Source organism: Oncorhynchus clarkii, chromosome 21 (genome assembly GCF_045791955.1).
Source record: "Oncorhynchus clarkii lewisi isolate Uvic-CL-2024 chromosome 21, UVic_Ocla_1.0, whole genome shotgun sequence".
Lineage (NCBI taxonomy): Eukaryota > Metazoa > Chordata > Actinopteri > Salmoniformes > Salmonidae > Oncorhynchus > Oncorhynchus clarkii.
The window spans coordinates 969,367-1,041,455 of NC_092167.1; the positions used below are offsets into that span (position 1 = coordinate 969,367).

The window sequence follows — 72,089 nt, forward strand, 5'->3', positions numbered from 1 at the left end:
ACTGAGGAGGGATTGATTCATTATTTGTTTTAAAAACATTGTATATTTTGTGTCATAAATTTAATACACTCAATTAAGCATTTTACTGATATCATTCATACTATACAACATCATCATCACTCTGGCTTAATACAAACAATAACAAAACTGCAGAAATGCAAAACATCTCTTGCTGACACATCTGTCTATCCTTTCTGGTGCACCATGCTAACAGTGGTTTTGTGGAGGAGGATACTGTAATGGAGCATCAATGGCCTCTAACAAACCCAAAGGTTTTGCCGTGTCACTCTCACTCTCTGTCCCTCACTGTTGGTCCCCAGGTCCAATGGGGTTCGTTCAGTTTTGTAACGTTGTCTGGCACTTACTGGAAGAGGTTGGTTCTGTTCATCCCTGGGTTGGATGAGTTAGCATCTCTGCTCTCTCCCCCTGATCTGTGTTACCCACTTAAACCAGGTCATCCTCCTACATGGTTCACCACTGCTAGGTCGGGTCTGACCCAGATAGATGGAGTTGTAGACGGCTGCACGTCGCCTTTCGGCTCCAATCTAAGTACTCTATGAGTCAATGTGGTCAGAGACAAACTGGTTCTGACTGACTGAAGAGTTCAGCTGAGTTCCAGTCAGTCAGTTTTAAATGGTTTACAAACCTCCATCAGTTGGACATTGAACCATATGGAGAAGGTGGAGATCAAATCATTTTACCTGCTACTGTGACCAACTGCATTTTAACCCTGGTCGTCTGTGCAGCAAAATACAATGATAGCCCACTGAGCTAAAGCCTAGGCATTAGTTCTGGGAACTTACCTCAGAGAGCAAACACAAGTCTCCAGGTTTCAGGAAAGATTACTTATCAAGCATCATTCACTGATCTTCCTCCAAAGCCCTACAAGGACCTTTAGGTTCTCCAAATCAGCAACTCAGCAAAAAATATTTTCGTATCTAGATGTTAAAAAAATGGAAAATTCATCATTCAGAGAAAATCGGCGGAAGTTCGTATGTGGCTGCCTTTTCAAGTGTCCTCAATTGTCTTCCTCGTCATCATAATGTGTTTCATTCTCCTTCCATCATAACTGGGTTAGACCTCTGGCCATAAGAACTGGGTTAGACCTCTGTCATAAGAACTGGGTTAGACCTCTGTCATAAGAACTGGGTTAGACCTCTGGCCATAAGAACTGGGTTAGACCTCTGTCATCAGAACTGGGTTAGACCTCTGTCATAAGAACTGGGTTAGACCTCTGTCATAAGAACTGGGTTGGACCTCTGACATAAGAACTGGGTTAGACCTCTGGCCATAAGAACTGGTTTAGACCTCTGTCACAAGAACTGGGTTAGACCTCTGTCATAAGAACTGGGTTAGACCTCTGTCATAAGAACTGGGTTAGGCCTCTGTCATAAGAACTGGGTTGGACCTCTGTCATCAGAACTGGGTTGGACCTCTGTCATAAGAACTGGTTTGGACCTCTGTGATAAGAACTGGGTTAGACCTCTGGCCATAAGAACTGGGTTAGACCTCTGTCATAAGAACTGGGTTGGACCTCTGTCATAAGAACTGGGTTAGACCTCTGTCATAAGAACTGGGTTAGACCTCTGTCATCAGAACTGGGTTAGGCCTCTGTGATAAGAACTGGGTTAGACCTCTGGCCATAAGAACTGGGTTAGACCTCTGGCCATAAGAACTGGGTTAGACCTCTGGCCATAAGAACTGGGTTAGACCTCTGTCATAAGAACTGGGATAGACCTCTGTCATAAGAACTGGGTTAGACCTCTGTCATAAGAACTGGGTTGGACCTCTGGCCATAAGAACTGGGTTAGACCTCTGTCATAAGAACTGGGTTAGGCCTCTGTCATCAGAACTGGGTTAGACCTCTGTCATCAGAACTGGGTTAGACCTCTGTCATAAGAACTGGGTTAGACTTCTGTCATAAGAACTGGGTTAGACCTCTGTCATCAGAACTGGGTTAGACCTCTGTCATAAGAACTGGGTTAGACCTCTGTCATCAGAACTGGGTTAGACCTCTGGCCATAAGAACTGGGTTAGACCTCTGTCATAAGAACTGGGTTAGACTTCTGTCATAAGAACTGGGTTAGACCTCTGTCATAAGAACTGGGTTAGACCTCTGGTCATAAGAACTGGGTTGGACCTCTGACATAAGAACTGGGTTAGGCCTCTGTCATAAGAACTGGGTTAGACCTCTGTCATAAGAACTGGGTTAGGCCTCTGTCATAAGAACTGGGTTAGACCTCTGTCAGAAGAACTGGGTTAGACCTCTGTCATAAGAACTGGGTCAGACCTCTGTCATAAGAACTGGGTTAGGCCTCTGTGATAAGAACTGGGTTAGACCTCTGGCCATAAGAACTGGGTTAGACCTCTGGCCATAAGAACTGGGTTAGACCTCTGGCCATAAGAACTGGGTTAGACCTCTGTCATAAGAACTGGGATAGACCTCTGTCATAAGAACTGGGTTAGACCTCTGTCATAAGAACTGGGTTGGACCTCTGGCCATAAGAACTGGGTTAGACTTCTGGCCATAAGAACTGGGTTAGACTTTTGGCCATAAGAACTGGGTTAGACCTCTGGCCATAAGAACTGGGTTAGACCTCTGGCCATAAGAACTGGGTTAGACCTCTGTCATAAGAACTGGGTTAGACCTCTGTCATCAGAACTGGGTTGGACCTCTGTCATAAGAACTGGGTTAGGCCTCTGTCATCAGAACTGGGTTAGACCTCTGTCATCAGAACTGGGTTAGACCTCTGTCATAAGAACTGGGTTAGACTTCTGTCATAAGAACTGGGTTAGACCTCTGTCATCAGAACTGGGTTAGACCTCTGTCATAAGAACTGGGTTAGACCTCTGTCATCAGAACTGGGTTAGACCTCTGGCCATAAGAACTGGGTTAGACCTCTGTCATAAGAACTGGGTTAGACTTCTGTCATAAGAACTGGGTTAGACCTCTGGTCATAAGAACTGGGTTGGACCTCTGACATAAGAACTGGGTTAGGCCTCTGTCATAAGAACTGGGTTAGACCTCTGTCATAAGAACTGGGTTAGGCCTCTGTCATAAGAACTGGGTTAGACCTCTGTCAGAAGAACTGGGTTAGACCTCTGTCATAAGAACTGGGTCAGACCTCTGTCATAAGAACTGGGTTAGACCTCTGTCATAAGAACTGGGTTAGACCTCTGTATAAGAACTGGGTTAGACCTCTGTCTTAAGAACTGGGTTAGACCTCTGGCCATAAGAACTGGGTTAGACCTCTGTCATAAGAACTGGGTTGGACCTCTGTCATAAGAACTGGGTTGGACCTCTGTCATAAGAACTGGGTTAGACCTCTGTCATAAGAACTGGGTTAGACCTCTGTCATCAGAACTGGATTAGACCTCTGTCATCAGAACTGGGTTAGACCTCTGTCATCAGAACTGGGTTAGTCCTCTGTCATCAGAACTGGGTTAGACCTCTGTCATAAGAACTGGGTTAGACCTCTGTCATCAGAACTGGGTTAGTCCTCTGTCATCAGAACTGGGTTAGACCTCTGTCATAAGAACTGGGTTAGACCTCTGTCATCAGAACTGGGTTAGTCCTCTGTCATCAGAACTGGGTTAGACCTCTGTCATAAGAACTGGGTTAGTCCTCTGTCATCATAACTGGGTTAGACCTCTGTCATCATAACTGGGTTAGACCTCTGTCATCAGACCTGGGTTAGACCTCTGTCATAAGAACTGGGTTAGACCTCTGTCATCAGAACTGGGTTAGACCTCTGTCATAAGAACTGGGTTAGACCTCTGTCATCAGAACTGGGTTAGGCCTCTGTCATCAGAACTGGGTTAGGCCTCTGTCATCAGAACTGGGTTAGACCTCTGTCATCAGAACTGGGTTAGACCTCTGTCATCAGAACCGGGTTAGACCTCTGTCATCAGAACTGGGTTAGGCCTCTGTCATCAGAACTGGGTTAGACCTCTGTCATCAGAACTGGGTTAGACCTCTGTCATCAGAACTGGGTTAGGCCTCTGTCATCAGAACTGGGTTAGACCTCTGTCATCAGAACTGGGTTAGACCTCTGTCATCAGAACTGGGTTAGGCCTCTGTCATCAGAACTGGGTTAGACCTCTGTCATCAGAACTGGGTTAGACCTCTGTCATCAGAACTGGGTTAGGCCTCTGTCATCAGAACTGGGTTAGGCCTCTGTCATCAGAACTGGGTTAGACCTCTGTCATCAGAACTGGGTTAGACCTCTGTCATCAGAACTGGGTTAGACCTCTGTCATCAGAACTGGGTTAGACCTCTGTCATCAGAACTGGGTTAGGCCTCTGTCATCAGAACTGGGTTAGACCTCTGTCATCAGAACTGGGTTAGACCTCTGTCATCAGAACTGGGTTAGACCTCTGTCATAAGAACTGGGTTAGACCTCTGTCATCAGAACTGGGTTAGACCTCTGTCATCAGAACTGGGTTAGGTCCATACTGCATGGCAGCACAGCTGCATAGTGCACAAGATGCCTCTGACTGTCCCATAATGGCACCACGTACAGCAGAACAGGTAATGTCTCTCTGGACACAGCTAGTCAGAACATTATATATATAGTCTGTTACATTTGATATATCTAGTCAGAACATTGTATAGTCACCATTGTATGGTGGGGGGGGGGGGGGGGGGTCACAGTTAGGAGCTGAGAGGTGTGGTGGTGGGGGTGGGTCACAGTTAGGAGCTGAGAGGTGTGGTGGTGGTGGTGGGGGGGTCACAGTTAGGAGATGAGAGGTGTGGTGGGGGGGGGGTCACAGTTAGGAGATGAGAGGTGTGGTGGGGGGGTCACAGTTAGGAGATGAGAGGTGTGGTGGTGGTGGGGGGGTCACAGTTAGGAGCTGAGAGGTGTGGTGGTGGGGGGGGGTCACAGTTAGGAGCTGAGAGGTGGTGGTGGAGGGTGTCACAGTTAGGAGATGAGAGGTGTGGTGGGGGGGGGTCACAGTTAGGAGATGAGAGGTGTGGTGGGGGGGGGGGTCACAGTTAGGAGCTGAGAGGTGTGGTGGTGGGGGGGGGGGGTCACAGTTAGGAGCTGAGAGGTGGTGGTGGTGGAGGGGGTCACAGTTAGGAGATGAGAGGTGTGGTGGGGGGGGGGGGGTCACAGTTAGGAGATGAGAGGTGGTGGTGGTGGGGGGTCACAATTAGGAGCTGAGAGGTGTGGTGGTGGTGGGGGGGTAACAGTTAGGAGCTGAGAGGTGGTGGTGGTGGGGGGGCTAACAGTTATGAGCTGAGAGGTGTGGTGGTGGTGGGTGGGGGGGTGTAACAGTTAGGAGCTGAGAGGTGTGGTGGTGGTGGGGGGGGTCACAGTTAGGAGCTGAGAGGTGTGGTGGTGGGGGGGTCACAGTTAGGAGCTGAGAGGTGTGGTGGTGGGGGGGGTCACAGTTAGGAGCTGAGAGGTGTGGTGGTGGTGGGGGGGTCACAGTTAGGAGCTGAGAGGTGTGGTGGTGGCGTGGGGGTAACAGTTAGGAGCTGAGAGGTGGTGGTGGTGGGGGGGTTAACAGTTAGGAGATGAGAGGTGTGGTGGTGGTGGGGGGGGTTAACAGTTAGGAGCTGAGAGGTGTGGTGGTGGTGGGGGGGTAACAGTTAGGAGCTGAGAGGTGGTGGTGGTGGGGGGGTTAACAGTTAGGAGCTGAGAGGTGTGGTGGTGGTGGGGGGGGTAACAGTTAGGAGCTGAGAGGTGAGGTGGTGGTGGTGGGGGTAACAGTTAGGAGCTGAAAGGTGTGGTGGTGGGGGTTCACAGTCACTGTCACCATGGGGTAATTCTGGGTAATTCTCAGGAAGATACATCCTTTGTTTGCTCTCTGAAAGCCCTCCGTTTCCTCTGCTGATGTGGAACAGGAAATAGCTGTAAAAACTCCAGGTCTTTATCTCTCTCTGTCTGTGTTTCATCACCTTAAACACTCCAGAGGTGGAATACAAGAACCTGGCCCGGCCACGCCCCCGGCCACACCCCCGGCCAAACCTCCGCCAGCTGCTTCCCCTGAGCAGAGAAGAGCAGAGAGGAACCAGGAAGTAAGTGTTTACCTGTCTCAGGTGTCATCATGTTGTCATTTACCTGAACTGAGGAAGCAGGTAAACTTCCTGATTGGACAATCCCACTGTTGGAGCATGCTTTCTGCATGACACAATACACACACTCATGCACCAACACACCCTCACACACACACACAAAACACACACATACACACAGAGACACACACACACACACACACACACACACACACACACACACACACACACACACACACAGACAGACAGACAGACAGACAGACAGACAGACAGACAGACAGACAGACAGACACATGCAGACACAAACACAAGTACACACACTTGGAAACACACACACGCGTCAACGATAGTTGATGTTATTGTATGTTTCAGACTCTCTCAGTAACGACCATCCAAGGTTTAGGTCATATGTTCCAGACTCTCTCAGTAACGACCATCCAAGGTTTAGGTCATATGTTCCAGACTCTCTCAGTAACGACCATCCAAGGTTTAGGTCATATGTTCCAGACTCTCTCAGTAACGACCATCCAAGGTTTAGGTCATATGTTCCAGACTCTCTCAGTAACGACCATCCAAGGTTTAGGTAATATGTTCCAGACTCTCTCAGTAACGACCATCCAAGGTTTAGGTAATATGTTCCAGACTCTCTCAGTAACGACCATCCAAGGTTTAGGTAATATGTTCCAGACTCTCTCAGTAACGACCATCCAAGGTTTAGGTAATATGTTCCAGACTCTCTCAGTAACGACCATCCAAGGTTTAGGTCATATGTTCCAGACTCTCTCAGTAACGACCATCCAAGGTTTAGGTAATATGTTCCAGACTCTCTCAGTAACGACCATCCAAGGTTTAGGTAATATGTTCCAGACTCTCTCAGTAACGACCATCCAAGGTTTAGGTAATATGTTCCAGACTCTCTCAGTAACGACCATCCAAGGTTTAGGTCATATGTTCCAGACTCTCTCAGTAACGACCATCCAAGGTTTAGGTAATATGTTCCAGACTCTCTCAGTAACGACCATCCAAGGTTTAGGTCATATGTTCCAGACTCTCTCAGTAACGACCATCCAAGGTTTAGATAATATGTTTCAGGGCATAATGACAGCCCTTCTGCTTCTGTCATCAACTCTCACTGAATAGAGACTAATTATATATTGTTTGCTATAATAATGAAGGCCTAAATTGCCTGTGTAATTTGACTGTAAATGATTCCTATTTCAATATCACAGTCTGTAGATGTTTTCCGGACTCAGATTAAGTCTAGTACTGGACTCAATGGAGAATCTCCAGGAAACTGGCCCAATCAATTTAGGAACCATTTATTGATGAATTCACCCTTAAACCTTGCTGTGTGGTCGCTGTACACAGTGAACAATGTATTTCTATGGGAAATATAGTTGTGTGCTGAATGTGTGAATTTAATGTTGTTTGTATGTTCAGCGTCTAAAGATCTTTCTGGAAAAATAAAGATATTCCACGTCTGTCTCAGTCTATAACGTACACCGTGTAAAGATCTTTCTGGAAAAGTAAAGATATTCCACGTCTGTCTCAGTCTATAACGTACACCGTGTAAAGATCTTTCTGGAAAAATAAAGATATTCCACGTCTGTCTCAGTCTATAACGTACACTGTGTAAAGACAATAATATATTTGACAAGAAGAATGTGCTTTTGAAAAGTGTTTTATGTTAGGATTCTTAGGTTACAAACACTGTGGTAAATTCAATACATTTCCCCATGTTACAGACAGCTGCATTCACTTCCTATATAAATACAATCACTTTATAGCTAAATACACATTAGCTCAATAGATATATAAATAACTTAAACATTTCATAATCATTAAAACAATGACAATAACTTAAACATGGAATAAATTCTCTGGTTAAATATATTCTCCAAAAAGTTTTCATAAATATAATATTATTATTGTGTCCAGCACAAGATGTAGAAAGTAAGGGCCACCATGGGGCTACATATGAAATGCTCAAGACCCTGCACATCTGATGTCAACAGAATCGGGATGCATTTTAAATACATTTCACCAGTTTGCATGTTGCTTAGTAACAACAATAAATAGATCAATAATAAATAAGCAATGCAAAATGAATACAAATATAACACACAATATCCTTATAGGATATAAGGTACAGAAACATAGCATGACTCAAATCTAGATGTACATCTCTATGTGATGATATGGGATGTGTTGGATCTAGATGTACATCTCTATGTGATGATATAGGATGATGTTGGATCTAGATGTACATCTCTATGTGATGATATAGGATGATGTTGGATCTAGATGTACATCTCTATGTGATGATATAGGATGTGTTGGATCTAGATGTACATCTCTATGTGATGATATAGGATGATGTTGGATCTAGGCGTGCACACAGAAGTCTTTCAGGAAGGTGAAGAGGATGTCGATCTCTCCAATGGCTTTCTTGATCCCTTTCCCCTCCTCCATCTGAAACAAACCAAAAACAATGGAGGTTTTAGACAAAGATCACATTCAATCAAATGTTCAATGGATTCATTTTCACTTTGATTAATGCATTAACTCTTGTTCATAGCTTTGTTTATCGTGTTTCTTTGTGACAAGTATGAAAATGATCAAGTCTGAACAGGGAATCCTGGAGAATTACCTCGGACAACTTCTTGCGGAAAGCAATGCTGTGGTGGTGGTCATTGTAGTGTTTAATAGCCTTGAAGAAAGAGAGAGAAAATCAGTCACTTTCTCTGATATAAACACCATCTCTACACAATATCACACTTAAGATCGCAGAGAGAGGAGAGAGAGAGAGGAGAGAGAGAGGAAAGAGAGGAGGAAGGAGAGGGGAGAGAGAGAGGAGAGGAGAGAAAGAGACATGAAGAATGACACGAAGAGAGACACAAAGAGAGACAACGAAGAGAGAGACAAAGAGAGGGACGAAGAGAGACAACGAAGAGAGAGAGAGAGACAAACAGAGAAACATTGGAAGGTGTAGAAAAGGTAAAGAATGGATGAAGAGAGAAGGGGATGAAACAAAAGAGTTTAGGTGAAGCAGATGACAGAGAGGAGAACTTACACAGCCGTGTTCCTTCAGGTCTCTGCTGACTCGGGCCAGGTCTTCCTTCAGGGCAGGGAGTTTAGGATGATGCTTGTCCTGCTTCTCCTTAGTGGTCAGGATGTTACTCAGGTAGAAGTCCAGGATGTTAGCATGCAGGCAGCAGATGTCTCTGTGGTTCTGCGTTGGAGACATCAGTTCAAAGTTCAGTTCAAAAGGCATCAATTCATTAGTATGATATGATTAGAATTGCCTACAGCTGCATCAGGTGGTAGAAATAGAAAATACAACACTAAACTAAATACCATTTCACACCAAGCTGTAAAATAATGTAGGCTAGACATGGATTAACATGACATTAGTCATTGGTTTAATAGACAGACCTTTTTAGTATCGATGTCTGGCATCAGTTTAGTGTCAGTATCGGTGTCAGAACTTTGCGCCTGTTGAAACAGACAGGAATGGCATCATTAGGCTTTTCAAAGTCATAATCATAATTAAATAAACCCGAATAAATTGACTAAATAATAGGCTACTAGTTCTACAAATATAATATATTTAGTTAATAGTCCTACAATTATAAGCCATTATGGAATATGAAATATGATAAAGTAACTTACATGTTGAGCCACCTGCTGTACCATGGTGTCGGTATCCGCGCTGTGCAGGGGGGCGCTGAGCGGGCGATGGATGGAGTGCGCCACGGATTCGCGCAGCAGACAGACGCTCATCACCACTACCACAGCGGCTACGAGTTGGACGGTGCTGAACTTCATATTGGCTCCGGGAGATTTGTCTTTCTTCAGTTTGAATAATAATGCGAAAATATCACAGTTCACCTGGAAAGAATAAATGACAGTCAGATAACTTGTTTTGATTTAGGTCAGCCTTATCTAATCCTATAGACTACACGCTACAGGTGATCATAAATCTATTTTGTAAGAGATACCTGTTGTAATACTACAACCAAGATCGCAGATTAGGCTGCTTACCTTGCGGGTTGGTTTGGTAGGTTGTCATGTTTTCTACCTGGTAGGGACAGTATTTATATTGTCTAGGAGACGTCATTGTGGTTCCTTTCTCTGCATTCAGGTCAATCCACGGGTATCCCCCCTCCCTTCCGGCCTCCCTACCTGGGTTAACCAGGTCAACGTTATTACACCGAATTGCAAAACTATACACAAAAATAACATCATAGGCAGAAAAAAAAGAGAAGGTGATTTATGAAGAAAAAGATGACATAATATAAATACATGTGTGTTCCTAAATTAATGACGTATGGAATCAGTCATTCGCCAAAAAGAGAACTGATGGCCAAGGGTTCGGGATATTGTGCCTACGTCACCCAGTTATTAATATTTGAAATGATTACGTCAGTTTTCTTCTCCTCAAGTGGTTTAGGATGCTGGAACACCCGATAGAGTAACTGTATAACGCTAACTGTAAATTCCCCTCGATGAAATGAAATATATGGACAACACTGCAAACAGATCAGCCATTGAGGCCCAGGCTCTACACACATCATGATGTTTACAGTAGATCATGTCCCACATCCCAAATGGCACCTTATTCCCTTTATAGTGCACTACTTTTGAACAGGGCCCATCAGGCTCCGGTCAGAAGTAGTGCACTATGTAGTGAATCAGGTACCATTTGGGACTTATTCCAATAAAGGAGAGCTGGTGTGCTTGAGACAGATTGAGGCAGATTCAGCACACAGGAGTTGCCAAGTGACCCTCTGAGAGCTTGGCTACATCCCAAATGGCACCCTATGTAGTGCACTACTTTTGAACAGGGCCCATAAGGCTCTGGTCAGAAGTAGTGCACTATAATAGGGAAATAGGGTGCCATTTTGCGACACGTGATTTTGTTCAGCCATAGAGGGAAACCACTAGGCTCTTTCACAACTCGGGGCATTTTCCCTCGTTATTGGCGGGAGGGTGAGCAACTGTCATCAAACACAGTGGGACGTGTTTCTTTGAAGCAGACCCGTGAAGCAGACCAGTGAAGCAGACCATTGAAGCAGACCTGATGGCTATTACCTGGTTATATTACCTGATGTTACCTGGTTATATTACCTGATGACTGTTACCTGGTTATATTACCTGATGACTGTTACCTGGTTATATTACCTGATGACTGTTACCTGGTTATATTACCTGATGACTGTTACCTGGTTATATTACCTGATGTTACCTGGTTATATTACCTGATGTTACTTGGTTATATTACCTGACGACTGTTACCTGGTTATATTACCTGATGACTGTTACCTGGTTATATTACCTGATGACTGTTACCTGGTTATATTACCTGATGACTGTTACCTGGTTATATTACCTGATGTTACCTGGTTATATTACCTGATGTTACTTGGTTATATTACCTGATGACTGTTACCTGGTTATATTACCTGATATTACCTGGTTATATTACCTGATGACTGTTACCTGGTTATATTACCTGATGACTGTTACCTGGTTATATTACCTGATGTTACCTGGTTATATTACCTGATGTTACTTGGTTATATTACCTGACGACTGTTACCTGGTTATATTACCTGATATTACCTGGTTATATTACCTGATGACTGTTACCTGGTTACATTACCTGACGACTGTTACCTGGTTATATTACCTGATGACTGTTACCTGGTTATATTACCTGATGACTGTTACCTGGTTATATTACCTGACGACTGTTACCTGGTTATATTACCTGATGACTGTTACCTGGTTATATTACCTGATGACTGTTACCTGGTTATATTACCTGATGACTGTTACCTAGTTATATTACCTGATGACTGTTACCTGGTTATATTACCTGATGACTGTTACCTGGTTATATTACCTGATGACTGTTACCTGGTTATATTACCTGATGATTGTTACCTGGTTATATTACCTGATGAATGTTACCTAGTTATATTACCTGATGACTGTTACCTGGTTATATTACCTGATGATTGTTACCTGGTTATATTACCTGATGACTGTTACCTGGTTATATTACCTGATGACTGTTACCTGGTTATATTACCTGATGACTGTTACCTGGTTATATTACCTGATGACTGTTACCTGGTTATATTACCTGACGACTGTTACCTGGTTATATTACCTGATGACTGTTACCTGGTTATATTACCTGATGACTGTTACCTGGTTATATTACCTGATGACTGTTACCTGGTTATATTACCTGATGATTGTTACCTGGTTATATTACCTGATGACTGTTACCTGGTTATATTACCTGATGACTGTTACCTGGTTATATTACCTGATGACTGTTACATGGTTATATTACCTGATGACTGTTACCTGGTTATATTACCTGATGACTGTTACCTGGTTATATTACATGATGAATGTTACCTGGTTATATTACCTGATGACTGTTACCTGGTTATATTACCTGATGACTGTTACCTGGTTATATTACATGATGAATGTTACCTGGTTATATTACCTGATGACTGTTACCTGGTTATATTACCTGATGACTGTTACCTGGTTATATTACCTGGTTATATTACCTGATGACTGTTACCTGGTTATATTACCTGATGACTGTTACCTGGTTACATTACCTGATGACTGTTACCTGGTTATATTACCTGATGACTGTTACCTGGTTATATTACCTGATGACTGTTACGTGGTTATATTACCTGATGACTGTTACCTGCTTACATTACAAGATGACTGTTACCTGGTTATATTACCTGATGACTGTTACCTAGTTATATTACCTGATGACTGTTACCTGGTTATATTACCTGATGACTGTTACCTGGTTACATTACCTGATATTACCTGGTTATATTACCTGATGACTGTTACCTGGTTATATTACCTGACGACTGTTACCTGGTTATATTACCTGATATTACCTGGTTATATTACCTGATGACTGTTACCTTTTTTATATTACCTGATGACTGTTACCTGGTTATATTACCTGTTGACTGTTACCTGGTTATATTACCTGATGACTGTTACCTGGTTATATTACCTGATATTACCTGGTTATATTACCTGATATTACCTGGTTATATTACCTGACGACTACTACCTGGCTATGACAGACCAACCTCGGGGCCTTCCTGGTAAATGACCTGACTGTTACCTGGCTATGACAGACCAACCTCGGGGTCATCCTGGTAAATGACCTGACTGTTACCTGGCTATGACAGACCAACCTCGGGGCCTTCCTGGTAAATGACCTGACTGTTACCTGGCTATGACAGATCAACCTCGGGGCCTTCCTGGTAAATGACCTGACTGTTACCTGGGTATGACAGACCAACCTCGGGGTCTTCCTGGTAAATGACCTGACTGTTACCTGGCTATGACAGACCAACCTCGGGGTCTTCCTGGTAAATGACCTGACTATTACCTGGCTATGACAGACCAACCTTGGGGCCTTCCTGGTAAATTACCTGACTATTACCTGGCTATGACAGACCAACCTTGGGGTCTTCCTGGTAAATGACCTGACTGTTACCTGGCTATGACAGACCAACCTCAGGGCCTTCCTGGTAAATGACCTGACTATTACCTGGCTATGACAGACCAACCTCGGGGCATTCCTGGTAAATGACCTGACTGTTATCTGGGTATCAAAACAAATCAAATAAAATTGTATTGGTCACATACACATTTTTAGCAGATGTTATTGCGGCTGTAGCGAAATGCTGGCGTTCCTAGTTCCAACAGTGCAGTAATATCTAACAACTCACAGCAATACACACACATTAAAAGTAAAGGAATGCTAGGACGAGCAACGTCTGAGTGGCATTGACTGAAATACAGTAGAATAGAACACAGTGGGGGAAGGATGCCTAGTCAGTTGTACAACTGAAATGTGTCTTCCACATTTAACCCAACCCTTCTGAATCAGAGAGGTGCGGGGGGGCGGGGGGGGGGGGGGGCTGCCTTATTCATCCACATCTTCAGTTCCCGGGGAATAGAGGGTTCACTGCCTTGCTCAGAATGACAGATTTTTTACCTCGTCAGCTCGGGGATTTGATCCAGCAACCATTCGGTTTACTGGCCCAACGCTCTGACCACTAGGCTACCTGCCTCCCCGGGAAACACATATGAGATGAGTAAAGCAGTATGCAAACATTATTAAAGTAGCCAGTGATTCCATGTCTATGTTTTTGTGGCAGCAGCCTTTAAGGTGCAGGGTTGGGTAACCGGGTGGTGCAGTCTCTAAGGTGCAGGGTTGGGTAACCGGGTGGTGCAGTCTCTAAGGTGCAGGGTTGGGTAACCGGGTGGTGCAGTCTCTAAGGTGCAGGGTTGGGTAACCGGGTGGTAGCCGGCTAGTGATGGCCATTTAACAGTCTGATGGCCTTGAGATAGAAACTGTTTTTCAGTCTCTCGGTCCCTGCTTTGATGCACCTGTACTGACCTCGCCTTCTGGATGATAGCGGGGTGAACAGGCAGTGGCTCGGGTGGTTGTTGTCCTTGATGATCTTTTTGGCCTTCCTGTGACATCGGGTGCTGTAGGTGTCCTGGAGGGTAGGCTGTGTGCCCCCGGTGATGCGTTGGGAAGACTGCACCACCCTCTTGAGAGCCCTGCGGTTGTGGGCGGTGCTGTTGCCGTACCAGGCGGTACAGCCTGACAGGATGCTCTCAATTGTGCACCTGTAAAAGTTTGACAGGGTTTTGGGGGACATGACAAATTTCTTCAGCCTCCTGATTTTGAAGAGGCGCTGTTGCACCTTCTTCACCACACTGTCTGTGTGGGTGGACCATTTCAGATAGTCAGTGGTGTGTACACCGAGGAACTTGAAGCTCTTCACCTTCTCCCCTGTGGTCCCGTCGATGTGAATAGGGACGTGCTCTCTCAGCTGTTTCCTGAAGGCACTGGAAAACCTCCCTGGTCTTCATGGTTAAATCTGTGTTTGAAATTCACTGCTCGACTGAGGGACCTTACAGATAATTGTATGTGTGGCCACTCCGGTTATACAAACCCAAAAATCATGTTAAAACACTATTATTGCACACAGAGTGATGAGTCCATGCAACTTACTATGTGTCTTGTTAAGCACATTTTTACTCCTGAACATAATTTATCCTTGCCATAACAAAGGGTTTGAATACGTATTTACTTTTAATTTGCATACATTCTAATTCTACTATGACATTATGGGGTATTTAATTTGCATAAATTCTAATTCTACTATGACATTATGGGGTATTTAATTTGCATAAATTCTAATTCTACTATGACATTATGGGGTATTTAATTTGCATAAATTCTAATTCTACTATGACATTATGGGGGTATTTAATTTGCATAAATTCTAATTCTACTATGACATTATGGGGGTATTTAATTAGCATAAATTCTAATTCTACTATGACATTATGGGGTATTTATTGTGTGTTGGGACAGTGACATAAAATCTCAATTAAATCCATGTTAAACTCACGCTGTAAGACAACAAAATGTGGAAAAAGTCAAGGGGTGTGAATATATATATTTATATTTTTTTTACCTTTATTTAACTAGTTAAGTCAGTTAAGAACAAATTCTTATTTTCAATGACGCCCTAGGAACAGTGGGTTAACTGGTCTAGGAACAGTGGGTTAACTGGTCTAGGAACAGTGGGTTAACTGGTCTAGGAACAGTGGGTTAACTGGTCTAGGAACAGTGGGTTAACTGGTCTAGGAACAGTGGGTTAACTGGTCTAGGAACAGTGGGTTAACTGGTCTAGGAACAGTGGGGTTAACTGGTCTAGGAACAGTGGGTTAACTGGTCTAGGAACAGTGGGTTAACTGGTCTAGGAACAGTGGGTTAACTGGTCTAGGAACAGTGGGTTAACGGGCCTAGGAACAGTGGGTTAACTGGTCTAGGAACAGTGGGTTAACTGGTCTAGGAACAGTGGGTTAACTGGCCTAGGAACAGTGGGGTTAACTGGTCTAGGAACGGTGGGGTTAACTGGTCTAGGAACAGTGGGGTTAACTGGTCTAGGAACAGTGGGTTAACTGGTCTAGGAACAGTGGGTTAACTGGTCTAGGAACAGTGGGTTAACTGGTCTAGGAACAGTGGGTTAACTGGTCTAGGAACAGTGGGTTAACGGGCCTAGGAACAGTGGGTTAACTGGTCTAGGAACAGTGGGTTAACTGGTCTAGGAACAGTGGGTTAACTGGTCTAGGAACAGTGGGGTTAACTGGTCTAGGAACAGTGGGTTAACTGCCTAGGAACAGTGGGTTAACTGGTCTAGGAACAGTGGGTTAACTGCCTAGGAACAGTGGGTTATCTGCCTAGGAACAGTGGGTTAACTGGTCTAGGAACAGTGGGTTAACTGGTCTAGGAACAGTGGGTTAACTGGTCTAGGAACAGTGGGTTAACTGGTCTAGGAACAGTGGGTTAACTGGTCTAGGAACAGTGGGTTAACTGGTCTAGGAACAGTGGGTTAACTGGCCTCGGAACAGTGGGTTAACTGGCCTAGGAACAGTGGGTTAACTGGTCTAGGAACAGTGGGTTAACTGGCCTAGGAACAGTGGGGTTAACTGCCTAGGAACAGTGGGTTAACTGGTCTAGGAACAGTGGGGTTAACTGCCTAGGAACAGTGGGTTAACTGGCCTAGGAACAGTGGGGTTAACTGGTCTAGGAACAGTGGGTTAACTGGCCTAGGAACAGTGGGGTTAACTGGTCTAGGAACAGTGGGTTAACTGGTCTAGGAACAGTGGGTTAACTGGCCTAGGAACAGTGGGGTTAACTGGTCTAGGAACAGTGGGTTAACTGGTCTAGGAACAGTGGGTTAACTGGCCTAGGAACAGTGGGGTTAACTGGTCTAGGAACAGTGGGTTAACTGGCCTAGGAACAGTGGGGTTAACTGGTCTAGGAACTGTGGGTTAACTGCCTGTTCAGGGGCAGAACGACAGATTTGTACCTTGTCAGCTCGGGGATTTGAATTTGCAACCTTCCGGTTACTAGTTCCAACACTCTAACCGCTAGGCTACCCTGCCTGCCCCAATATCTTCTGAAGGCTCTGTTAAAGGACTAGGGTGCTATTTTGGGAAACATGTTGATTAAATGAAACACGTCCATCACCTACGGAACAACAATATTGCAGTGGATTGCTACAAAAGGCAATTCTATGTACAGGAAGTCAATGAGACAGCTGAATGCATACCGATTGTTCCAACATTTGTTTAATATTTCCTCTCAACAGTTGTTGTATCCAAACACACAGTGTATATCTCTTATACAAACCTATACAACATGTTTCAATTGCATCAGTGTTGATTCGTAGTAACAGTAGTAGTGCATAATTCACTTTCCAACAAGGATAGTGTATCAAGAAATATATGAACAATGCAGAATCGATAATACAGTAAAAAGATAAGTTATCGATAATACAGTAAAAAGATAAGTTATCGATAATACAGTAAAAAGATAAGTTATCGATAATACAGTAAAAAGATAAGTTATCGATAATACAGTACAAAGATAAGTTATCGATAATACAGTACAAAGATAAGTTATCGATAATACAGTACAAAGATAAGTTATCGATAATACAGTACAAAGATAAGTTATCGATAATACAGTAAAAAGATAAGTTATCGATAATACAGTACAAAGATAAGTTATCGATAATACAGTAAAAAGATAAGTTATCGATAATACAGTAAAAAGATAAGTTATCGATAATACAGTACAAAGATAAGTTATCGATAATACAGTAAAAAGATAAGTTATCGATAATACAGTAAAAAGATAAGTTATCGATAATACAGTAAAAAGATAAGTTATCGATAATACAGTACAAAGATAAGTTATCGATAATACAGTACAAAGATAAGTTATCGATAATACAGTACAAAGATAAGTTATCGATAATACAGTAAAAAGAAGTTATCGATAATACAGTAAAAAGATAAGTTATCGATAATACAGTACAAAGATAAGTTATCGATAATACAGTAAAAAGAAGTTATCGATAATACAGTAAAAAGATAAGTTATCGATAATACAGTACAAAGATAAGTTATCGATAATACAGTACAAAGATAAGTTATCGATAATACAGTACAAAGATAAGTTATCGATAATACAGTAAAAAGAAGTTATCGATAATACAGTACAAAGATAAGTTATCGATAATACAGTACAAAGATAAGTTATCGATAATACAGTAAAAAGATAAGTTATCGATAATACAGTAAAAAGATAAGTTATCGATAATACAGTAAAAATATAAATTACAATAAAAAAGTGGTTCTCCATATAATAAAACAAAATAATTTAAAATAAATACAAACCTAGTTCTTTACACTTCATTCAATACATTATTACAAAACATCTGAACTAAATTCATACAAATAGGGAGGGTATCCCAGACACTCTGGTTATATGAACCCAGATTCAACCTAGTAGTCTGGTTATATAGACCCAGATTCAACCTAGTAGTCTGGTCATATAAACCCAGATTCAGTCTAGTAGTCTGGACACTCTGGTTATATGAACCCAGATTCAACCTAGTAGTCTGGTTATATACACCCAGATTCAGTCTAGTAGTCTGGTTATATACACCCAGATTCAGTCTAGGAGTCTGGTTATATAAACCCAGATTCAGTCTAGGAGTCTGGTTATATAAACCCAGATTCAGTCTAGTAGTCTGGTTATATAAACCCAGATTCAGTGTAGTAGTCTGGTTATATACACCAGATTCAGTCTAGTAGTCTGGTTATATAAACCCAGATTCAGTCTAGTAGTCTGGTTATATAAACCTAGATTCAGTCTAGTAGTCTGGTTATATAAACCCAGATTCAGTCTAGTAGTCTGGTTATATAAACCCAGATTCAGTCTAGTAGTCTGGACACTCTGGTTATATAAACCCAGATTCAACCTAGTAGTCTGGACACTCTGGTTATATAAACCCAGATTCAACCTAGTAGTCTGGACACTCTGGTTATATACACCCAGATTCAGTCTAGTAGTCTAGACACTCTGGTTATATACACCCAGATTCAGTCTAGTAGTCTAGACACTCTGGTTATATAAACCCAGATTCAGTCTAGTAGTCTAGACACTCTGGTTATATACACCCAGATTCAGTCTAGTAGTCTGGTGTGCATTGTGAGGGGGGGGGGGGGGGGGTCAGTGCTTCCTGTTATCTCTCCCCCCAGAAGTCATCCTTCCTCCTCTTAACAGTAGTGCACTACATAGGGAATAGGGTTCCATTTGGAATGTATTGTGGGGGGGGGGGCAGTGCTTCCTGTTATCTCTTCCCCCAGAAGTCATCCTTCCTCCTCTTAACAGTAGTGCACTACATAGGGAATAGGGTTCCATTTGGAATGCACTGTGAGGGGGGGTCAGTGCTTCCTGTTATCTCTTCCCCCAGAAGTGGTCCTTCCTCCTCTGGGCTCGGTCCAGGACCTGGGAGGCCATAGAGCAGGACGCTGCTGACCTGGATGAGATCTGGGACATCCTGTCATCTGGAGGGTTCACCAAGGGTCAGGGGTCAGAGGTTAGCCAGGTCGGGGAGAGAGTGATCGACTGACTCCCAAAGATTTAGAACCTCAGCTATCCTTTATGTTTTATGTCATGGAGATATTGAAGCAAATGTCTCATTTGATTTAGTGTAAGAGGGGGTGTCACTTCCCTTGTATCAAGACTTTAACACTGAAATGACCCCTAAACCTGCCTTTAACACTGAAATGACCCCTAAGCCTGACTTTAACACTGAAATGACCCCTAAGCCTGCCTTTAACACTGAAATGACCCCTAAGCCTGACTTTAACACTGGAATGACCCCTAAGCCTGACTTTAACACTGAAATGACCCCTAAGCCTGACTTTAACACTGGAATGACCCCTAAGCCTGACTTTAACACTGGAATGACCCCTAAGCCTGACTTTAACACTGAAATGACCCCTAAGCCTGCCTTTAACACTGAAATGACCTCTAAGCCTGACTTTAACACTGAAATGACCCCTAAGCCTGCCTTTAACACTGAAATGACCTCTAAGCCTGACTTTAACACTGAAATGACCCCTAAGCCTGACTTTAACACTGAAATGACCCCTAAGCCTGACTTTAACACTGAAGACCAACATCAGCCTAGTTAGTCTACTTGTGATAAACTGAGCTTTAACTTATCCAGAAGTCCAGGACACCAGAGGGGTATACTACAGAACAGGATAAAGGAGTTAGCCAGTTGAAAAAATAAAATATATATTTATAAGCCTGAAATGGGCATCGTCTAATTGATTCAACAACCAAAAACACATATCTAAGTTTAGGTTTCTAAATGAACCAGAAAATGTACCTATTATCAGACTAATGTGAAGAAGCTTGTTACTGCTACATTACCTTCATTATCAGACTAGTGTGAAGAAGCTTGTTACTGCTACATTACCTTCATTATCAGACTAATGTGAAGAAGCTTGTTACTGCTACATTACCTTCATTATCAGACTAATGTGAAGAAGCTTGTTACTGCTACATTACCTTCATTATCAGACTAATGTGAAGAAGCTTGTTACTGCTACATTACCTTCATTATCAGACTAGTGTGAAGAAGCTTGTTGCTGCTACATTACCTTCATTATCAGACTAATGTGAAGAAGCTTGTTACTGCTACATTACCTTCATTATCACACTAATGTGAAGAAGCTTGTTACTGCTACATAACCTTCATTATCAGACTAATGTGAAGAAGCTTGTTACTGCTACATTACCTTCATTATCAGACTAATGTGACGAAGCTTGTTACTGCTACATTACCTTCATTATCAGACTAATGTGAAGAAGCTTGTTACTGCTACATTACCTTCATTATCAGACTAGTGTGAAGAAGCTTGTTACTGCTACATTACCTTCATTATCAGACTAATGTGAAGAAGCTTGTTACTGCTACATTACCTTCATTATCAGACTAATGTGAAGAAGCTTGTTACTGCTACATTACCTTCATTATCAGACCAATGTCAAGAAGCTTGTTACTGCTACATTACCTTCATTATCAGACTAATGTGAGGAAGCTTGTTACTGCTACATTACCTTCATTATCAGACCAATGTGAAGAAGCTTGTTACTGCTACATTACCTTCATTATCATACTAATGTGAAGAAGCTTGTTACTGCTACATTACCTTCAATATCAGACTAATGTGAAGAAGCTTGTTACTGCTACATTACCTTCATTATCAGACCAATGTGAAGAAGCTTGTTACTGCTGCATTACCTTCATTATCATACTAATGTGAAGAAGCTTGTTACTGCTACATTACCTTCATTATCAGACTAATGTGAAGAAGCTTGTTACTGCTACATTATTTTCATTATCAGACCAATGTGAAGAAGCTTGTTACTGCTACATTACCTTCATTATCAGACTAATGTGAAGAAGCTTGTTACTGCTACATTACCTTCATTATCAGACTAATGTGAAGAAGCTTGTTACTGCTACATTACCTTCATTATCAGATTAATGTGAAGAAGCTTGTTACTGCTACATTACCTTCATTATCAGACCAATGTGAAGAAGCTTGTTACTGCTACATTACCTTCATTATCATACTAATGTGAAGAAGCTTGTTACTGCTACATTACCTTCATTATCAGACTAATGTGAAGAAGCTTGTTACTGCTACATTACCTTCATTATCAGACCAATGTGAAGAAGCTTGTTACTGCTACATTACCTTCATTATCATACTAATGTGAAGAAGCTTGTTACTGCTACATTACCTTCATTATCAGACTAATGTGAAGAAGCTTGTTACTGCTACATTACCTTCATTATCAGACCAATGTGAAGAAGCTTGTTACTGCTACATTACCTTCATTATCAGACTAATGTGAAGAAGCTTGTTACTGCTACATTACCTTCATTATCCGACCAATGTGAAGAAGCTTGTTACTGCTACATTACCTTCATTATCAGACTAATGTGAAGAAGCTTGTTACTGCTACATTACCTTCATTATCAGACCAATGTGAAGAAGCTTGTTACTGCTACATTACCTTCATTATCAGACCAGTGTGAAGAAGCTTGTTACTGCTACATTACCTTCATTATCAGACCAATGTGAAGAAGCATGTTACTGCTACATTACCTTCATTATCAGACTAATGTGAAGAAGCTTGTTACTGCTACATTACCTTCATTATCAGACTAATGTGAAGAAGCTTGTTACTGCTACATTACCTTCATTATCAGACTAATGTGAAGAAGCTTGTTACTGCTACATTACCTTCATTATCAGACTAATGTGAAGAAGCTTGTTACTGCTACATTACCTTCATTATCAGACTAATGTGAAGAGGCTTGTTACTGCTACATTACCTTCATTATCAGACTAATGTGAAGAAGCTTGTTACTGCTACATTACCTTCATTATCAGACTAGTGTGAAGAAGCTTGTTGCTGCTACATTACCTTCATTATCAGACTAATGTGAAGAAGCTTGTTACTGCTACATTACCTTCATTATCAGACTAGTGTGAAGAAGCTTGTTACTGCTACATTACCTTCATTATCAGACTAGTGTGAAGAAGCTTGTTACTGCTACATTACCTTCATTATCAGACTAATGTGAGGAAGCTTGTTACTGCTACATTACCTTCATTATCATACTAATGTGAAGAAGCTTGTTACTGCTACATTTCTTCATTATCAGACTAATGTGAAGAAGCTTGTTACTGCTACATTACCTTCATTATCAGACCAATGTGAAGAAGCGTGTTACTGCTACATTACCTTCATTATCAGACCAATGTGAAGAAGCTTGTTACTGCTACATTACCTTCATTATCAGACCAATGTGAAGAAGCTTGTTACTGCTACATTACCTTTATTATCAGACTAATGTGAAGAAGCTTGTTACTGCTACATTACCTTCATTATCAGACCAATGTGAAGAAGCTTGTTACTGCTACATTACCTTCATTATCAGACCAATGTGAAGAAGCTTGTTACTGCTACATTAACTTCATTATCAGACTAATGTGAAGAAGCTTGTTACTGCTACATTACCTTCATTATCAGACTAATGTGAAGAAGCTTGTTACTGCTACATTACCTTCATTATCAGACTAATGTGAGGAAGCTTGTTACTGCTACATTACCTTCATCATCAGTTCCACAGCCACCACCAGGACACAGCAGCAGCTCAGACGTCCTCAGGCCTAAATTACCTAGAGTAGAGAAGACAATGGACACCTGTTCTGTTAGTTGTTGTTGTTGTTTATGGGTTACATGTAAATGTCTAGATAACAGTACATTTTAGAGTTCCATGTTATTACACATGATGCACAATACTGCTGCAGTTATAGCCTGTTGTCTTCCAATCAACTCCATAGTAGTTTCTACCTCCGGTGCTTCTTATCCCAGGTGTTTCTACCTCAGGTGTTTCTACCTCAGGTCTTTCTACCTCAGGTCTTTCTACCTCAGGTCTTTCTACCTCAGGTCTTTCTACCTCAGGTCTTTCTACCTCAGGTCTTTCTACCTCAGGTCTTTCTACCTCAGGTCTTTCTACCTCAGGTCTTTCTACCCCAGGTCTTTCTACCCCAGGTCTTTCTACCCCAGGTGTGTCTTACCCCAGGTGTGTCTTACCCCAGGTGTTTCTACCTCAGGTGTTTCTACCCCAGGTCTTTCTACCCCAGGTCTTTCTACCCCAGGTGTGTCTTACCCCAGGTGTGTCTTACCCCAGGTGTGTCTTACCCCAGGTGTGTCTTACCCCAGGTGTGTCTTACCCCAGGTGTTTCTACCTCAGGTGTTTCTACCTCAGGTGTTTCTACCTCAGGTGTTTCTACCTCAGGTGTTTCTACCTCAGGTGTGTCTACCTCAGGTGTGTCTACCCCAGGTGTGTCTACCCCAGGTGTGTCTACCCCAGGTCTTTCTACCTCAGGTGTGTCTACCTCAGGTGTTTCTACCCCAGGTGTGTCTACCCCAGGTGTGTCTACCCCAGGTGTTTCTACCTCAGGTCTTTCTACCCCAGGTGTTTCTACCCCAGGTGTTTCTACCCCAGGTGTTTCTACCTCAGGTGTTTCTACCTCAGGTGTTTCTACCCCAGGTGTTTCTACCCCAGGTGTTTCTACCCCAGGTGTTTCTACCCCAGGTGTAGGCCTATTGTTCTGAAAATAAACTGAATGGGGGGGTAGGGAGGGGGGGTTCTGGAGTGGAGTCAGGAATGGAGGGAGACGTGAGGAAGAGAAAGAGGTGAGGACTCTGGGAGAGAGAAAGGGAATTCCCCCAATTGTGATACCCTGGCATCGACTTCTGTATCTTTTGTCCTGAGGAGAAAGAAGCAGCTAGGAACTACAACACTAGACAATATCTGGGCTGTAGGGAAGGAATGAGGAGCGGACTACAACAGATCTGGGACCAGGTTTTGTTACGCAACAGTAGAATATGCTGAGAAAAGCCACAAACTGTAAAGATGTCTCAGCAGTAGAGAGAGAGAGAGAGAGAGAGACCCCACCCCACAGGGACTCAGTCAAACAGACTGACCTATATACTGTAGAGGTGGCGGAAACCTGACACACACACACCTCCCATCAACGGTAAATGACGCTCATTGTCACATTTATATGAGCGTTTAAGTCTCGTAAACTGTCTTTGATGAGGCAATGCAGTGTTTTTATTGGCCCAGAACTATTTGGGGTGATGATGTGATGGGACAACGTCACACAGGTGGAACTAAAGACGCAGATACAGCATCCCATATGCCAGTAATGTAAAAGTGGTTTGATCAGTCAAAAACCAAGGAAATTTAGATGTTCGGGTTCAACTGCTGACGCTGTTCGTAGACAGACAGTACCACACTACTACAGTACCATACTACTACTACAGTACCACACTACTACACTACCACACTACTACAGTACCACACTACTACAGTACCACACTACTACAGTACCACACTACTACAGTACCACACTACTACAGTACCACACCACTACAGTACTACAGTACCACACTACTACAGTACTACAGTACCACACTACTACAGTACCACACCACTACAGTACCACACCACTACATTACCACACTACTACACTACTACAGTACCACACTACTACACTACTACAGTACCACACTACTACAGTACCACACCACTACAGTACCACACCACTACAGTACCACACTACTACAGTACCACACTACTACAGTACCACACTACTACACTACTACAGTACCGCACTACTACTACAGTACCACACTACTACAGTACCACACTACTACAGTACCACACTACTACAGTACCACACCACTACAGTACCACACCACTACAGTACCACACCACTACAGTAGGTACCAGTGAGGTGCTCAGGACAGTTACCATTATGACAGACAGTACCACACTACTACAGTACCACACTACTACAGTACCACACTACTACAGTACCACACCACTACAGTACCACACCACTACAGTAGGTACCAGTGAGGTGCTCAGGACAGTTACCATTATGACAGACAGTACCACACTACTACTACAGTACCACACTACTACAGTACCACACTACTACAGTACCACACCACTACAGTACCACACCACTACAGTAGGTACCAGTGAGGTGCTCAGGACAGTTACCATTATGACAGACAGTACCACACTACTACTACAGTACCACACTACTACAGTACCACACTACTACAGTACCACACCACTACAGTACCACACTACTACAGTACCACACTACTACAGTACCACACCACTACAGTACCACACCACTACAGTACCACACCACTACAGTACCACACCACTACAGTAGGTACCAGTGAGGTGCTCAGGACAGTTACCATTATGACAGACAGTACCACACTACTACAGTACCACACTACTACAGTACCACACTACTACAGTACCACACCACTGCAGTACCACACCACTACAGTAGGTACCAGTGAGGTGCTCAGGACAGTTACCATTATGACAGACAGTACCACACTACTACAGTAGGTACCAGTGAGGTCCTCAGGACAGTTACCGTTATGTTGGAACTCTGGGTCTCTGAGCGTCCCCTGGATGCGGTTAACAGGTGCCGGGACGGCGGCGTCGGGATGTCCGCTGGTAGTGCGTTTACGGGAGGGTTTGGCCTCCGGTGGAGGATCAGGGGGGTTCTCCGGAGAGGTCTCCCCCGACCAGGAGTCCTCTCTCAGGGGGAGGGGGTCCACAGTAGTCACCCCTGCTGCAGGAGAGGACTGGGGCTGATTCCGCTCCTCATTCTGATCGAGACACAACATCAGATTCACTAACTAACCAGACTAGAGGAACCTATAACAGATAGCATTAACAAGACATAGGCATTACAACCAGCCCGGGACAATGTTCTTATCTTAGTCGAAACACGAGCAAATACAATCAATCAATCAATTTATAAAGCTTTTTTAAATCAGCACAGCAGTTATCACAACGTGTTTTTACAGTAACCCTGCCTATAAATACTACAATATGTATCTTCTCACCAAGGAGAAGCCTATAAATTACTACAAGATGTATCTTCTCACCAAGGAGAAGCTCTACCCAACTATCCCAATATCCAGTGGTATAGAATGTTACCTGTCTGGCTGCTCGTTGTGGCGAGGCCAGAGAGAGGTGTTTAAATGGGGGACGGCTTTTACCCAACGGAGGTTCACTTCTCTTCGCCCAGCCGTTAGCCTCCATCTTAGGAGGAGACACCAGGATAGCACCTCCTGACAAGACATTAGACAAGGTGATCGCGTTTACCCTCTGGGGATCAATAAAGTTTTTTTTTTTTTCAATTCAACACAGAACAGAAGTAATGAACCATACTTTGATCTTGACTGTGATATGTGGTTGTTTATCTACTAAACTGAATGGTACTGTCTATAAGATGCTCTGGATATGAGTGTCTGCTAAATGATTCAATTGTCATGTAAAATGTTGAAAACAGTGAGTTTAGTGTATTATATTGATGTGACCCATAACTGAACTGTGAAGATAAAAGAGTTTTTGAAAAAGTGTAGGCTGGATGCAAGCTAAGGTGGGAAGATGATGAGTCTGATGTTGGTTTGTTTCCACTATCACCTAGTTTATGGTCATGGTGAAACTGCTACTGGAGACAAACCCAGACTGGGTCGGACCACACACTGTCCCTGGAGACAAACCCAGACTGGGTCGGACCACACACTGTCCCTGGAGACAAACCCAGACTGGGCCGGACCACACACTGTCCCTGGAGACAAACCCAGACTGGGCCGGACCACACACTGTCCCTGGAGACAAACCCAGACTGGGCCGGACCACACACTGTCCCTGGAGACAAACCCAGACTGGGCCGGACCACACACTGTCCCTGGAGACAAACCCAGACTGGGCCGGACCACACACTGTCCCTGGAGACAAACCCAGACTGGGTCGGACCACACACTGTCCCTGGAGACAAACCTAGACTGGGCCGGACCACACACTGTCCCTGGAGACAAACCCAGACTGGGCTGGACCACACACTGTCCCTGGAGACAAACCCAGACTGGGCCGGACCACACACTGTCCCTGGAGACAAACCCAGACTGGGCCGGACCACACACTGTCCCTGGAGACAAACCCAGACTGGGCTGGACCACACACTGTCCCTGGAGACAAACCCAGACTGGGCCGGACCACACACTGTCCCTGGAGACAAACCCAGACTGGGCTGGACCACACACTGTCCCTGGAGACAAACCCAGACTGGGCCGGACCACACACTGTCCCTGGAGACAAACCCAGACTGGGCCGGACCACACACTGTCCCTGGAGACAAACCCAGACTGGGCCGGACCACACACTGTCCCTGGAGACAAACCCAGACTGGGCCGGACCACACACTGTCCCTGGAGACAAACCCAGACTGGGCTGGACCACACACTGTCCCTGGAGACAAACCCAGACTGGGCCAGACCACACACTGTCCCTGGAGACAAACCCAGACTGGGCCGGACCACACACTGTCCCTGGAGACAAACCCAGACTGGGCTGGACCACACACTGTCCCTGGAGACAAACCCAGACTGGGCCGGACCACACACTGTCCCTGGAGACAAACCCAGACTGGGACGGACCACACACTGTCCCTGGAGACAAACCCAGACTGGGCCGGACCACACACTGTCCCTGGAGACAAACCCAGACTGGGCTGGACCACACACTGTCCCTGGAGACAAACCCAGACTGGGTCGGACCACACACTGTCCCTGGAGACAAACCCAGACTGGGCCGGACCACACACTGTCCCTGGAGACAAACCCAGACTGGGCTGGACCACACACTGTCCCTGGAGACAAACCCAGACTGGGCTGGACCACACACTGTCCCTGGAGACAAACCCAGACTGGGCTGGACCACACACTGTCCCTGGAGACAAACCCAGACTGGGCCGGACCACACACTGTCCCTGGAGACAAACCCAGACTGGGCTGGACCACACACTGTCCCTGGAGACAAACCCAGACTGGGCTGGACCACACACTGTCCCTGGAGACAAACCCAGACTGGGCTGGACCACACACTGTCCCTGGAGACAAACCCAGACTGGGCTGGACCACACACTGTCCCTGGAGACAAACCCAGACTGGGCCGGACCACACACTGTCCCTGGAGACAAACCCAGACTGGGCTGGACCACACACTGTCCCTGGAGACAAACCCAGACTGGGCTGGACCACACACTGTCCCTGGAGACAAACCCAGACTGGGTCGGACCACACACTGTCCCTGGATAATTTATTTGATTGTTTTTGTACCAGTAACCTCTCTCTCAAAAAGAAAAATTTGAATAAAAAGTTTGTCACAAAAAAAAAAACAATATGTCAACAATATATCTGCTAGGTTACCAGTGGCTGGAGTCGTCAGGTCGTGGTGAGTTCTCTGAACAGTAGCGATCCTTTGCAGTGTGGGTGTGGGCATCCTGCCACCCTCTCTGGACCTGTGGGAGCCTGCTACAGACGACGAACGATGGTCCAGCACCCTCAGTCTGGATCACAGGCAGGCAGACAGGCAGACAGGCAGGCAGACAGGCAGGCAGACAGACAGGCAGGCAGACAGGCAGGCAGACAGGCAGGCAGACAGGCAGACAGACAGACAGGCAGGCAGGCAGGACAGAGTCACACTGTGTCTCTAAAAATAGTAGCTCTTAAAATAAGTAACAAAATGACGATCGTCTCCAATATGGATGTAAACAGAGTGGAGGTAACAGAACTGACTGTCTCCAATATGGATATAAACAGAGTGGAGGTAACAGAACTGACTGTCTCCAATATGGATATAAACAGAGTGGAGGTAACAGAACTGACTGTCTCCAATATGGATATAAACAGAGTGGAGGTAACAGAACTGACTGTCTCCAATATGGATATAAACAGAGTGGAGGTACTAGAGCTGACTGTCTCCAATATGGATATAAACAGAGGTAACAGAACTGTCTCCAATATGGATATAAACAGAGTGGAGGTAACAGAACTGACCGTCTCCAATATGGATATAAACAGAGTGGAGGTAACAGAACTGACTGTCTCCAATATGGATATAAACAGAGTGGAGGTAACAGAACTGACTGTCTCCAATATGGATATAAACAGAGTGGAGATAACATAACTGACAGTCTCCAATATGGATATAAACAGAGTGGAGGTAACAGAACTGACTGTCTCCAATATGGATATAAACAGAGTGGAGGTAACAGAACTGACTGTCTCCAATATGGATATAAACAGAGTGGAGGTAACAGAACTGACTGTCTCCAATATGGATATAAACAGAGTGGAGGTAACAGAACTGACTGTCTCCTATATGGATATAAACAGAGTGGAGGTAACAGAACTGACTGTCTCCAATATGGATATAAACAGAGTGGAGGTAACAGAACTGACTGTCTCCTATATGGATATAAACAGAGTGGAGGTAACAGAACTGACTGTCTCCAATATGGATATAAACAGAGTGGAGATAACATAACTGACAGTCTCCAATATGGATATAAACAGAGTGGAGGTAACAGAACTGACTGTCTCCAATATGGATATAAACAGAGTGGAGGTAACAGAACTGACTGTCTCCAATATGGATATAAACAGAGTGGAGGTAACAGAACTGACTGTCTCCAATATGGATATAAACAGAGTGGAGGTAACAGAACTGACTGTCTCCAATATGGATATAAACAGAGTGGAGGTAACAGAACTGACTGTCTCCAATATGGATATAAACAGAGTGGAGGTAACAGAACTGACTGTCTCCAATATGGATATAAACAGAGTGGAGGTACCAGAGCTGACTGTCTCCAATATGGATATAAACAGAGTGGAGGTAACAGAACTGACTGTCTCCTATATGGATATAAACAGAGTGGAGGTAACATAACTGACTGTCTCCAATATGGATATAAACAGAGTGGAGGTAACAGAACTGACTGTCTCCAATATGGATATAAACAGAGTGGAGGTAACAGAACTGACTGTCTCCAATATGGATATAAACAGAGTGGAGGTAACAGAACTGACCGTCTCCAATATGGATATAAACAGAGTGGAGGTAACAGAACTGACTGTCTCCAATATGGATATAAACAGAGTGGAGGTAACAGAACTGACTGTCTCCAATATGGATATAAACAGAGTGGAGGTAACAGAACTGACTGTCTCCAATATGGATATAAACAGAGTGGAGGTAACAGAACTGACTGTCTCCAATATGGATATAAACAGAGTGGAGGTAACAGAACTGACTGTCTCCAATATGGATATAAACAGAGTGGAGGTACCAGAGCTGACTGTCTCCAATATGGATATAAACAGAGTTGAGGTACCAGAGCTGACTGTCTCCAATATGGATATAAACAGAGTGGAGGTAACAGAACTGACTGTCTCCAATATGGATATAAACAGAGTGGAGGTAACAGAACTGACTGTCTCCAATATGGATATAAACAGAGTGGAGGTAACAGAACTGACTGTCTCCAATATGGATATAAACAGAGTGGAGGTAACAGAACTGACTGTCTCCAATATGGATATAAACAGAGTGGAGGTACCAGAGCTGACTGTCTCCAATATGGATATAAACAGAGTGGAGGTACCAGAGCTGACTGTCTCCAATATGGATATAAACAGAGTGGAGGTAACAGAACTGACTGTCTCCAATATGGATATAAACAGAGTGGAGGTAACAGAACTGACTGTCTCCAATATGGATATAAACAGAGGTAACAGAACTGACCGTCTCCTATATGGATATAAACAGAGTGGAGGTAACAGAACTGACCGTCTCCAATATGGATATAAACAGAGTGGAGGTAACAGAACTGACTGTCTCCAATATGGATATAAACAGAGTGGAGGTAACAGAACTGACTGTCTCCAATATGGATATAAACAGAGTGGAGGTAACAGAACTGACTGTCTCCAATATGGATATAAACAGAGGTAACAGAACTGACCGTCTCCAATATGGATATAAACAGAGTGGAGGTAACAGAACTGACTGTCTCCAATATGGATATAAACAGAGTGGAGGTAACAGAACTGACTGTCTCCAATATGGATATAAACAGAGGTAACAGAACTGACTGTCTCCAATATGGATATAAACAGAGTGGAGGTAACAGAACTGACAGTCTCCAATATGGATATAAACAGAGTGGAGGTAACAGAACTGACTGTCTCCAATATGGATATAAACAGAGTGGAGGTAACAGAACTGACTGTCTCCAATATGGATATAAACAGAGTGGAGGTAACATAACTGACCGTCTCCAATATGGATATAAACAGAGTGGAGGTAACAGAACTGACTGTCTCCAATATGGATATAAACAGAGTGGAGGTAACAGAACTGACTGTCTCCAATATGGATATAAACAGAGTGGAGGTAACAGAACTGACTGTCTCCAATATGGATATAAACAGAGTGGAGGTAACAGAGCTGACTGTCTCCAATATGGATATAAACAGAGTGGAGGTAACAGAACTGACTGTCTCCAATATGGATATAAACCGAGTGGAGGTAACAGAACTGACTGTCTCCAATATGGATATAAACAGAGTGGAGGTAACAGAACTGACTGTCTCCAATATGGATATAAACAGAGTGGAGGTAACAGAACTGACTGTATCCTATATGGATATAAACAGAGGTAACAGAACTGACCGTCTCCAATATGGATATAAACAGAGTGGAGGTAACAGAACTGACTGTCTCCAATATGGATATAAACAGAGTGGAGGTAACAGAACTGACTGTCTCCAATATGGATATAAACAGAGGTAACAGAACTGACTGTCTCCAATATGGATATAAACAGAGTGGAGGTAACAGAACTGACAGTCTCCAATATGGATATAAACAGAGTGGAGGTAACAGAACTGACTGTCTCCAATATGGATATAAACAGAGTGGAGGTAACAGAACTGACTGTCTCCAATATGGATATAAACAGAGTGGAGGTAACAGAACTGACTGTCTCCAATATGGATATAAACAGAGTGGAGGTAACAGAACTGACCGTCTCCAATATGGATATAAACAGAGTGGAGGTAACAGAACTGACTGTCTCCAATATGGATATAAACAGAGTGGAGGTAACAGAACTGACTGTCTCCAATATGGATATAAACAGAGTGGAGGTAACAGAACTGACTGTCTCCAATATGGATATAAACAGAGTGGAGGTAACAGAGCTGACTGTCTCCAATATGGATATAAACAGAGTGGAGGTAACAGAACTGACTGTCTCCAATATGGATATAAACCGAGTGGAGGTAACAGAACTGACTGTCTCCAATATGGATATAAACAGAGTGGAGGTAACAGAACTGACTGTCTCCAATATGGATATAAACAGAGTGGAGGTAACAGAACTGACTGTATCCTATATGGATATAAACAGAGTGGAGGTAACAGATCTGACTGCCTCCAATATGGATATAAACAGAGTGGAGGTAACAGAACTGACTGTCTCCAATATGGATATAAACAGAGGTAACAGAACTGACTGTCTCCAATATGGATATAAACAGAGTGGAGGTAACAGAACTGACTGTCTCCAATATGGATATAAACAGAGGTAACAAAACTGACTGTCTCCAATATGGATATAAACAGAGTGGAGGTAACAGAACTGACTGTCTCCAATATGGATATAAACAGAGTGGAGGTACCAGAGCTGACTGTCTCCAATATGGATATAAACAGAGTGGAGGTAACAGAACTGACCGTCTCCAATATGGATATAAACAGAGTGGAGGTAACAGAACTGACTGTCTCCAATATGGATATAAACAGAGTGGAGGTAACAGAACTGACTGTCTCCAATATGGATATAAACAGAGTGGAGGTAACAGAACTGACTGTCTCCAATATGGATATAAACAGAGTGGAGGTAACAGAACTGACTGTCTCCAATATGGATATAAACAGAGTGGAGGTAACAGAACTGACTGTCTCCAATATGGATATAAACAGAGTGGAGGTAACAGAACTGACTGTCTCCAATATGGATATAAACAGAGTGGAGGTAACAGAACTGACTGTCTCCAATATGGATATAAACAGAGTGGAGGTAACAGAACTGACAGTCTCCAATATGGATATAAACAGAGTGGAGGTAACAGAACTGACTGTCTCCAATATGGATATAAACAGAGTGGAGGAAACAGAGAACTCAAAGCCACTCAGTGAAAGCAGAAATCAACAGGAAATGGAGAGGGAATGAAACAACCACATACTCATCCTTTCTCTCCTTTCTCTCATCCTTTCTCTCCTTGTCCTCTTCTTCCTCTCTCTCCTCCCCCGTTCCACCCCCAGCCCCTGTCTCCTCCTCCCAGGCTAGTCTCCTCTGAACAGGTAGGTTAGGCGCTAAAGGGTTAAGGTGACCAGGGGGGCCTGCTGTGTCCCCAGCCCCCCGGGTGGAGCTCCTTCTACTGGACACGGGGGTGAGGGGAGGGGGTCCGGCTACAGAGCTGGAGCTGCTGTCAACCCTACAGACACACAGGGAGAGGAGGAAGGAGGGAGGGAGAGGAGGGACACACAGAGAACATGACCTTAATAGGTCAGATGTATTAAGACCCCAGTAAAGGACTCTCAGCATCAGTTTCCTCTACACCATATAGCTGGGTCAACCCCCCCATCCAGCTCTGTGGCTTCTACCCAGAAATATGAGGCTCTGCTTCTAAGTCTAATCATTTGGCTACACTTGAATTTCAATTTCATTCTATACTTACAGAAGCCCTATTTTAAGGCCGAAAGTTGCTCCCCATCTATGGGAAATCCTGAGCCAGACGTACTACACATCCAGCCCACACTAAAGACATGCTAATGTCATGCTATAGCCAGCTCTGTGGTCGGTCTCCCTCACCTGGCGAGCTCCAGAGCCTGGGGGGTAGGACTCCTGTCTTCCTCCCCGTCCCCGGAACCTGTCCCAGAGCTGAGGTTAGAGGAGGAAGGGGTGGAGGCCTCCCACAGCTGGTTCTGGTCCGACAGGATCTGGTTGAGGTGGAGGCGGGAGAAATGGGTCCCCCACGCCCTCTGTCTGTAGGCCTCCGCCTTCTTACGAAGCTCTCGCACCTGGGAGGATGGAGGATTGGTTGGTTGGTTGGTTGATAGCACTGCAGTATCTGAGGCAGCACATTAACAGCATGTGGTAAAGGGGGGGGCCTTGCAGTATCTGAGGCAGCACATTAACAGAACGTGGTAAGGGGGGGGGGGGGGGGCTTGCAGTATCTGAGGCAGCACATTAACAGAACGTGGTAAGGGGGGGGGGCCTTGCAGTATCTGAGGCAGCACATTAACAGAACGTGGTAAGGGGGGGGGCATCAGAAGCAAAGGCAGCAGACTCATGTTTAGTTGTCGTTCTTTTAGCTGCAAAGTCAACACTTTCCTCTGATACTGATCACAACATCAGAGCTCTGAGTCAACACTTTCCTCTGATACTGATCACAAAATCAGAGCTCTGTGAGTCAACACTTTCCTCTGATACTGATCACAAAATCAGAGCTCTGTGAGTCAACACTTTCCTCTGATACTGATCACAAAATCAGAGCTCTGTGAGTCAACACTTTCCTCTGATACTGATCACAAAATCAGAAAATCAGAGCTCTGTGAGTCAACACTTTCCTCTGATACTGATCACAAAATCAGAAAATCAGAGCTCTGTGAGTCAACACTTTCCTCTGATACTGATCACAAAATCAGAGCTCTGTGAGTCAACACTTTCCTCTGATACTGATCACAGGTGTGTGGTAGAGAGATCTCAACACAGAAAGTGTTATCAATAGCTTTAAGACACACACAATGATGCAACAGATGCCCGACTTTCATGCACACAAGCAAAGCCAGGGCACGACACAACACACACTGAGCTGGCATCTGGACCTAGACTGGCATCTGGACCTAGACTGGCATCTGGACCTAGACTGGCATCTGGACCTAGACTGGCATCTGGACCTAGAATGGCATCTGGACCTAGACTGGCATCTGGACCTAGGCAGGCATTTGGACCTAGACTGGCATCTGGACCTAGACTGGCATCTGGACCTAGACTGGCATCTGAACCTAGACTGGCATCTGGACCTAGACTGGCATCTGGACCTAGACTGGCATCTGAACCTAGACTGGCATCTGGACACAGTCTTCCTCCCTCTGTCCTTATATAGTGCACTACTTTTGACCAGGACCCATAGGCCTCTAGTAGTGCACTATATAGGGAATAGACTGATAGACTGGTAGACTGGTAAACTGGTAGACTGGTAGACTGGTAGACTGGTAGACTGATAGACTGGTAGACTGGTAGACTGGTAGACTGATAGACTGATAGACTGATAGACTGGTAGACTGGTAGACTGGTAGACTGATAGACTGGTAGACTGGTAGACTGATAGACTGATAGACTGGTAAACTGGTAGACTGGTAAACTGGTAAACTGGTAGACTGGTAGACTGATAGACTGATAGACTGATAGACTGGTAGACTGATAGACTGGTAGACTGGTAGACTGGTAGACTGATAGACTGGTAGACTGGTAGACTGATAGACTGGTAGACTGATAGACTGGTAGACTGGTAGACTGGTAGACTGATAGACTGGTAGACTGATAGACTGGTAGACTGATAGACTGATAGACTGATAGACTGGTAGACTGGTAGACTGGTAGACTGGTAGACTGATAGACTGATAGACTGGTAGACTGGTAGACTGGTAGACTGGTAGACTGGTAGACTGATAGACTGGTAGACTGGTAGACTGGTAGACTGGTAGACTGATAGACTGGTAGACTGGTAGACTGGTAGACTGATAGACTGATAGACTGGTAGACTGATAGACTGGTAGACTGGTAGACTGATAGACTGATAGACTGGTAGACTGATAGACTGATAGACTGGTAGACTGATAGACTGATATATTGATAGCTAGCAGGACTTAGGAGAAGGGTTGATGCGAACTACTTTTCAACAGAATCAATTAGAGGTAGGTTACACTGAAATTCAACAGAAAATCCTCATTCAGCTGAAAAATAAAAACATCTCTTTCTGTCCTCATTGATTTCCTCAAATTAAACTAGAGCCCAGTTGAAATGACTGTGAGCCCGATCCTGGAGTGGAACATCAGATCAATCAGACTTGGTCCAACTAATGGTCCTAAGAATTCCTTCATTATATTGGTCGTTATTAAACTACTTTCTAGAAAGTTCTTCCACATCTAGACTATATTTAGTACTGTTCCATGAAGTTTATGGGCCAGGTTTCTACGTATTGTACAAGGCAAGGTACGGTTAACCACTCAGCATATTCAGGTTGAACGGAAAGAAGAACGCCGTCTAACCAACCTCCTGCTGACTCATTGTATTTATGCTGACATTGCCTGAAACAAACAAACACACACACACACACACACACACACACACACACACACACACACACACACACACACACACACAGTGTTCTCATACAAGCACGCACACACACACACACACACACACACACACACACAGTGTTCTCATACAAGCACGCACACACATACACACACACACGCACACTCACAATTCATCTTTACAGCAACCTATCAGATCAACAATCTCAGGCCTAGATCTCAGGTATGAGGACTTTCTGAAACTCAACAATCTCAGGCCTAGATCTCAGGTATGAGGCATTTCTGAAACTTAACAATCTCAGGCCTAGATCTCAGGTATGAGGCATTTCTGAAACTCAACAATCTCAGGCCTAGACCTCAGATATGAGGCCTTTCTGAAACTCAACAATCTCAGGCCTAGATCTCAGGTATGGGGCATTTCTGAAACTCAACAATCTCAGGCCTAGATCTCAGCTATGAGGCCTTTCTGAAACTCTACAATCTCAGGCCTAGATCTCAGGTATGAGGCCTTTCTGAAACTCAACAATCTCAGGCCTAGATCTCAGGTATGAGGCCTTTCTGAAACTCAACAATCTCAGGCCTAGATCTCAGGTATGAGGCCTTTCTGAAACTCAACAATCTCAGGCCTAGATCTCAGGTATGAGGCCTTTCTGAAACTCAACAATCTCAGGCCTAGATCTCAGGTATGAGGCCTTTCTGAAACTCAACAATCTCAGGCCTAGATCTCAGGTATGAGGCCTTTCTGAAACTCAACAATCTCAGGCCTAGATCTCAGGTATGAGGCCTTTCTGAAACTCAACAATCTCAGGCCTAGATCTCAGGTATGAGGCCTTTCTGAAACTCAACAATCTCAGGCCTAGATCTCAGGTATGAGGCCTTTCTGAAACTCAACAATCTCAGGCCTAGATCTCAGGTATGAGGCCTTTCTGAAACTCAACAATCTCAGGCCTAGATCTCAGCTATGAGGCCTTTCTGAAACTCAACAATCTCAGGCCTAGATCTCAGGTATGAGGCTTTTCTGAAACTCAACAATCTCAGGCCTAGATCTCAGGTATGAGGCCTTTCTGAAACTCAACAATGGAAACTCTTTTTTTGCCCATTGTATTGTTTCTAAGGTGGATACACAGGTGTTCTGTTCACTCATGTATCATCACTCAGTTTGATGTCAACGTGAGAGGAGGGATGGGGGGGGGGGGGTCATTGCCAACAGCCAAAAGAGAAGGAAGGTACAGTAGAACAGCGGGGAGACTAGGACCGTGTTACCTCGTGATACCAAACGTGACTATGCTGACTGTCACGCCCCTGCAATGGAGGATGGGAAGAGAGAATGTGTTAAAGAGACTCCATATCAATGACATTTATTTAGAGCCTGTAGGTCATTACTTTATACAACAACTACACTGACCTCCTCTACTGTGGTAGACACTGTAGTAACTACACTGACCTCCTCTACTGTGGTAGACACTGTAGTAACTACACTGACCTCCTCTACTGTGGTAGACACTGTAATAACTACACTGACCTCCTCTACTGTGGTAGACACTGTAGTAACTACACTGACCTCCTCTACTGTGGTAGACAGGGTAATAACTACACTGACCTCCTCTACTGTGGTAGACACTGTAATAACTACACTGACCTCCTCTACTGTGGTAGACAGGGTAATAACTACACTGACCTCCTCTACTGTGGTAGACAGGGGAGTAACTACACTGACCTCCTCTACTGTGGTAGACAGGGGAGTAACTTCACTGACCTCCTCTACTGTGGTAGACAGGGTAATAACTACACTGACCTCCTCTACTGTGGTAGACAGGGGAGTAACTACACTGACCTCCTCTACTGTGGTAGACAGGGGAGTAACTACACTGACCTCCTCTACTGTGGTAGACAGGGTAATAACTACACTGACCTCCTCTACTGTGGTAGACACTGTAATAACTACACTGACCTCCTCTACTGTGGTAGACACTGTAATAAATACACTGACCTCCTCTACTGTGGTAGACACTGTAATAACTACACTGACCTCCTCTCCTACTGTGGTAGACACTATAATAACTACACTGACCTCCTCTCCTACTGTGGTAGACACTGTAATAACTACACTGACCTCCTCTCCTACTGTGGTAGAAACTGTAATAACTACACTGACCTCCTCTCCTACCGTGGTAGACAGGGTAATAACTACACTGACCTCCTCTCCTACCGTGGTAGACACTGTAATAACTACAATGACCTCCTCTACTGTGGTAGACAGGGCAATAACTACACTGACCTCCTCTACTGTGGTAGACACTGTAATAACTACACTGACCTCCTCTACTGTGGTAGACACTGTAATAAATACACTGACCTCCTCTCCTACTGTGGTAGACACTGTAATAACTACACTGACCTCCTCTACTGTGGTAGACAGGGTAATAACTACACTGACCTCCTCTCCTACTGTGGTAGACACTGCAATAACTACACTGACCTCCTCTACTGTGGTAGACAGGGGAGTAACTACACTGACCTCCTCTACTGTGGTAGACACTGTAATAACTACACTGACCTCCTCTCCTACTGTGGTAGACACTGCAATAACTACACTGACCTCCTCTACTGTGGTAGACAGGGGAGTAACTGCACTGACCTCCTCTACTGTGGTCGACACTGCAATAACTACACTGACCTCCTCTACTGTGGTAGACACTGCAATAACTACACTGACCTCCTCTACTGTGGTAGACACTGTAATAACTACACTGACCTCCTCTACTGTGGTAGACAGGGTAATAACTACACTGACCTCCTCTCCTACCGTGGTAGACACTATAATAACTACACTGACCTCCTCTACTGTGGTAGACACTGCAATAACTACACTGACCTCCTCTACTGTGGTAGACACTGTAATAACTACACTGACCTCCTCTACTGTGGTAGACAGGGTAATAACTACACTGACCTCCTCTCCTACCGTGGTAGACACTATAATAACTACACTGACCTCCTCTACTGTGGTAGACAGGGGAGTAACTACACTGACCTCCTCTACTGTGGTAGACACTGTAATAACTACACTGACCTCCTCTACTGTGGTAGACAGGGTAATAACTACACTGACCTCCTCTACTGTGGTAGATAGGGTAATAACTACACTGACCTCCTCTACTGTGGTAGACAGGGGAGTAACTACACTGACCTCCTCTACTGTGGTAGACACTGTAATAACTACACTGACCTCCTCTACTGTGGTAGACACTGTAATAACTACACTGACCTCCTCTACTGTGGTAGACACTGTAATAACTACACTGACCTCCTCTACTTTGGTAGTCACTGTAATAACTACACTGACCTCCTCTCCTACTGTGGTAGACACTGTAATAACTACACTGACCTCCTCTACTGTGGTAAACAGGGTAATAACTACACTGACCTCCTCTCCTACTGTGGTAGACACTGTAATAACTACACTGCTGACCTCCTCTCCTACTGTGGTAGGCACTATAATAACTACACTGACCTCCTCTCCTACTGTGGTAGACACTGTAATAACTACACTGACCTCCTCTCCTACCATGGTAGACACTGTAATAACTACACTGACCTCCTCTCCTACCATGGTAGACACTGTAATAACTACACTGACCTCCTCTCCTACTGTGGTAGACACTGTAATAACTACACTGACCTCCTCTCCTACTGTGGAAGCCTTGACCCAGGCGCCGTCCTTGTATATGTAGTTCAGTGGAGAGCGGAAGTTGGCATTATACTCTGATTTCACCTTTCTGGAGAGAGGGACAGAAATACACAGAGACAGGCCAAGTCAGATAATGTATATTCAGTGATCGTTTAGCATTGCACTTGGCATTATGATTTATAAACTAAAATGTATTTGTTGAATAGGTCACATGTGAATGACCAAACTCTGCTGCTGTCCATTGGAGAAGTTCCATGTGAGAGAGAGAGAGAGAGAGAGAGAGAGAGAGAGAGAGAGAGAGACACAGAGAGAGAGAGAGAGAGAGAGAGAGAGAGAGCAGTGTTACTGGTAATTATTACCAAAATACTGCATGACACATAGCAGGAAGTGAAGATGGAAAGAGACAATATACAATACATGAGAGTTCCTATTACTGACAGGTTGCCTCTCTCTTTCCCCTCCTACTTCCCCTTCCCCACCCCTGACCTCTGACTCCAGGTGAAGTTTCCCAAAGGGACAGGTCTAGGATCAGCTCCCCCTCCCCCTAATCCTACCCTTAACAGTTAGTGGGAAGAATGCTAAATGAACCCAGGATCAGCGTGTCGAGGTAACTTCACCCTCCATCATACCCTGTAATCACAACTGACCGCTGATCTCACCTTTGGGGAAGATGTGCCTTCTGGGGGCTCTGTGTCTTCACTTCCTGGTCCGCCAGCTGCTCCCGAGGCTGTGGAACTGGAATATTCTCCTCCACGATGCTGGACTTTCTCTCTCCCTCTTCCCTCTTCTTCTTCCGCTCTTCCCTCTTTCTCTCTCTCTCTTCCCTCTTTCAGGACAGAACAGAGCCATTCGTAAATATTACGCTGGACTTTCTCTCTCTCTCTTCCCTCTTCTTCCTCCGCTTTCTCTGATGTCATCATCGCAACAGAACAGAACAGAGCCATTCGTAAAGGCTGCGTCGTTCCAAATGGCACCCTATTCCCTACATAGTGCACTACTTTTGACCAGAGCGCTATATAGGGAATAGGGTGCCATTTGGGATGCAATCCAGTCAGTCAGTCAGAGGAACCTGGGTATAAAACCAGTGGAACCAGTACGGAAATACCACCAAACCTCCTGTACACTCCAGTGGGTGTATCTAGCGGTTTATTTACTTCCATATTGGACGTTCTAGGTGTTCATTGTATTCCCCTTTCATATTGGACGTTCTAGGTGTGTATTGTATTCCTCTTTCATATTGGACGTTCTAGGTGTTCATTGTATTCCTCTTTCATATTGGACGTTCTAGGTGTTCATTGTATTCCTCTTCCATATTGGACGTTCTAGGTGTTCATTGTATTCCCCTTTCATATTGGACGTTCTAGGTGTGTCTTGTATTCCTCTTTCATATTGGACGTTCTAGGTGTTCATTGTATTCCTCTTTCATATTGGACGTTCTAGGTGTTCATTGTATTCCCCTTTCATATTGGACGTTCTAGGTGTTCATTGTATTCCTCTTTCATATTGGACGTTCTAGGTGTTCATTGTGTTCCCCTTTCATATTGGACGTTCTAGGTGTGTATTGTATTCCTCTTTCATATTGGACGTTCTAGGTGTTCATTGTATTCCTCTTTCATATTGGACGTTCTAGGTGTTCATTGTATTCCTCTTCCATATTGGACGTTCTAGGTGTTCATTGTATTCCCCTTTCATATTGGACGTTCTAGGTGTGTCTTGTATTCCTCTTTCATATTGGACGTTCTAGGTGTTCATTGTATTCCTCTTTCATATTGGACGTTCTAGGTGTTCATTGTATTCCCCTTTCATATTGGACGTTCTAGGTGTGTCTTGTATTCCTCTTTCATATTGGACGTTCTAGGTGTGTCTTGTATTCCTCTTTCATATTGGACGTTCTAGGTGTTCATTGTATTCCTCTTTCATATTGGACGTTCTAGGTGTTCATTGTATTCCCCTTTCATATTGGACGTTCTAGGTGTGTCTTGTATTCCTCTTTCATATTGGACGTTCTAGGTGTTCATTGTATTCCTCTTTCATATTGGACGTTCTAGGTGTTCATTGTATTCCCCTTTCATATTGGACGTTCTAGGTGTGTATTGTATTCCTCTTTCATATTGGACGTTCTAGGTGTTCATTGTATTCCTCTTTCATATTGGACGTTCTAGGTGTTCATTGTATTCCTCTTCCATATTGGACGTTCTAGGTGTGTATTGTATTCCTCTTTCATATTGGACGTTCTAGGTGTTCATTGTATTCCTCTTTCATATTGGACGTTCTAGGTGTGTATTGTATTCCTCTTTCATATTGGACGTTCTAGGTGTTCATTGTATTCCTCTTTCATATTGGACGTTCTAGGTGTGTATTGTATTCCTCTTTCATATTGGACGTTCTAGGTGTTCATTGTATTCCTCTTCCATATTGGACGTTCTAGGTGTTCATTGTATTCCTCTTTCATATTGGACGTTCTAGGTGTTCATTGTATTCCTCTTTCATATTGGACGTTCTAGGTGTTCATTGTATTCCTCTTCCATATTGGACGTTCTAGGTGTTCATTGTATTCCCCTTTCATATTGGACGTTCTAGGTGTGTATTGTATTCCTCTTTCATATTGGACGTTCTAGGTGTTCATTGTATTCCTCTTTCATATTGGACGTTCTAGGTGTTCATTGTATTCCTCTTCCATATTGGACGTTCTAGGTGTGTATTGTATTCCTCTTTCATATTGGACGTTCTAGGTGTTCATTGTATTCCCCTTTCATATTGGACGTTCTAGGTGTTCATTGTATTCCCCTTTCATATTGGACGTTCTAGGTGTTCATTGTATTCCCCTTTCATATTGGACGTTCTAGGTGTTCATTGTATTCCTCTTTCATATTGGACGTTCTAGGTGTGTATTGTATTCCTCTTTCATATTGGACGTTCTAGGTGTTCATTGTATTCCTCTTCCATATTGGACGTTCTAGGTGTTCATTGTATTCCTCTTTCATATTGGACGTTCTAGGTGTTCATTGTATTCCTCTTTCATATTGGACGTTCTAGGTGTTCATTGTATTCCCCTTTCATATTGGACGTTCTAGGTGTGTATTGTATTCCTCTTTCATATTGGACGTTCTAGGTGTTCATTGTATTCCTCTTTCATATTGGACGTTCTAGGTGTTCATTGTATTCCTCTTCCATATTGGACGTTCTAGGTGTTCATTGTATTCCTCTTTCATATTGGACGTTCTAGGTGTGTATTGTATTCCTCTTTCATATTGGACGTTCTAGGTGTTCATTGTATTCCTCTTTCATATTGGACGTTCTAGGTGTTCATTGTATTCCTCTTTCATATTGGACGTTCTAGGTGTTCATTGTATTCCCCTTTCATATTGGACGTTCTAGGTGTGTATTGTATTCCTCTTTCATATTGGACGTTCTAGGTGTTCATTGTATTCCTCTTTCATATTGGACGTTCTAGGTGTTCATTGTATTCCTCTTCCATATTGGACGTTCTAGGTGTGTATTGTATTCCTCTTTCATATTGGACGTTCTAGGTGTTCATTGTATTCCCCTTTCATATTGGACGTTCTAGGTGTTCATTGTATTCCCCTTTCATATTGGACGTTCTAGGTGTTCATTGTATTCCCCTTTCATATTGGACGTTCTAGGTGTTCATTGTATTCCCCTTTCATATTGGACGTTCTAGGTGTTCATTGTATTCCTCTTTCATATTGGACGTTCTAGGTGTTCATTGTATTCCTCTTTCATATTGGACGTTCTAGGTGTTCATTGTATTCCTCTTCCATATTGGACGTTCTAGGTGTGTATTGTATTCCTCCAAGGGTTTTTTTTTTTTAAATGTCTATAAACAGAGAAAAACCTTGCTAGTCTATGTCCTTATGTATCCTGATCTTCCCAGAAATCAGTGACAAATACTTATTATAAGTAAGTAGGGCTATCTGCTTCCTTATTGAAATACAAAAGGTACCGTTGAAGATATTGCCAACGCTGGGAGTATTATATTGTGGCCTAATCTTGGCACCCAGAATCAGATCATGTTTGAGTGCTGGTCTCTGGCCAGCTACGACACACGTTCGTAAAGTCTGTTACATAAGAGGTTGAAGAAATCGATTACCAGATCAAAGATTGAGTTGTAGTGTGGCGTGTGGACTGACTGGAACTCGGAAGTACCTTTGATGCTTTCTCGGGTGAAACGTTCTCTCTCTGGAACAGAGGCACCTGGTCTACATCGCTGCGTAGCCGTGGTCCTCTGGGAGGAGGAGAGGCTTTAAAGTTCCTGCTGTACTCGCTCTCCAACACCACCACCGGGTTAGACTTGAAAGGAGGGATGGAACGGTGGCTGGTGTACAGCATCTGAAGAAGAAGACCATGCAAGGAAATATACTGTAACTGTCATAGTTGATTCATACTCAAATACTCTGCTACCATCTACTGGCTGTTTGACAAAACAGCATCTCTGCTCCACAGCTTGGGTAGATAGCCTACCTCTCAAACTAGTCATTTCGTTTTGAAAACCAGACCCTAGGCAACACACTGACTGACGTCTGGTTTCAATGATGGACTCTTTTGGCATAGAGGAACTGTCACTTCCTATGTCACTTCCTACGTCACTTCCTACGTCACGACTTTATCCTCTTGAATAAAATACTAAATAGTAGCTAGCAAGATGGAGATCACAGAGGTTATATTTCGCAAGTAGATACCTACTCAGGTTGTACAACTGAATGCCTTCAACTGAAATGTGTCTTCCTCATTTAACCCCACCCCTCTGAATCAGAGAGGTGTGTCTTCCTCATTTAACCCCACCCCTCTGAATCAGAGAGGTGTGTCTTCCTCATTTAACCCTCTGAATCAGAGAGGTGTGTCTTCCTCATTTAACCCTCTGAATCAGAGAGGTGTGTCTTCCTCATTTAACCCCAACCCTCTGAATCAGAGAGGTGTGTCTTCCTCATTTAACCCCAACCCTCTGAATCAGAGAGGTGTGTCTTCCTCATTTAACCCCACCCCTCTGAATCAGAGAGGTGTGTCTTCCTCATTTAACCCCACCCCTCTGAATCAGAGAGGTGTGTCTTCCTCATTTAACCCTCTGAATCAGAGAGGTGTGTCTTCCTCATTTAACCCCACCACTCTGAATCAGAGAGGTGTGTCTTCCTCATTTAACCCCACCCCTCTGAATCAGAGAGGTGTGTCTTCCTCATTTAACCCCTCCCCTCTGAATCAGAGAGGTGCGGGGGGGGGGGGGGCTGCCTTAATCAACATCCACATCTTTGGCACCCGGGGAACAGTGGGTTAACTGCCTTGTTAACCCACTATTTTAACCTTGTCAGGTTACTGGCCCAACGCTCTAACCACTAGGCTACCTGCCGACCCAGTAGCTAGTTCACATCAACTACCTCAACTAAAACCACGGTAACGTTTGGTTTTAAATCACAGCGTTTTGGCATGTCTGCCTCGTGATTTGTTATGAGAGTCCCCAGAACTGCCCCCCCCCCCTATCGACGTAGGTAGTGATGTAGTTCCTCTAGGCCAACAGACCCTCATTAAAACCAGGTCCTAGTCACTGTGTTGCCCTCGGTCGGGTTTTCAACAGACTCCCTCATTAAAACCAGATCCTAGTCACCGTGTTGCCCTTGGTCGGGTTTCAACAGACCCTCATTAAAACCAGGTCCTAGTCACTGTGTTGCCCTCGGTCGGGTTTTCAACAGACTCCCTCATTAAAACCAGGTCCTAGTCACTGTGTTGTCTACGATCGGGTTTTCAACAGACCCTCATTAAAACCAGGTCCTAGTCACCGTGTTGTCTACGATCGGGTTTTCAGAAGACTCCCTCATTAAAACCAGGTCCTAGTCACTGTGTTGCCCTCGGTCGGGTTTTCAACAGACCCTCATTAAAACCAGATACTAGTCACTGTGTTGTCTACGGTCGGGTTTTCAACAGAACCTCATTAAAACCAGGTCCTAGTCACTGTGTTGCCCTCGGTCGGGTTTTCAACAGACCCTCATTAAAACCAGATCCTAGTCACTGTGTTGTCTACGGTCGGGTTTTCAACAGACCCTCATTAAAACCAGTTCCTAGTCACTGTGTTGCCCTCGGTCAGGTTTTCAAGACTAACTAGTAATGGGGCAGAATGGGTGACCAACCCTGGGTTCAGGGTGTAACAAGAAGCAGTGAATCATACTTAATAGGTGTGCATTGGGCCCCTCTATGACCAGGAAATGCCTACACATGTCAAATGTGTGACTATCAGGGCTTTAACGTGGATGTAATGGAGGTTTGGGGTTGTGTATACGTTCAGACAAGACGAGGATATGAGCGGAACATCTGGGCTTTAACGTGGATGTTATGGATGTTTGGGGTTGTATACGTGCAGACAAGACGAGGATATGAGTGGAACAACTAACACCTGCTCTGCAGCCAGCAGTGGGGAGGCGTGGCCAGCTACAGGTGTCTTCCACGGAAACTGTTTCCTGTACTCCGAGTTCAGTAGTCCGGTCCTCTGTCCAGACGACTTCAGCCCTGCCTTCCTCCTCAACACATAGTCGACCTGGAATCACATTTCTCACTTTACTACACAGGTCACTAGTAATAACTCACTGTGCGGTCATTGTAAATTAGATTTTTTTTTTAACTGACTTGGTTAAATTTAAAAAATGAACTGTCTGCTGCACAGGCCACGGGGCTGCTTAGAAGGCCTGGGTCAAATACGTGTGTCAAACGGTCCTTTCAAATACATGAGCTGCGCTTGATTTAGTTTTCCTGGTACAACGGAGCCAATAGAATAGTCTCAAAAGTGCAAGCTAAATCGAGAACATGCAGAAATATATAACAACCATTCTCACCCCGTTGAAAGCTTGGTCCTGTCTCTCTACAGTAGCCAGGGGGCTCCGGGTGTGAGTCTGGCCCTGAAGAGTGGTCGGGCCTCGTTGGGGGTCCCCTGGAGGAGGGGGACCCCTAGGGGCCAGAGGGGTGTGGACTCTCTCTGGGGTAGGAGCCAAGGGAGAGGTACCAGATCTGGGGGTCTCATCCCGTCTCTGTGAGGGTTCTGTGGTGGTGGGGTTCCATTGGAAGGAGCTGGACACCTGGGGCGTGTGGGAGGAGGGCACCTTCCTCTTGGACAGAAACTGAGGCTCTCGACTGATACCTGGTGTAATATGGATGACAGAAGGACAGATGATAGTGTCTCTACTGATACCTAGTGTAATATGGATGACAGAAGGAGAGATGATAGTTTCTCTACTGATATCTGGTGTAATATGGATGACAGAGAGATGATAGTGTCTCTACTGATACCTGGTGTAATATGGATGACAGAAGGACAGATGATAGTGTCTCTACTGATACCTGGTGTAATATGGATGACAGAAGGAGAGATGATAGTGTCTCTACTGATACCTGGTGTAATATGGATGACAGAGAGATAATAGTGTCTCTACTGATACCTGGTGTAATATGGATGATAGACAGATGATAGTGTCTCTACTGATACCTGGTGTAATATGGATGACAGAGAGATTATAGTGTCTCTACTGATACCTGGTGTAATATGGATGACAGAAGGAGAGATGATAGTTTCTCTACTGATACCTGGTGTAATATGGATGACAGAAGGACAGATGATAGTTTCTCGACTGATACCTGGTGTAATATGGATGACAGAAGGACAGATGATAGTTTCTCTACTGATACCTGGTGTAATATGGATGACAGAAGGACAGATGATAGTTTCTCTACTGATACCTGGTGTAATATAGATGACAGAAGGAGAGATGATAGTGTCTCTACTGATACCTGGTGTAATATGGATGACAGAGAGATGATAGTTTCTCGACTGATACCTGGTGTAATATGGATGACAGAAGGACAGATGATAGTTGACCATGTGACTCAGGTGGTAGAGCACGGTTCTTACAAAGCCAGGGTTGTGGGTTCTATTCCCACGGAGGACCAGTATGATAATGTATTCACTCACTATGACTAAACTGTAAATAGTAAAATAAGAATAGTAGAGCTGCGCTCAGTGTTTTAAAGATGAAGATGCACAACAGGAATATGAATGATGTGTGATATGTTAACTTGGCATATTATACTGTTACCGGTCATATAGACAGACCCCTTTCTGTTTTTGCAAAGATTGCCGCAGGAAGTGCAATACACGCAAGCTCGTGACAGAACACACAAAAACACACCTCTATTTACATGTTGTTTATGAGTGCTTTTCACACTACTTTTGGATTATAACTGGATTTTAAGGCTTGTATATGAATGTCCTGCTTAATATAATGTGTGTGTCATCATCGCAAATTCGACTGCATTATACTTTTATTTAAAAACACTTGAACTTCAACCAGTAAAATGTCTCTTTGTCTAGCTTTCGCTACATGCTACAGTATGTCAATGAGCGTTAACATTCTAGCCAACACCTACCGCATCCAAAATAGTTATTTATCAAAGTTCACATCCAAATATAATCTTAGCGACTGTTCAAGCAAGAATCAAAACATCATTGTAAGATGATAAGAACCTAAAAGTTATTTTGTTTAGAAGTAATAAAAACATTCAGGCTATGTTGAAGGGGCGCAGATGGCGACCAAGAGTCGCCCGCATCTGTGCGTGACGTCAGTGTATCGTGTCCTGGAAAAGGGTCTATATCAATCAATCAATCAATCAATCTTACCCATCTGGTCAGATCGAAGTCCAGCTAGGCGCATCCGTCGCTGAGGAGAGGCGCTTCTGGAGCGGGTAGCGACTCGGTCTTTAAATTTCTTCTTGTACTCACTGATGCCCTGTGCATGGGAGTATCCAAAACATTAGTAAATAGCATAGGAATACATGACTTACTATGTTGTTTAAGTGGGAGATATTTAGCAAATAGCATGCCTTTAAAAGGACTGTAAGCATCATGCATGCACAAACGTTTGCATGATTCGTGTTGGTCAGATGTTTCATAGGAAACCGATTGGCTGCATTCGTTTGAATAGTTTGCAGCTACAGGCATATCTAGCAAGTTTACAGCTGTATAGGTCGCAGTTTATAAACCATACTGTACCACTGTCTTTATCTAGGCTGATTAATCATACTAACGCAATAAACCACGTATCTCTATGTATCAATAAAAACAGGAAATAGCCACTGTTAGCTAGTTTACATGAGCTTATCCGCTTGTAACGTGTTAGGAAACACTTAGCTAAACCAAGCTAATAACCGACACCTTGGACGTGGGATTTGGTTGTTTCCCCGTCTGGATAACTACACCTGCAATCGTCGAAGATGGTTTATCCGATGTAATCGCAATGCACGATGTTAATAAACATTTTATTTGTGCGAATGAAACAATGTTTCCGTTTTCTTGTATCAGTCGAAACCTCTTCACCTCACTCAGGCGGTGACCCAGATTACTGGACGTGGTTGTTTCAAAAACACTGCGCTAACCAAAGCCAAGAGTTGAATTTCTATACTCGTTCAATTTAAAAAGTACATTTGTTTACCTTGAAATGTAGTGGCATTGTTCTGTTGGTTAAAATTCTGCAGGTGTTTGCGAGAACTGTGTCTGTGTTTTCCAGCTATGTTGTTATTGTTGTGAGGTGAAGTTACAAGGTATCTGGACGGTTACAGCAGCGGCTTTGAGTTGCCTTGGCAAAGCGTCGACCTGCGCCTGCGTGATCAAACCCGTTGTCATTTAGAGGGGCTGATATCTAGTAGCTGTGTAGACATGTGTCAGACCTATGCTTAGAGGGGTTGATATCTAGTAGCTGTGTCGACATGTGTCAGACCTATGCTTAGAGGGGCTGATATCTAGTAGCTGTGTCGACATGTGTCAGACCTATGCTTAGAGGGGCTGATATCTAGTAGCTGTGTCAGACCTATGCTTAGAGGGGCTGATTTCTAGTAGCTGTGTCGACATGTGTCAGACCTATGCTTAGAGGGGCTGATATCTAGTAGCTGTGTCAGACCTATGCTTAGAGGGGCTGATTTCTAGTAGCTGTGTCGACATGTGTCAGACCTATGCTTAGAGGGGTTGATAACTAGTAGCTGTGTTGACATGTCAGACCTATGCTTAGAGGGGCTGGTATCTAGTAGCTGTGTCAGACCTATGCTTAGAGGGGTTGATAACTAGTAGCTGTGTTGACATGTCAGACCTATGCTTAGAGGGGCTGGTATCTAGTAGCTGTGTTGACATGTCAGACCTATGCTTAGAGGGGCTGGTATCTAGTAGCTGTGTCAGACCTATGCTTAGAGGGGCTGATATCTAGTAGCTGTGTCAGACCTATGCTTAGAGGGGCTGGTATCTAGTAGCTGTGTCAGACCTATGCTTAGAGGGGCTGATATCTAGTAGCTGTGTCAGACCTATGCTTAGAGGGGTTGATAACTAGTAGCTGTGTCGACATGTGTCAGACCTATGCTTAGAGGGGTTGGTATCTAGTAGCTGTGTCAGACCTATGCTTAGAGGGGTTGATATCTAGTAGCTGTGTCGACATGTGTCAGACCTATGCTTAGAGGGGTTGATAACTAGTAGCTGTGTTGACATGTCAGACCTATGCTTAGAGGGGCTGGTATCTAGTAGCTGTGTCAGACCTATGCTTAGAGGGGTTGATAACTAGTAGCTGTGTTGACATGTCAGACCTATGCTTAGAGGGGCTGGTATCTAGTAGCTGTGTCAGACCTATGCTTAGAGGGGTTGGTATCTAGTAGCTGTGTCAGACCTATGCTTAGAGGGGTTGATATCTAGTAGCTGTGTCGACATGTGTCAGACCTATGCTTAGAGGGGTTGATAACTAGTAGCTGTGTTGACATGTCAGACCTATGCTTAGAGGGGCTGGTATCTAGTAGCTGTGTCAGACCTATGCTTAGAGGGGTTGATAACTAGTAGCTGTGTCGACATGTGTCAGACCTATGCTTAGAGGGGCTGGTATCTAGTAGCTGTGTCGACATGTGTCAGACCTATGCTTAGAGGGGCTGGTATCTAGTAGCTGTGTCAGACCTATGCTTAGAGGGGTTGATAACTAGTAGCTGTGTCGACATGTGTCAGACCTATGCTTAGAGGGGTTGATAACTAGTAGCTGTGTCGACATGTGTCAGACCTATGCTTAGAGGGGCTGGTATCTAGTAGCTGTGTCAGACCTATGCTTAGAGGGGCTGATATCTAGTAGCTGTGTCAGACCTATGCTTAGAGGGGTTGATAACTAGTAGCTGTGTCGACATGTGTCAGACCTATGCTTAGAGGGGCTAATATCTAGTAGCTGTGTCAGACCTATGCTTAGAGGGGCTGATATCTAGTAGCTGTGTCAGACCTATGCTTAGAGGGGTTGATATCTAGTAGCTGTGTCGACATGTGTCAGACCTATGCTTAGAGGGGTTGGTATCTAGTAGCTGTGTCAGACCTATGCTTAGAGGGGTTGATATCTAGTAGCTGTGTCGACGTGTGTCAGACCTATGCTTAGAGTGGTTGGTATCTAGTAGCTGTGTCGACGTGTGTCAGACCTATGCTTAGAGGGGCTGATATCTAGTAGCTGTGTCAGACCTATGCATAGAGGGGCTGATATCTAGTAGCTGTGTCGACATGTGTCAGACCTATGCTTAGAGGGGCTGATATCTAGTAGCTGTGTCAGACCTATGCTTAGAGGGGCTGATATCTAGTAGCTGTGTCAGACCTATGCTTAGAGGGGTTGATATCTAGTAGCTGTGTCAGACCTATGCTTAGAGGGGTTGATATCTAGTAGCTGTGTCGACATGTGTCAGACCTATGCTTAGAGTGGTTGGTATCTAGTAGCTGTGTCGACGTGTGTCAGACCTATGCTTAGAGGGGCTGATATCTAGTAGCTGTGTCAGACCTATGCTTAGAGGGGTTGATATCTAGTAGCTGTGTCAGACCTATGCTTAGAGGGGTTGATATCTAGTAGCTGTGTCAGACCTATGCTTAGAGGGGTTGATATCTAGTAGCTGTGTCGACGTGTGTCAGACCTATGCTTAGAGTGGTTGGTATCTAGTAGCTGTGTCGACGTGTGTCAGACCTATGCTTAGAGGGGTTGATATCTAGTAGCTGTGTCAGACCTATGCTTAGAGTGGTTGGTATCTAGTAGCTGTGTCAGACCTATGCTTAGAGTGGTTGGTATCTAGTAGCTGTGTCGACATGTGTCAAACCTATGCTTAGAGGGGCTGATATCTAGTAGCTGTGTCAGACCTATGCTTAGAGGGGCTGATATCTAGTAGCTGTGTCGTCATGTGTCAGACCGATGCTTAGAGGGGCTGGTATCTAGTAGCTGTGTCAGACCTATGCTTAGAGGAGCTGATATCTAGTAGCTGTGTCAGACCTATGCTTAGAGGGGCTGATATCTAGTAGCTGTGTCAGACCTATGCTTAGAGGGGTTGATAACTAGTAGCTGTGTCAGACCTATGCTTAGAGGGGCTGATATCTAGTAGCTGTGTCAGACCTATGCTTAGAGGGGTTGATAACTAGTAGCTGTGTCAGACCTATGCTTAGAGGGGTTGATAACTAGTAGCTGTGTCAGACCTATGCTTTTAGGTAGCACATATAGTGCTTTTACACTAAAAGGAGTAGAACCAGCTCACCTGCTTTTACACTATATGATTTGGCTATTAGATGTTCAATGTTTCCTTTGAAAATAAATTATTTGATAAGGAATAGTTTCACCATAAACGACAGTTCTGTTCACATATAAAAATAAAATGCAACCTTTAACTAGGCAAGTCACTTAAGAACAAAGAGAGAGAGAGGTAGCCTACACTGTCTTCAGCCTAATAATAGACAGAGAGAGGTAGCCTACACTGTCTTCAGCCTAATAATAGACAGAGAGAGGTAGCCTACACTGTCTTCAGCCTAATAATAGACAGAGAGAGAGAGAGAGAGAGGGGTAGCCTACACTGTCTTCAGCCTAATAATAGACAGAGAGAGAGAGAGGTAGCCTACACTGTCTTCAGCCTAATAATAGACAGAGAGAGAGAGAGAGAGGTAGCCTACACTGTCTTCAGCCTAATAATAGACAGAGAGAGGTAGCCTACACTGTCTTCAGCCTAATAATAGACAGAGAGAGAGAGAGAGAGAGGGGTAGCCTACACTGTCTTCAGCCTAATAATAGACAGAGAGAGAGAGAGAGAGAGAGGTAGCCTACACTGTCTTCAGCCTAATAATAGACAGAGAGAGGTAGCCTACACTGTCTTCAGCCTAATAATAGACAGAGAGAGAGAGAGAGAGAGGGGTAGCCTACACTGTCTTCAGCCTAATAATAGACAGAGAGAGGTAGCCTACACTGTCTTCAGCCTAATAATAGACAGAGAGAGAGAGAGAGAGAGGGGTAGCCTACACTGTCTTCAGCCTAATAATAGACAGAGAGAGGTAGCCTACACTGTCTTCAGCCTAATAATAGACAGAGAGAGAGAGAGAGAGAGGGGTAGCCTACACTGTCTTCAGCCTAATAATAGACAGAGAGAGAGAGAGAGAGAGAGAGGTAGCCTACACTGTCTTCAGCCTAATAATAGACAGAGAGAGAGAGAGGAAGCCTTTACTGTCTTCAGCCTAATAATAGACAGAGAGAGAGAGAGAGAGAGGTAGCCTACACTGTCTTCAGCCTAATAATAGACAGAGAGAGAGAGAGGAAGCCTTTACTGTCTTCAGCCTAATAATAGACAGAGAGAGAGAGAGAGAGAGGTAGCCTACACTGTCTTCAGCCTAATAATAGACAGAGAGAGAGAGAGGAAGCCTTTACTGTCTTCAGCCTAATAATAGACAGAGAGAGAGAGAGAGAGAGAGGTAGCCTACACTGTCTTCAGCCTAATAATAGAGAGAGAGAGAGAGAGAGAGGTAGCCTACACTGTCTTCAGCCTAATAATAGACAAAGAGAGAGAGAGAGGTAGCCTACACTGTCTTCAACCTAATAATAGACACAGAGAGAGAGGTAGCCTACACTGTCTTCAGCCTATTGAAGTTGGTATGTTAGAATGCCCAGAAGGGGGCGCTAAAACCCTTACAACTACAATCAGCTCAGTGTCGGTCATTTGCAACATGGCAATGTGCAGTACTGTATTAGGGCTATTAGAGTAACAACCATTATTATAATTAATCATAATATAATAATACATATTATATTATATAAATGAGTGAGCCTGAGTGTCCATGTTTACTAGGCCTTAATGATAATGTGCACTAACGAAAGGAATATTTAATATCGTACTAGTGCCACACAGGCCTCTTCAGTTCACCTGTCAATCATGTCACTCATCTTGCTGCAACACTGAGCCTGGCTCTCTTACAGTCTGTTTCCTGCTGCGTCTCGTTGATAGAGGCTGGTTTGGATGTGGGAGATGATAGTGGAGAGAAATGGAGGACAGGTAATATTAAGGGTTGCCTACTTAAATAAAGGTTACATTTAAAAAAAAATCTGTTCTCTCGTTTTTATGACTGATGCAGCAGGTTGGGGGGCCAATTCAGTCAATTGAGGAAGTGATTTTAAAATTCACTTCCTGACAAAACATCTTCATTGAAAACTGTTGTGGGTAGCAACTGGCACTGATTCTCACAGGGATTGTACTGATCTGATCTTTGCAAGGGCTGGCTTACCGTTTGGCAGAGCTAGGCACGGTCCAATCGGGGACACGCACACAGACTGGGCGCCCAGTGTCTCTGATGGGATGAGCTCAGCTCAGCACCACAGCAGGCCTTGTTCACCCTCACACGCTTTAAACAGCTCCCCACACACACACACACACACACACACACACTTGTTCGTCCTCCCTCACACTCAGAAAGAAAAGAGGCCCCCTTGTTACAGACGTGTAGCTCTCTTTGTGTTATGAACTAAGTGCCGGCAACGATGAGACTGCTCCTCGATGACATGACAACACCAAATACCACATGACTCAACCACACACAGAGACACACAGACCCTTCAGGACTCCACAGCTGTTCTTTGTTTCCTCATCCTCAAAGGGTCAAAGGTCACCACAGACCCACAGTTCACCAGTTTTGAGTCCCAAATGATAACCTGTTCCTTATATAGGGCACTCCTATTGGCCAGAGCCTCTGATGCGACGTGGCACAGTTCACCACTCCAGGGCACTCCTATTGGCCAGAGCCTCTGATGCGACACGGCACAGTTCACCACTCCACGACTACTATACTATTGGCTGAGGCTCCAGGGCTACAATACTATTGGCTGAGACTTCAGGGCTACAATACTATTGGCTGAGACTTCAGGGCTACAATACTATTGGCTGAGACTTCAGGGCTACAATACTATTGGCTGAGACTCCATGGCTATAATACTATTGGCTGAGACTCCAGGGCTACAATACTATTGGCTGAGACTCGAGGGCTGCAATACTATTGGCTGACACTCCAGGGCTACAATACTATTGGCTGAGACTCGAGGGCTACAATACTATTGGCTGAGACTCGAGGGCTGCAATACTATTGGCTGAGACTCGAGGGCTGCAATACTATTGGCTGAGACTCGAGGGCTGCAATACTATTGGCTGAGACTCGAGGGCTGCAATACTATTGGCTGAGACTCGAGGGCTGCAATACTATTGGCTGAGACTCGAGGGCTGCAATACTATTGGCTGAGACTCGAGGGCTACAATGCTATTGGCTGACACTCCAGGGCTACAATACTATTGGCTGACTGGACGAAGAGAAGGAGGAAGAGAAAGAGGGAAAAGGGAGAGAATATTTACACTACTAATTAAGAGAGAGAGAAAACACACATTGATGCATGCATGTTGTCTCCTGGCAACGCAGGCTTTGATATACCTCAGAGCAGGGATGGAGAAGGAGGGAGAGACGGAGAGAGAGAGACAGACAGACAGAGAGAGAGACAGTGAGAGACAGACAGACAGAGAGAGAGACAGAGAGAGAGACCGACAGAGAGAGAGACAGACAGAGAGAGAGACAGACAGAGAGAGAAACAGACAGAGAGAAAGACAGACAGAGAGAGAGAGAGATGCTTCCTCCTCTGGCCCCTAATCACCCTTAGACAAACACACTCTCTCACACACACACACACCTTCTTTGAGTTGGATAACAGGAGTTGTAACAATCATTCCTGTCAGAGCTCATCAGTGACATCACGTTCATATGGACGGAGGCTTTAGTGAGAGCTGAAGGTGAAGTATAGCATGAATAGAACTAGTGTAGCATGCATAGAACTAGTGTAGCATGCATAGAACTAGTGTAGCATGCATAGAACTAGTGTAGCATGCATAGAACTAGTGTAGCATGCATAGAACTAGTGTAGCATGCATAGAACTAGTATAGCATGCATAGAACTAGTATAGCATGGATAGAACTAGTATAGCATGCATAGAACTAGTATAGCATGCATAGAACTATTATAGCATGCATAGAACTAGTTTAGCATGGATAGAACTAGTATAGCATGCATAGAACTGGGCTTGCATCCCAAATGGCACCCTATTCCCTTTATAGTGGCCCACAGGGCTCAAAAGTAGTGCACTGCATAGGGAACACACTTCCATTTGGGGATGCACCCCTGATCAATACATTTCAGCTGATTTTTCACTAGTCTGATTAGACAGACAAAATGGTGATTCTACTGAAATGAGGGAGAATGTAGTGGTGTAACTGAGTTGATATAAATGACATATCAGGGCATGAGGGCAACAGGTCAAACAACTGCCGTTTCTATGGTAATGACCACAATAAAGTAGAAGGAAGTAGAGTTACATTAGAAGTGCCCATCCAAGAAGGCTCAATGTCATTGACCACAGATAAAGTGACCTCAAATCACGTTATATAGTAGTAGCAGCTTTGATTGGACTGAAATCGCAAATTCAACAATGACAGGTTTGGAAGGGGTCTGTGATTAACTGCAAGCATTGCAAAGCAGTCACTAGCCTGCTATTCAATGGAGTGGATGTGTGGTCCAAGTCTGGGTTGAAGGGTCTCTTTTCCAGGCTTAAATAGATAAACATTCGACATGGGTCATGCTGTCAATTCAGCATGACTTCAGTGAATTCAAAACAACTGGGAACTCGGACATGGGAATTGTGAGACTTCAGTGAGTTCAAGACAACTGGAAACTCGGACCTGGGAAATGTGAGACTTCAGAGAGTTCAAAACAACTGGAAACTCGGACCTGGGAAATGTGAGACTTCAGTGAGTTCAAAACAACTGGAAACTCGGACCTGGGAAATGTGAGACTTCAGTGAGTTCAAAACAACTGGAAACTCGGACCTGGGAAATGTGGGAATTCAGTGAGTTCAAAACAACTGGAAACTCGGACCTGGGAAATGTGGGACTTCAGTGAGTTCAAAACAACTGGAAACTCAGACCTGGGAAATGTGAGACTTCGGTGAGTTCAAGACAACTGGAAACTCGGACCTGGGAAATGTGAGACTTCAGTGAGTTCAAAACAACTGGAAACTCGGACCTGGGAAATGTGAGACTTCAGTGAGTTCAAAACAACTGGGAACTCGGACATGGGAAATGTGAGACTTCAGTGAGTTCAAAACAACTGGAAACTCGGAACCTGGGAAATGTGGGACTTCAGTGAGTTCAAAACAACTGGGAACGTTTTGAACAGTCATCCAACTCTGAATTCCAAGTCGGGAACTTCAGTGATCTGTTAATACCACTGGTGAGGAAACATTAACATCAGTGATCTGTTAATACCACTGGTGAGGAAACATTAACATCAGTGATCTGTTAATACCACTGGTGAGGTAACATTAACGTGGACATCAGTGATCTGTTAATACCACTGGTGAGGAAACATTAACGTGGACATCAGTGATCTGTTAATACCACTGGTGAGGAAACATTAACATCAGTGATCTGTTAATACCACTGGTGAGGAAACATTAACGTGGACATCAGTGATCTGTTAATACCACTGGTGAGGAAACATTAACGTGGACATCAGTGATCTGTTAATACCACTGGTGAGGAAACATTAACGTGGACATCAGTGATCTGTTAATACCACTGGTGAGGAAACATTAACGTGGACATCAGTGATCTGTTAATACCACTGGTGAGGAAACATTAACGTGGACTTCAGTGATCTGTTAATACCACTGGTGAGGAAACATTAACGTGGACATCAGTGATCTGTTAATACCACTGGTGAGGAAACATTAACATCAGTGATCTGTTAATACCACTGGTGAGGAAACATTAACGTGGACATCAGTGATCTGTTAATACCACTGGTGAGGAAACATTAACGTGGACATCAGTGATCTGTTAATACCACTGGTGAGGAAACATTAACATCAGTGATCTGTTAATACCACTGGTGAGGAAACATTAACGTGGACATCAGTGATCTGTTAATACCACTGGTGAGGAAACATTAACGTGGACATCAGTGATCTGTTAATACCACTGGTGAGGAAACATTAACATCAGTGATCTGTTAATACCACTGGTGAGGAAACATTAACATCAGTGATCTGTTAATACCACTGGTGAGGAAACATTAACGTGGACATCAGTGATCTGTTAATACCACTGGTGAGGAAACATTAACGTGGACATCAGTGATCTGTTAATACCACTGGTGAGGAAACATTAACGTGGACATCAGTGATCTGTTAATACCACTGGTGAGGAAACATTAACGTGGACTTCAGTGATCTGTTAATACCACTGGTGAGGAAACATTAACGTGGACATCAGTGATCTGTTAATACCACTGGTGAGGAAACATTAACATCAGTGATCTGTTAATACCACTGGTGAGGAAACATTAACGTGGACATCAGTGATCTGTTAATACCACTGGTGAGGAAACATTAACATCAGTGATCTGTTAATACCACTGGTGAGGAAACATTAACGTGGACATCAGTGATCTGTTAATACCACTGGTGAGGAAACATTAACGTGGACATCAGTGATCTGTTAATACCACTGGTGAGGAAACATTAACGTGGACATCAGTGATCTGTTAATACCACTGGTGAGGAAACATTAACGTGGACATCAGTGATCTGTTAATACCACTGGTGAGGAAACATTAACATCAGTGATCTGTTAATACCACTGGTGAGGAAACATTAACGTGGACATCAGTGATCTGTTAATACCACTGGTGAGGAAACATTAACGTGGACATCAGTGATCTGTTAATACCACTGGTGAGGAAACATTAACGTGGACTTCAGTGATCTGTTAATACCACTGGTGAGGAAACATTAACGTGGACATCAGTGATCTGTTAATACCACTGGTGAGGAAACATTAACGTGGACTTCAGTGATCTGTTAATACCACTGGTGAGGAAACATTAACGTGGACATCAGTGATCTGTTAATACCACTGGTGAGGAAACATTAACATCAGTGATCTGTTAATACCACTGGTGAGGAAACATTAACGTGGACATCAGTGATCTGTTAATACCACTGGTGAGGAAACATTAACGTGGACATCAGTGATCTGTTAATACCACTGGTGAGGAAACATTAACATCAGTGATCTGTTAATACCACTGGTGAGGAAACATTAACATCAGTGATCTGTTAATACCACTGGTGAGGAAACATTAACATCAGTGATCTGTTAATACCACTGGTGAGGAAACATTAACGTGGACATCAGTGATCTGTTAATACCACTGGTGAGGAAACATTAACGTGGACATCAGTGATCTGTTAATACCACTGGTGAGGAAACATTAACGTGGACATCAGTGATCTGTTAATACCACTGGTGAGGAAACATTAACGTGGACTTCAGTGATCTGTTAATACCACTGGTGAGGAAACATTAACGTGGACATCAGTGATCTGTTAATACCACTGGTGAGGAAACATTAACATCAGTGATCTGTTAATACCACTGGTGAGGAAACATTAACGTGGACATCAGTGATCTGTTAATACCACTGGTGAGGAAACATTAACGTGGACATCAGTGATCTGTTAATACCACTGGTGAGGAAACATTAACATCAGTGATCTGTTAATACCACTGGTGAGGAAACATTAACATCAGTGATCTGTTAATACCACTGGTGAGGAAACATTAACGTGGACATCAGTGATCTGTTAATACCACTGGTGAGGAAACATTAACATCAGTGATCTGTTAATACCACTGGTGAGGAAACATTAACGTGGACATCAGTGATCTGTTAATACCACTGGTGAGGAAACATTAACATCAGTGATCTGTTAATACCACTGGTGAGGAAACATTAACGTGGACATCAGTGATCTGTTAATACCACTGGTGAGGAAACATTAACGTGGACATCAGTGATCTGTTAATACCACTGGTGAGGAAACATTAACGTGGACTTCAGTGATCTGTTAATACCACTGGTGAGGAAACATTAACGTGGACATCAGTGATCTGTTAATACCACTGGTGAGGAAACATTAACGTGGACTTCAGTGATCTGTTAATACCACTGGTGAGGAAACATTAACGTGGACATCAGTGATCTGTTAATACCACTGGTGAGGAAACATTAACATCAGTGATCTGTTAATACCACTGGTGAGGAAACATTAACGTGGACATCAGTGATCTGTTAATACCACTGGTGAGGAAACATTAACGTGGACATCAGTGATCTGTTAATACCACTGGTGAGGAAACATTAACATCAGTGATCTGTTAATACCACTGGTGAGGAAACATTAACATCAGTGATCTGTTAATACCACTGGTGAGGAAACATTAACGTGGACATCAGTGATCTGTTAATACCACTGGTGAGGAAACATTAACATCAGTGATCTGTTAATACCACTGGTGAGGAAACATTAACGTGGACATCAGTGATCTGTTAATACCACTGGTGAGGAAACATTAACATCAGTGATCTGTTAATACCACTGGTGAGGAAACATTAACGTGGACATCAGTGATCTGTTAATACCACTGGTGAGGAAACATTAACGTGGACATCAGTGATCTGTTAATACCACTGGTGAGGAAACATTAACATCAGTGATCTGTTAATACCACTGGTGAGGAAACATTAACATCAGTGATCTGTTAATACCACTGGTGAGGAAACATTAACATCAGTGATCTGTTAATACCACTGGTGAGGAAACATTAACGTGGACATCAGTGATCTGTTAATACCACTGGTGAGGAAACATTAACATCAGTGATCTGTTAATACCACTGGTGAGGAAACATTAACGTGGACATCAGTGATCTGTTAATACCACTGGTGAGGAAACATTAACATCAGTGATCTGTTAATACCACTGGTGAGGAAACATTAACGTGGACATCAGTGATCTGTTAATACCACTGGTGAGGAAACATTAACATCAGTGATCTGTTAATACCACTGGTGAGGAAACATTAACGTGGACATCAGTGATCTGTTAATACCACTGGTGAGGAAACATTAACGTGGACATCAGTGATCTGTTAATACCACTGGTGAGGAAACATTAACATCAGTGATCTGTTAATACCACTGGTGAGGAAACATTAACGTGGACATCAGTGATCTGTTAATACCACTGGTGAGGAAACATTAACGTGGACATCAGTGATCTGTTAATACCACTGGTGAGGAAACATTAACATCAGTGATCTGTTAATACCACTGGTGAGGAAACATTAACATCAAGTGATCTGTTAATACCACTGGTGAGGAAACATTAACATCAGTGATCTGTTAATACCACTGGTGAGGAAACATTAACATCAGTGATCTGTTAATACCACTGGTGATGGAAACTTTCATGTGGGAAGAACAATGGATTCATGATTCTATTTGCTTGTGTAGGACACACGTGCACACACGCATGCACACGCACACACACACACACACACACACACACACACACACACACACACACACACACACACACACACACACACACACACACACACACACACACACACACATACACTCGTGAGAGAAAGGCGAGGGAGGGCATTGAATTGGACACGTGAAAAAGAGTACTTGGAGTAACTTCATTAACGCTGTCTGACCTTGATCCCTAGGCAGAGGAGGAAGAGGAGGAGGAGGAGGGTGAGGAGGAGGAGGGTGAGCAATGCTTCGCTGAGTCATAGCTACTCCAGTACTCCTATCTTACTGATGAGAGCCTGCTCTTTCAGGGCCTGTATAAAATGCCACATAATGGACTCACTTTCTGAGGGCCTGTTTACAAAGCCGCGTGACAACCATTGACCTTTTCCCTCTCGCTCCCTCTCTGTCATCCATCTGTCACGTCTGAGTGGGTGAAGAAACAGTGTGGTTCCCCTCATCATATGTCCAGATGTTATGGAGGAGGATGGACTATAGAGAACCGGTATCAAACCCTGTTAGTGCCTGGTCTAGGGAGAGACCACTGGGGCCCTATTAGTGCCTGGTCTAGGGAGAGACCACTGGGGCCCTATTAGTGCCTGGTTTAGGGAGAGACCACTGGGGCCCTGTTAGTGCCTGGTCTAGGAAGAGACCCATAGACCACTGGGGCCCAGTTAGTGCCTGGTCTAGGGACAGACCCAGAGACCACTGTGTCCCTGTTAGTGCCTGCTCTAGGGAGAGACAACTGGGGCCCTGTTAGTGCCTGCTCTAGGGAGAGACAACTGGGTCCCTGTTAGTGCCTGCTCTAGGGAGAGACAACTGGGGCCCTGTTAGTGCCTGCTCTAGGGAGAGACAACTGGGGCCCTGTTAGTGCCTGCTCTAGGGTGAGACCCAGAGACAACTGGGGCCCTGTTAGTGCCTGCTCTAGGGAGAGACAACTGGGTGCCTGTTAGTGCCTGCTCTAGGGAGAGACCCAGAGACCACCAAAAGCTTGAAGTTCCTTGGCGTGCACATCACAGAGTACCTGAAATGGTCCCTTCACACGACAGCGTGGTGAAGAAGGTGCAATAGTGCCTCTTCAGCCTCAGGAGGCTGAGGAAATGATTCTTGCCCCCTAAGACCGTCGCAAACCTCTACAGATGCACCATTGAGAGCATCCTGTCGGGCTGCGTCACCGCCTGGTACGGCGACTTCTCCGCCCTCAACCACATGGTTCTCCAGAGGGTGGTGCGGGTAGCCCACAACATCACCGGGGGTTCACACTGCCTGCCCTTCAGGAAATCTACAGCACCCGGTGTTACAGGAAGGACAAGAAGATAATCAAGGACCTCAGCCACCAGAGTCACGGACTGTTCACCCTGCTACCATCTAGAAGATCATCAAGGACCTCAGCCACCAGAGTCACGGACTGTTCACCCTGCTACCATCTAGAAGATCATCGAGGACCTCAGCCACCAGAGTCACGGACTGTTCACCCTGCTACCATCTAGAAGATCATCGAGGACCTCAGCCACCAGAGTCACGGACTGTTCACCCTGCTACCATCTAGAAGATCATCGAGGACCTCAGCCACCAGAGTCACGGACTGTTCACCCTGCTACCATCTAGAAGATCATCAAGGACCTCAGCCAACAGAGTCACGGCCTGTTCATCCTGCTACCATCTGGAAAGTGGAGACACTACAGGTGCATCAAAGCTGGGACCGAGAGACTGAAAAAACAGTTTCTATCTCCAGGCCATCAGACTGTTAAACAGCCACCACTAGCCAGCCTCCGCCCAATACCCTGCCCTGAACTATAGTCACTGTTACTAGCCGGGTACCACCCGGTACTCTACCCTGAACCTTAGTCACTGTTACTAGCCGGCTACCACCCGGTACTCTACCCTGCACCTTAGTCACTGTTACTAGCCGGCTACCACCCGGTACTCTACCCTGAACTATAGTCACTGTTACTAGCCGGGTACCACCCGGTACTCTACCCTGAACCTTAGTCACTGCTACTAGCCGGCTACCACCCGGTACTCTACCCTGCACCTTAGTCACTGTTACTAGCCGGCTACCACCCGGTACCCTGCCCTGAACTATAGTCACTGTTACTAGCCAGCTACCACCCGGTACTCTACCCTGACACATTAGAGACTGCTGCCCTATGTTCATAGAGTCATATAACGTTTACATTGTGTCAGGATATGTCACTGAGGGAGAGAGGGTAATGTATAACATTTACATTATGTCAGGATATGTCACTGAGGGAGAGAGGGTAATGTATAACGTTTACATTATGTCAGGATATGTCACTGAGGGAGAGAGGGTAATGTATAACGTTAACATTATGTCAGGATATGTCACTGAGGGAGAGAGGGTAATGTATAACATTTACATTATGTCAGGATATGTCACTGAGGGAGAGAGGGTAATGTATAACATTTACATTATGTCAGGATATGTCACTGAGGGAGAGAGGGTAATGTATAACATTTACATTATGTCAGGATATGTCACTGAGGGAGAGAGGGTAATGTATAACGTTTACATTATGTCAGGATATGTCACTGAGGGAGAGAGGGTAATGTATAACGTTTACATTATGTCAGGATATGTCACTGAGGGAGAGAGGGTAATGTATAACGTTTACATTATGTCAGGATATGTCACTGAGGGAGAGAGGGTAATGTATAACGTTTACATTATGTCAGGATATGTCACTGAGGGAGAGAGGGTAATGTATAACGTTTACATTATGTCAGGATATGTCACTGAGGGAGAGAGGGTAATGTATAACGTTTACATTATGTCAGGATATGTCACTGAGGGAGAGAGGGTAATGTATAACGTTTACATTATGTCAGGATATGTCACTGAGGGAGAGAGGGTAATGTATAACGTTTACATTATGTCAGGATATGTCACTGAGGGAGAGAGGGTAATGTATAACGTTTACATTATGTCAGGATATGTCACTGAGGGAGAGAAGGTAATGTATAACGTTAACATTATGTCAGGATATGTCACTGAGGGAGAGAGGGTAATGTATTACGTTAACATTATGTCAGGATATGTCACTGAGGGAGAGAGGGTAATGTATTACGTTCACATTATGTCAGGATATGTCACTGAGGGAGAGAGGGTAATGTATAACGTTTACATTATGTCAGGATATGTTATTGTCAGACATCAGGGATCCTCTGGGAGGAGAGGAGACACAATCTGGTACCAGTCACCATGACAGCCGTGAGCTGGGGAGGAGTGAGCACTTTGGGGTAGAGGTCAGGTCAGACATCAGGGATCCTCTGGGAGGAGAGGAGACACAGACTGGTACCAGTCACCATGACAGCTGCGAGCTGGGGAGGAGTGAGCACTTTGGGGTAGAGGTCAGGTCAGACGTCAGGGATCCTCTGGGAGGAGAAGAGACACAGACTGGTACCAGTCACCATGACAGCTGTGAGCTGGGGAGGAGTGAGCACTTTGGGGTAGAGGTCAGGTCAGACATCAGTGATCCTCTGGGAGGAGAAGAGACACACACTGGTACCAGGCATCATGACAACCGTGAGCTGGGGAGGAGTGAGCACTTTGGGGTAGAGGTCAGGTCAGACATCAGGGATCCTCTGGGAGGAGAAGAGACACACACTGGTACCAGGCATCATGACAACCGTGAGTTGGGCAGAGAAGCGATCACATGACACCATCCTCTATAGCCACCGTGCTTCTACACCTGCATTGCTTGCTGTTTGGGGTTTTAGGCTGGGTTTCTGTACAGCACTTTGAGATATCAGCTGATGTACGAAGGGCTATATAAATAAATTTGATTTGATTTGATGATGCCGCAGGCATTGATAGAGGGGAGAGAGATCTTCGGATTAGGCATTAAAGGGGGTTGAGGTCAGGTCAGGTCACCTTAAAGGAGAAGGAATGGTTTATTACCCCATCACTTCCTCTTCCTGTCGAACCGTAACAGATGTAAGGGGTTGGCGAGGAGGAGGAGTGCATCTAAACTGGAGTGTATATATACTTGTGTTGGTGGAAACATGTTGTTGTCTGAATACAGCTGTGTCGACACCATCCTACATAACTACTGTCTATAAACACCATCCTACATAACTACTGTCTATACACACCATCCTATATAACTACTGTCTATAAACACCATCCTACATAACTACTGTCTATAAACACCATCCTATATAACTACTGTCTATACACACCATCCTATATAACTACTGTCTATACACACCATCCTATATAACTACTGTCTATACACACCATCCTATATAACTACTGTCTATAAACACCATCCTACATAACTACTGTCTATACACACCATCCTATATAACTACTGTCTATACACACCATCCTGTATAACTACTGTCTATACACACCATCCTATATAACTACTGTCTATACACACCATCCTATATAACTACTGTCTATACACACCATCCTATATAACTACTGTCTATACACACCATCCTATATAACTACTGTCTATACACACCATCCTATATAACTACTGTCTATACACACCATCCTATATAACTACTGTCTATACACACCATCCTACATAACTACTGTCTATACACACCATCCTATATAACTACTGTCTATACACACCATCCTGTATAACTACTGTCTATACACACCATCCTATATAACTACTGTCTATACACACCATCCTATATAACTACTGTCTATACACACCATCCTATATAACTACTGTCTATACACACCATCCTATATAACTACTGTCTATACACACCATCCTATATAACTACTGTCTATACACACCATCCTATATAACTACTGTCTATACACACCATCCTATATAACTACTGTCTATACACACCATCCTATATAACTACTGTCTATACACACCATCCTATATAACTACTGTCTATACACACCATCCTATATAACTACTGTCTATACACACCATCCTTTATAACTACTGTCTATACACACCATCCTATATAACTACTGTCTATACACACCATCCTATATAACTACTGTCTATACACACCATCCTTTATAACTACTGTCTATACATACCATCCTATATAACTACTGTCTATACACACCATCCTATATAACTACTGTCTATACACACCATCCTTTATAACTACTGTCTATACACACCATCCTATATAACTACTGTCTATACACACCATCCTTTATAACTACTGTCTATACACACCATCCTATATAACTACTGTCTATACACACCATCCTATATAACTACTGTCTATACATACCATCCTATATAACTACTGTCTATACACACCATCCTATATAACTACTGTCTATACACACCATCCTTTATAACTACTGTCTATACACACCATCCTATATAACTACTGTCTATACACACCATCCTATATAACTACTGTCTATACACACCATCCTGTATAACTACTGTCTATACTGTCTATACACACCATCCTATAACTACTGTCTATACACACCATCCTATATAACTACTGTCTATACACACCATCCTATATAACTACTGTCTATACACACCATCCTATATAACTACTGTCTATACTGTCTATACACACCATCCTATATAACTACTGTCTATACTGTCTATACACACTATCCTATATAACTACTCTCTATACACACTATCCTATATAACTACTGTCTATACACACCATCCTATATAACTACTGTCTATACACACCATCCTATATAACTACTGTCTATACACACCATCCTATATAACTACTGTCTATACACACCATCCTATATAACTACTGTCTATACACACCATCCTATATAACTACTGTCTATACACACCATCCTATATAACTACTGTCTATAAACACCATCCTATATAACTACTGTCTATACACACCATCCTATATAACTACTGTCTATACACACCATCCTATATAACTACTGTCTATACTGTCTATACACACCATCCTATATAACTACTGTCTATACACACCATCCTATATAACTACTGTCTATACTGTCTATACACACTATCCTATATAACTACTCTCTATACACACTATCCTATATAACTACTGTCTATACACACCATCCTATATAACTACTGTCTATAGAGACCATCCTATATAACTACTGTCTATACACACCATCCTATATAACTAGTATATCTACTGCTGTTCATATCATTCCTAGTATATCTACTGCTGTACATATCATTCCAAGTATATCTACTGGATCACTGTTACAGTGTTATTTGGGTTGTTCATTTGGATCACTGTTACAGTGCTATTTAGGATGTTCATTTGGATCGCTATTACAGTGCTATTTAGGATGTTCATTTGGATCACTGTTACAGTGTTATTTGGGTTGTTCATTTGGATTACTGTTACGGTGCTATTTGGGTTGTTCATTTGGATCACTGTTACGGTGCTATTTGGGTTGTTCATTTGGATCACTGTTACGGTGCTATTTGGGTTGTTCATTTGGATCACTGTTACAGTGCTATTTGGGTTGTTCATTTGGATCACTGTTACAGTGCTATTTGGGTTGTTCATTTGGATCACTGTTACAGTGTTATTTGGGTTGTTCATTTGGATTACTGTTACAGTGTTATTTGGGTTGTTCATTTGGATTATTGTTACAGTGTTATTTGGGTTGTTCATTTGGATTACTGTTACAGTGTTATTTGGTTTGTTCATTTGGATTACTGTTACAGTGTTATTTGGGTTGTTCATTTGGATTTGTTACGACATTTCTTGATTCAGATTTGTTGATTTTTTTTTATGTACTTGCTTGACATTTTACTGTATCGTTAAGAGCTCGTAACATAACCTCTGCTGAACTGTGTACGTGACCAATAAGCTTTGATTTGATAGGAAATACAGAGACATGCCATATCAGCTGTTGATTTTAATGAAGCCTTCCTGATAACTACTTAGGGGACTCTGGGAGATTCTCTCACTCTATTGTGTGTGTGTGTGTGTGTGTGTGTGTGTGTGTGTGTGTGTGTGTGTGTGTGTGTGTGTGTGTGTGTGTCCTCTGACTATTCTCCCTTTACACTGTGTGTGAGTATCAGTATAACAACCCTACTGCCAGTACATTATCGTAGCTTCACCAGGATTTTCATGGTATCAGCTCCATTTCCCAACAATACACTTCCTCTTTCAGAACACGCTCCTCTCCTGCTCTCTGACAGGAAGTGACTAGGCCTCTCCCCTTACCCCTCAGCTCACTCTCGGATCCCCCCGGCCAGCGGTTGGTTGCCGTGGCCAACCAGACGCTGTGTCCCTGTAAGTCCGTCAGGGAAGATGAGGCCTGTCGACGAGCGAGGCCTGTCGACGAGCACCGCTAATCAGCAACATTCCAGAACTCTCCGGAAGACGGGAAACAAACATTCTCTCCGTCGTTCATTCCTGTAGTTTAATTATACTGTTCTGTTGACGGAGGCCCCTTATCAACAGATCTCGAACAGTGTTCCTCCTGTTGCTACAGTCCCTCTTTTAACAGACAGCTAATTACCATATTAAGGCTTTATGAGGGCATTCATGAAGAGCACTACATACATGCTTCACAAATCATTATAAGCCAAGTCGTAGCCTACATGGGTGATCCAAAGGCTCCTTACAGCTGGTATTTTGTCGTGGCATAAGAGCTTTAGACCTACTTCATATAAACGGTTGGATTTCACTACATCTATGACCTACTTTTACTTTGACTAGATGTCTAGTAGGATGTTTAGTAGGATGTCTAGTAGGAGGACTAGTAGGATGTCTAGTAGGATGTTTAGTAGGATGTCTAGTAGGATGTTTAGTAGGATGTCTAGTAGGATGTCTAGTAGGATGTTTAGTAGGATGTCTAGTAGGATGTCTAGTAGGATGTCTAGTAGGATGTTTAGTATGATGTCTAGTAGGATGTCTAGTAGGATATCTAGTAGGATATCTAGTAGGATGTCTAGTAGGATGTCTAGTAGGATGTCTATTAGGATATCTAGTGGGATGTCTAGTAGGATGTCTAGTAGGATGTCTATTGGGATATCTAGTAGGATGTCTAGTAGGATGTCTAGTAGAATGTCTAGTAGAATGTCTAGTAGGATGTTTGGTAGGATGTCTGGTAGGATGTTTGGTATGATGTTTAGTAGGATGTTTGGTATGATGTTTAGTAGGATGTCTAGTAGGATGTTTAGTAGGATGTCTAGTAGGATGTCTAGTAGGATGTTTGGTAGGATGTCTGGTAGGATGTCTAGTAGGATGTTTAGTATGATGTCTAGTAGGATGTCTAGTGGGATGTTTAGTAGGATGTCTGGTCGGATGTCTAGTAGGATGTCTAGTAGGATGTCTAGTAGGATGTCTAGTAGGATGTCTAGTAGGATGTCTAGTGGGATGTTTAGTAGGATGTCTGGTAGGATGTTTGGTACGATGTCTGGTAGGATGTCTAGTAGGATGTCTATTAGGATGTCTATTAGGATGTCTAGTAGGATGTCTAGTAGGATGTCTAGTAGGATGTCTAGTAGGATGCTGGGAAGGATGTTTGGTAGTATGTTTGGTAGGATGTCTAGTAGGATGTTTGGTATGATGTTTAGTAGGATGTCTAGTAGGATGTTTAGTAGGATGTCTAGTAGGATGTCTAGTAGGATGTCTAGTAGGATGTTTAGTATGATGTCTAGTAGGATGTCTAGTGGGATGTTTAGTAGGATGTCTGGTAGGATGTCTAGTAGGATGTTTGGTCGGATGTCTAGTAGGATGTCTAGTAGGATGTCTATTAGGATGTCTAGTAGGATGTCTAGTAGGATGTCTAGTAGGATGCTGGGAAGGATGTTTGGTATGATGTTTAGTAGGATGTCTAGTAGGATGTTTGGTATGATGTTTAGTAGGATGTTTGGTATGATGTTTAGTAGGATGTCTAGTAGGATGTTTAGTAGGATGTCTAGTAGGATGTCTAGTAGGATGTCTAGTAGGATGTCTAGTAGGATGTTTGGTATGATGTCTAGTAGGATGTTTAGTAGGATGTTTGGTATGATGTCTAGTAGGATGTCTAGTAGGATGTTTAGTATGATGTTTGGTATGATGTCTAGTAGGATGTCTAGTAGGATGTTTGGTATGATGTCTAGTAGGATGTCTAGTAGGATGTCTAGTAGGATGTCTAGTAGGATGTTTGGTATGATGTCTAGTAGGATGTCTAGTAGGATGTTTGGTATGATGTTTAGTAGGATGTTTGGTATGATGTTTAGTTGGATGTTTGGTATGATGTTTAGTAGGATGTTTGGTATGATGTTTAGTTGGATGTTTGGTAGGATGTTAGGGTAGGATGTCTAGTAGGATGTTTAGCAGGATGTCTAGTAGGATGTCTAGTAGGATGTTTAGCAGGATGTCTAGTAGGATGTTTAGTAGGATGTCTAGTAGGATGTCTAGGCAGGATGTCTAGTAGGATGTCTAGCAGGATGTTTGGTATGATGTCTAGTAGGATGTTTAGTAGGATGTCTAGTAGGATGTTTAGTTGGATGTTTGGTATGATGTTTAGTTGGATGTCTAGTAGGATGTCTAGTAGGATATTTAGTTGGATGTTTGGTATGATGGTAGTAGGATGTTTGGTATGATGTTTAGTAGGATGTTTGGTAGGATGTTAGGGTAGGATGTCTAGTAGGATGTTTAGCAGGATGTCTAGTAGGATGTCTAGTAGGATGTTTAGCAGCATGTCTAGTAGGATGTTTAGTAGGATGTTTGGTAGGATGTCTAGTAGGATGTTTAGTAGGATGTCTAGTAGGATG

General features: G+C 43.7%; 2 protein-coding genes across 2 annotated transcripts; both read right to left on the bottom strand.

Moving 5' to 3' along the window:
- Window positions 1-8,400: 8,400 nt before the first annotated feature.
- On the bottom strand, window positions 8,401-9,850 carry LOC139379628 (interleukin-22-like). The gene is made up of 5 exons (XM_071122432.1): window positions 9,695-9,850; window positions 9,458-9,517; window positions 9,096-9,254; window positions 8,673-8,732; window positions 8,401-8,494 (listed from the first exon to the last, which is right to left on the bottom strand). The coding sequence occupies exons 1-5, from the start codon at window positions 9,848-9,850 to the stop codon at window positions 8,408-8,410; spliced, it is 522 nt and encodes a 173-aa protein (XP_070978533.1). The 3' UTR covers window positions 8,401-8,407.
- Window positions 9,851-19,246: 9,396 nt separating this feature from the next.
- LOC139379632 (Mdm1 nuclear protein) lies at window positions 19,247-50,180 on the bottom strand. Its single transcript, XM_071122436.1, has 15 exons — window positions 50,095-50,180; window positions 49,284-49,392; window positions 47,449-47,750; window positions 47,013-47,153; window positions 44,764-44,962; window positions 41,272-41,410; window positions 40,604-40,700; window positions 38,185-38,223; window positions 34,412-34,620; window positions 33,783-34,034; window positions 28,896-29,035; window positions 26,620-26,753; window positions 26,048-26,285; window positions 23,180-23,248; window positions 19,247-19,543 (listed from the first exon to the last, which is right to left on the bottom strand). Exons 1-15 carry the CDS (start codon window positions 50,110-50,112, stop codon window positions 19,434-19,436), a joined length of 2,196 nt encoding a protein of 731 aa, XP_070978537.1. The 5' UTR covers window positions 50,113-50,180; the 3' UTR covers window positions 19,247-19,433.
- Between the last annotated feature and the right edge of the window lie 21,909 nt (window positions 50,181-72,089).

Bases quoted from the DNA above. Each gene is read 5' to 3' on its own strand.
- LOC139379628 (XM_071122432.1), bottom strand. From the start codon at position 9,850: ATGAAGTTCAGCACCGTCCAACTCGTAGCCGCTGTGGTAGTGGTGATG. The intron at 9,518-9,694 runs GTAAGTTACTTT...CTGTTTCAACAG, and splicing joins TACAGCAGGTGGCTCAACAT to GCGCAAAGTTCTGACACCGA. The intron at 9,255-9,457 runs GTCTGTCTATTA...TCTCCAACGCAG, and splicing joins CAGACATCGATACTAAAAAG to AACCACAGAGACATCTGCTG.
- LOC139379632 (XM_071122436.1), bottom strand. The intron at 26,286-26,619 runs GTAACATTCTAT...TGTCTCGATCAG, and splicing joins CACAACGAGCAGCCAGACAG to AATGAGGAGCGGAATCAGCC. The intron at 23,249-26,047 runs GTAACTGTCCTG...TCTCTACTCTAG, and splicing joins CCCAGAGTTCCAACATAACG to GTAATTTAGGCCTGAGGACG.